The sequence below is a fragment of the Coenobita brevimanus genome, chromosome 59 (assembly GCF_032717465.1).
Source record: "Coenobita brevimanus isolate Jiangsu-jjx chromosome 59, ASM3271746v2, whole genome shotgun sequence".
NCBI lineage: Eukaryota > Metazoa > Arthropoda > Malacostraca > Decapoda > Coenobitidae > Coenobita > Coenobita brevimanus.
Genome location: NC_137012.1, coordinates 20012109 through 20084197, shown reverse-complemented (window position 1 = coordinate 20084197; position 72089 = coordinate 20012109).

Below are 72089 nucleotides of genomic sequence, written 5' to 3'. Positions count from 1 at the left end.
CATGTCTCAGTTACCTACCTCACACAGTCTGAATGATCTTCTCAAACACGCAGAGACGAAACGTGCAGTAACGAATACGTGCACAATTTTGTTACCGCATGAGTTCACCAAAGTCTCTGTTTGTGTTGCCGGTGCGAAAGAAGGAGTGGATGTACTAACCCTACCTGACACGTGTTGTGTGAATGGCTTGACTTATGAGTCAGCGTGGTGTACAGTCATAGAGGACAGTTTATGCTACCTGTACTTGCTTAATGTCACAAATGCTCCACTAAAACTTAAAAGTGGTGTAAAGATTGGAGACTTCCTAGTATACCCAGCGGCCGTAAAGGTGTGCCAGGATTCCTCAATTCCTACTATTCAGACTGATGATACGCCAATCGGTGTATGTACTATTAACTCTACGGGATCTGCGCTGACGCATTCACCCGATATGCTCTCACATCTCACTTGCACAGATTTCCCAGAACATACGCCTCAACTCCTCGACCTTCTGACCTCGTACAGAAACGTGGTTGCCTTACCCGGTGAAGCGATGGGTAGAACAGACCTTGTCAAACATACGACTGAACTACTCCCAGGAACTCAGCCGATTTACATACCAGCGTATCGATTGCCTCACAGCCAGAGAAAGCAAACAGATCAAATGGTACAGAACATGTTAGACCAGGACATTATTGAACCCTCCGTCAGTCCATGGAATAGCCCACTTTTCTTAGTACCAAAGAAGGACGGCAACCTTAGACCAGTAGTCGACTATCGTAAGGTCAATTCTGTCACCGTTCCAGACCATTTCCCGTTACCTGTCCTCACTGATTTGCTAGAATCCCTTGGTGACAATAACGTAGTCTTTTCATCTTTAGACCTCCTCAGCGGGTACTGGCAGGTCGAAATGGAAGAGTCCTCTCACCCAGTCACAGCCTCTAGCACCCCTTCCGGACATTTTCAGTTTAAGAGACTCCCTTTTGGTCTGAGAAATGCTCCTTCCGTGTTCATGCGGCTTATCCATTCAGTCTTCAGCGGTATGATGGGACACTCTCTTTTTGCTTACCTAGATGATATCATTGTTGTGAGTAAATCCATCCCTGATCATTTTACCAAACTCCAGCAAGTCTTTGAACGCCTCCAGCTCGCAGGCCTGAAAATCAATCTCAGTAAATGTGACTTCCTGCGAAAGAAAATCAAATTCCTAGGCCATGTCGTAGATGCACAAGGCATTCATACTAATGAGGATAAAACTAAGGCGATCATTAACTTCCCAGAACCTACCACTACCGACGCTGTACGAAGTTTCCTGGGCCTCAGTGGCTATTATCGTCGCTTTATCCGGGATTACGGGAAGATCGCCGCTCCTCTGACCCACTTACTCAAGCAGAATGTGCCCTTTGTTTGGACTAACGACCAGATACAGGCTTTCCAAAAGCTAAAGACAGCTCTTGTAAATGCTCCTATTCTAGCGTTCCCTGATTATACCACACCCTTCCTTCTCTGCACAGACGCCTCAGGCACTGGACTTGGTGCCGTTTTGATGCAACTCGATGAAGCATCAAGGAAGTGCGTAATAGCGTATGCTAGTCGCACCCTTACAACCGCTGAACGTAACTACAGTGTCACAGATCTCGAAGCGCTAGCGGTAATCTGGTCCTTGAAACATTTCAGAGATATAGTCTATGGTTATCCAGTGCATATCCAAACAGACCACCTTCCACTATGTGATTTGTTCAAGAATCGCAACCTAACAGGTAGACTAGCTAGATGGTCTATCATCATCCAGGACTTTAATCCCACTTTTCAATATGTACCAGGCAAGTTGAATGTAGTTGCAGACGCACTCTCACGTCACGTAGCAGCAGCTATAACATCACTGCAGCCTGAAGTAACTGAAAACACTACACTAACGTCAGAAGTTGTTCGAAACTTTCAGCGCCAAGACCCCATGGGGTCCAGAGTCATTTATTTCCTAGAATCTGGCGATGCCTCGACCTTACCTACTCTGCCAGTATCACTAGATGAGTTCATGCTAGATGATGATCTCTTGTACAGGAAAATCCTGCTAACAGGCAAAGATATGCCCAATCGCGAAGTACGCCAACTTGTTGTCCCCACTGCCCTGATACCAAAGGTTCTTCATATTGTTCATAATACTCCTCAAGCTTCCCATCCAGGTAAAGACCGATGCTTGCGCCAAGCACGTCTCAAATACTATTGGCCAACCATGCGCCGCGATATCAATGCCCACTGTGACTCTTGCCTCTCCTGCCACCGCCACAAATGATCAACCGGCTTACCAGCACCTCTCTTACAATACCCAATCCCATCACGACCATGGGAAACTGTCTCAATCGATCTCTTAAAACTCCCTCTCACAGAATCTGGCGCTGAGTACTTGTTCGTAGCGGTCGATCACTTCTCCCGCTACTGTGTCCTCGTACCCCTCTCCGACAAGACCGCGAAGAGCGTTGCACGTGCCCTTGTAGATCACGTAATTTGCCCATTCAGTACCCCTCATACCATTCTTACTGACAACGGTACAGAGTTCAACAATAGCCTTCTCGATGAGATCTGTCGCCACTTTCATATCAGTAAGTGCAATGTCATGCCTAACCATCCGGCTTCCAATGGCCTTGTAGAACGCCACAACCGAAAAATCTTAGAGTGCCTCAGACATCTAGGCTCCCATAGTTCGTCCTGGGATGACTGGATTCCCCAGGTGGCATCTTCCATCAATAGCTCCATCAATGCATCCATTGCTGAATCTCCCTTCTTCGTCCTCTTTGGTTTTGACAAGGACCTCCCATACTCTCTCTTATCCTCAAAGCCAGAACCCATCTACAACATGGATGATTATGTTAAACTAACATTGGCCAACTTCCAGACAATCCACCAGTATGTCCAATCCACTTTGGCTTCCTCTCAGGAGGACATGCTGCAGTGCCAATATAAGTCCGCCTCTCCTATCACTATCAATGTAGGCGATCTTGTCTTTGCTCATTCCCATACGCGTTCCTCTAAGTTGGATGACAAATTTACAGGGCCCTACCGCGTCCTCACTCAACAAGGCAACAAATTTCACCTCCAGGACCTGTCTACTAGGGACACCAGATGGGTCCACGTCGATGACTTAAAGCGAGCACCCCGTGGCCTTGTGTTGGAAGAGTCACTTACACAACCTCCTGCCCCCTCTTCCCCTCCTCCCGTCCCTCAGTCTACCTTGTCTCCACCTATCCCTCCGTCTCCTTCATCTCCATCTCCACCTGCTCATTCATCAACCAATCAATATCGGTCCAAACTGCGCTCTGCCCATCAACCTCTTCACAACCTCCCCCATTAACTCTACCCTGATTTTCTAGGTACGATGTTAGCGATCTCCCTGCTGGCAGTGCTGACCCTCCTGGGGTCTGGGTCAGGTCAGGACGATGGTGGAGTACGTCCCGGGGCCTTGGTCGGCTCAGGAGGCGAGGTAATGCTTATCGACGACATCGCCTCTTTGCGCTACGATCTTGCGCCCCTGGCCGACGTAGCCATTGCCCTACCTGCCTCCGCGCACCAGCTCCACGGAATCAGGAACCATCTCACGGCCCTCATGGGGACACACAACCCGAATGAGTATCTCTATACCCTTTTCCTCCCACTCTCCTGGCAATTGCAATACATAAGTAACAGATTCACTGAGCTCAATGACACATTTTCCATTCAGACACCCGTGGGTCGTTCTCGTGTGAAAAGAGGTCTCTTCGACTTCGGCGGTGAGATTCTGAGTGGCTTGTTTGGCGTTGCTACAGCCCGTGACATTTCTGGCTTCAAATCTGATCTCACTCATTTAGCTTCAGCCCTAGAATCACAACGCCGAGTCCTTAAAATCCAACACACTATGTTACAGAAGCTCACGACCCAACTCAATGAAGTCACGTCCACTCTAAACAATTTCACCGATATCTTACAACGCCACCTTTCAGATCTCAACGTTATCTCTCAGTTCTTCTACCTCAAACTCAACATGGATAAACTCCAACTGGCCGTTGACTCTCTCCTGTCTCAAGTCTCTACCTTGGTTGGTATCCTGGTCGATGCTATCAATGGACGTGTCACTGCCGACTTAGTACCTGTCTCAGCTCTCCGTTCTGTCCTGGAATGGGCTCACTCCACCTTCGGTCTCTCAACAGTTCTCCCTTACTCTTCCCTTGAATATTATTATCCTGTTCTCGAAGCCACTCTTCTCACTACATACGTCGTCGTCCATATTCCTCTCCGTTCTGCCATAACCTTTAACCTTTTCCACATCATTCCCTTCCCTTTCCGCCTCAACAACTCCTTGTTACAGGTATCTGTTCCTTCAGAATATTTCCTCCTCTCCCATGATCATCTTTCCGTTGCCTTCCTTTCTTCCACAGACCTCCAGCAATGTTCCTCCCTTACTCCGACCTCTCGTCTCTGTGCTGCCCACTTTTTCGCTATCTTCCCTAGCAGTGCCACACCCTGTGCGTCTGCTTTAGTTCGCAACCATTCCATCTACTCGGCCTGTTCTTTTGTCCCAGCTCCTGACCTCCCAGTCCACCATGCTCACCTCAACCATGTCCAGTATTTCTTCTTTGCTGTTCCCATCTCTGTCACAATCATGTGTCTTGGTTCTTCCATTTCCTCCGTCCCCGCTAGTGGTCTCTACAAAGCACCTGACTATTGTACAGACAAATCAGAGTCCGTCATCACTTACGCCACTCGCTATCACCAAGCTGTTCGTAAACACTCCTATGACATCTTTCAACCAATCGACATGCCTTCAACCCTACCTTCTGCCAACATTACCATCACCTCCCCTCACTTGCGCATGCTCACCTTCCTTAATGACAGTGATTTCATTATGGATCAATTTTCTCTGGCCTTCAGCCGTTCATGGGTTCATCCAACAGTTGTGTTTCCCCCTGTGGTTATCGCTTTCATAGGTTTTCTACTCATCATCTGTGCAGTGCATTGTTGTGTCAGAAAAATGGAACGTCGACTACAGGAAATCAGAGTCGCTACAGGCATAGTACGCCCTACACACGATGTAGAAACTCCCCGTACTTAGTGCCCTCGCATTCCGTGACTACCATTGCCATCTAACAATTAACCACACTGTGAACAGCACTCTGCCTACTAGAAAATGATGGTATTTCTTTCATGCATTGCTGAGTGACAGTGTATCCTACAGAAAATACAAAAAAAAAAAAAAATGAAGGAAGAACAACACTAGAACTCTCATATCTACTCCTTGTTTATCATGTATCAAACTATTATTGTGTAATTCCCATTATGTTTATATATACCTTCGACCCTTACTGGATTTTTACCTATTATTCCTTGTATATCTTATATGTATATATCCTTCTAATTCCCTCCCCTCAACATGGCCATGTCTCCCCTACTGCCCCTGTATCATACTTATCCCTTGTACAAACCTCCCTGGTCCTGCCTTACTACTATAATCAAACACCTTTTAACTCCCGGTGTCAGGAGACACCGTCTCAGCTACCCGGGGTAGTAGTGTACCCCCTTCACAATATGTCTACCCCCGATGTATATATGTCCCCCCCCCAATGCATATATGCCCCCACTAAATTTGCTAGGTCAGCATGCTTTCCCACGCCTGAAGACGGCGTTATTGCATGAGTTGATATCAGGCAGCCTGGTCGGGTAGACTGTTTTACTGTGAGCTTGTAAGAAACTCCTTATCTAGCTGTTTGTACACGGAGTTTCTATCACCAAAGTATTGCAAGTTACGACGTCGCAGGTGAGGAAGAGTGTGGAGGTGGTGGTGGTGGATTGCAGGAGGGTTAGCAGGTGGTGTGGTCCGTGGAGTCTTTGGTTCCTGCCAAGGGTAGGTGTCCATACGGCCCGTCTTACTCTCATCTTGTTTGGTGTGGCTGTCGGTGTGGTCGGAAGCTGAATGCTGGACACCGAGGGTAGGGGCCAGATTTTGTGCCGTGGTAATGCTGCGTAGAGTCCCGGGGGAGTACAGGTGGAGGGGATTGGGGCCTGATGTATCTTGATGGTGTGAAGTCGTGGGGAGGAGGGTGGGCGTGAGAGACGGCCTGAGCGGGTAGTGATGGTCTTGAGGGTAGGGGTAAGGGGAAAGTGGGCGTGCAGGGTGGGCGGGGTTGTGTAGGGCTGGTTGTTGTGCGTGTTGGGGGCGCGGTGGGGGGTGAGGTTGGCGGAGTGGGTGTACGCAAGGATGGTGGGTGAGGGGCGGTGGTAGTGGGTTGTGGTGAGGGTGTGGCAGCATGGGCAGAAGACGTGGGAGTGGGCAGTGAGGGGGGGGCAGCTGAGGGAAGGGGTGAGGGCAGGTGAGAGGAGGTTGGTGTGACAGGGGAGGCGTCAGGTGAGGTGGGGGGGGTAGTGGCAGCCGGGGGGCTGAGGTAGTAGGGGGAGGTAGAGAGGGAGTGAGGAGGACACATAGCACTCATATGTGACCGTAGAGGGTGGTACGGGGGTTGGAGGGGGCTGGGGGTGTGGGGCTGGGGTGGGTGAGGTGGGCGTGCGGAAAGGGCGCACGTGGTGGTTGTGGAGGGTATGGGGAGTGCCATTATAGTCTATGACCACCTGGTAAGGGTTGGTGACGGGGGTGATTGTGTGGGGCCCCGTGAAGCAGGGGGCGAGTTTGTGGGGAGTGGGGAGTTGGGGAACGACGACCGTGTCGCCCAGGTTCAAGGGGTTGGGGGCTGTGTCGGGGCCAAGGTCCAGATTCTTTTGTAGGTGGTGTAGTCGGCCTTTTAGAAGGTGTAACGGGTCTGTAGTGGGGGCGGAGGTTGGCGGCTGGAGGTGGTGGCGTAGTGGTAGTAGGAGGGGAGTTTCTCCAAATATTCTCTCGTGGGGGGAAACCCCGTCCTCTCGGGGGCACGAATTCATGCCCCACTGGACTATTTTCACATGAGCCGGCCAGTCATCGTTTTTCGTAGCCTCGATCGGATGCGTAACTGATTCATAAGGGTACGATGGCTACGTTCACATACGGCATTCCCTTGTGGCCAGTATGGTGAGGAGTGGGAGATCCTATACCCGAAGATTCTGGCGAGCTCCTCTCAGATCTTCCCGGAGAACTCGGGCATTATCGGAATGGATGGCTTGTGGGATGCCAAAATAAGGGAACACGTGTCGGAGAAGGGCATCAGCGACGGCGATGGCATGATGTTCTTTAGCCGGGCAGGCTACTACGAATTTCGAATACATGTCCACAAAGGTGATCACATATTTATATACAGATTTGGGGGAAAGGGGGCCTACTACGTCTATCGCCAGGAGTTGCCAGGGCTTGTGGACGGTGATATGGCCCGACGGTCCAGCAGTCCGGGTGACATCTTTTCCAAGTGTACAGGCATGGCAAGTCTGAATGATTTTCTTGGCGAGGGTGGAGGGGTTTGGAGCCCAGTAAGTTGTGTTAAACACCTGTAATAATTTCTTGGTGCCCAGGTGGATGCCGTTATTGGCATGGAGGTGGCGCAGGGTGTCACCTGCCGCATGGGGGGTCAGGAGGATATGTCCGGACGGGGTTAGGTCTGGTCACCCTGTTGGCATAACTTGGTGAATAGGTTGGCGGGGATCCAGGGGGGCCGTTCCTTGTGGTGCCACAGTTGTAGGAGATCCGGATCTGGCTGTACCGCATGGATGGGGAGGTGGGAGAGGGCATCTGCATTGGTGTGGAGCTTCCTGGGCCTATAGGAAATTTCATACTGAAACTCCTCCAGGATGTCGCGCCACCTGACGAATTGGGCGTTGTGGGAGTCTGACTGGCATAACCACTGGAGTGATTGGTGGTCAGTGATGATTGTAACCTGGGTCCTGGAAAGATAAGCCCTAAAATGTTGGACAGCCCAGATTATGCCGAGGCATTCTTCCTTGGTCACGGCATAATTCTTTTCAGCTGGATTCAGAGTGCGACTGGCACAAGGAATGATGTGCTCTCTGCCGGTTTCTACCCGGGCTAGGACGGCACCTATTGCGGTGAGGGACACGTCGTAGTAGAGGCGAAAGGGGAGGGCATAATTGGGAAAGGCTACGATGGGGGCTTACCTGTACGACGTCATTGTTTATAGCCAAACCTGGGCCGACCACTTGCAGCACCTCCGCCGAGTTTTCACTAGAATTCGCCAGGCAGGCCTCAAGCTACACCCTTCTAAATGTGTCCTAGCCGCCAGAACTGTCTCGTTCCTGGGGCATACTATTTCCCAAGCAGGAATCTCCCCAGATCCCAACAAGCTCCATGCCACAGCGGACATACTGCCGCCGCAGGACGTCCACGGCGTCCGCGCCTACCTGGGACTCACGTCCTACTATCGAGGCTTCGTGAAGGGGTTCGCACAAATTGCAAAGCCTCTTCACGATTTGACGCGAAAAGGGGAACCATTTATCTGGACCGAAGACAGGCGAGCTGCTTTTCAACAGCTACAGGACAAGCTCGTCTCTGCCCCCATCGTAGCCTTTCCCAATTATGCCCTCCCCTTTCGCCTTTACACCGACGTGTCCCTCACCGCAATAGGTGCCGTCCTAGCCCAGGTACAAACCGGCAGAGAGCACATCATTGCTTGTGCCAGTCGCACTCTGAATCCAGCTGAAAAGAATTATGCCGTGACCAAGCAAGAATGCCTCGGCATAATCTGGGCTGTCCAACATTTTAGGGCTTATCTTTCCAGGACCCAGGTTACAATCATCACTGACCACCAATCACTCCAGTAGTTACGCCAGTCAGACTCCCACAACGCCCAACTCGTCAGGTGGCGCGACACCCTGGAGGAGACCTAACCCCGTCCGGACATATCCTCCTGACCCCCCATGCGGCAGGTGACACCCTGCACCACCTCCATGCCAATAACGGCATCCACCTGGGCACCAGGAAATTATTACAGGTGTTTAACACAACTTACTGGGCTCCAAACCCCTCCACCCTCGCCAAGGAAATCATTCAGACTTGCCGTGCCTGTGCACTTGGAAAAGATGTCACCCGGACTGCTGGACCGTCGGGCCATATCACCGTCCACAAGCCCTGGCAACTCCTGGCGATAGACGTAGTAGGCCCCCTTCCCCCCAAATCTGTATATAAATATGTGATCACCTTTGTGGACATGTATTCGAAATTCGTAGTAGCCTGCCCGGCTAAAGAACATCATGCCATCGCCGTCGCTGATGCCCTTCTCCGACACATGTTCCCTTATTTTGGCATCCCACAAGCCATCCATTCCGATAATGCCCGAGTTCTCCGGGAAGATCTGAGAGGAGCTCGTCAGAATCTTCGGGTATAGGATCTCCCACTCCTCAACATACTGGCCACAAGGGAATGCCATATGTGAACGTAGCCATCATACCCTTATGAATCAGTTACGCACCCGATCGAGGCTACGAAAAACGACGACTGGCCGGCTCATGTGAAAATAGTCCAGTGGGGCATGAATTCGTGCCCCTGAGAGGACGGGGTTTCCCCCCACGAGAGAATATTTGGAGAAACTCCCCTCCTACTACCACTACGCCACCACCTCCAGCCGCCAACCTCCGCCCCCACTACAGACCCGTTACACCTTCTAAAAGGCCGACTACACCACCTACAAAGGAATCTGGACCTTGGCCCCGACACAGCCCCCAACCCCTTGAACCTGGGCGACACGGTCGTCGTTCCCCAACTCCCCACTCCCCACAAACTCGCCCCCTGCTTCACGGGGCCCCACACAATGACCCCCGTCACCAACCCTTACCAGGTGGTCATAGACTATCATGGCACTCCCCATACCCTCCACAACCACCACGTGCGCCCTTTCCGCACGCCCACCTCACCCACCCCAGCCCCACACCCCCAGCCCCCTCCAACCCCCGTACCACCCTCTACGGTCACATATGAGTGCTATGTGTCCTCCTCACTCCCTCTCTACCTCCCCCTACTACCTTAGCCCCCCGGCTGCCACTACCCCCCCCACCTCACCTGACGCCTCCCCTGTCACACCAACCTCCTCTCACCTGCCCTCACCCCTTCCCTCAGCTGCCCCCCCCTCACTGCCCACTCCCACGTCTTCTGCCCATGCTGCCACACCCTCACCACAACCCACTACCAACGCCCCTCACCCACCATCCTTGCGTACACCCACTCCGCCAACCTCACCCCCCACCGCGCCCCCAACACGCACATCAACCAGCCCTACACAACCCCGCCCACCCTGCACACCCACTTCCCCCCTTCCCCTACCCTCAAGACCATCACTACCCACTCAGACCGTCTCTCACGCCCACCCTCCTCCCCACGACTTCACACCATCAAGATACATCAGGCCCAAATCCCCTCCACCTGTACTCCCCCGGGACTCTACGCAGCATTACCACGGCACAAAACCTGGCCCCTACCCTCGGTGTCCAGCATTCAGCTTCCGACCACACCGACAGCCACACCAAACAAGATGAGAGTAAGACGGGCCGTATGGACACCTACCCTTGGCAGGAACCAAAGACTCCATGGACCACACCACCTGCTAACCCTCCTCCAATCCACCACCACCACCTCCACACTCTTCCTCACCTGCGAAGTGGAGCAGGAGGAAAACCCCTATACCACCGCCTGGCAGGCCATATTGCAACACCTCCAGCCTGCGTACGCCACCCACGACACGCAAGCATAGCACCTCCAGCCACGGGGACGTGACTTTTCACAGGGGGAGGGTGGTAAAATGCGTGGCTTACAACGTAGTGCCCCCAAGATGGAAGTAGGGGAGGAATACCATAGTGCCCCCGACAACGAGGAGAGTGGTATACAGCCCAGTGTGCCCGGGAACGTACCGACACCCCCACCCGGACCCCACGGAGTAGCCGCCACCAGTCGAAGGGATACACAGCAACAACGACATATGTCAGCCAGGGCCGTGCGCCCCTATGTCACCCAGCCATCGTGCCATCACCATCGCAGGAGAAAGACACTACCTTCGAGGAGTGGGATTGCTGAATCAGCTAGGGATGGAGTTGCTCTCATAACTCAAGACAGCTCCCCTCAGGAGACGGCCTACAGCCACTCCTGCCCTTACCAGAGGGCCAATTGCCGCTCTGAAGGTGCCCCTCAGGAGACGGCCTACTGCCGTTCCCACCTTCGTCAGACGACTAATTGCCGCTCCAAAGACGTTGCCCCTGAGATGGCCTACTGCTGCTCCTCCCTCCTGCAGAAGGAGACAGCCTACTGCCGCTCCCGCCTTCGCCAGACAGCCTACTGCCGCTCCCGCCTTCGCCAGACAGCCTACTGCTGCTCCCGCCTTCGCCAGACAGCCTACTGCCACTCCGAAGGTGCTACCCTGGAGACAGCTTACTGCCGCTCCCCTCTCCGGCCGAAGGAGATGGCCTACTGCTGCTCCCACCTTCGTCAGATGGCCAATTGCCGCTCCGAAGGTGGTGCCCTCGAGATGGCCTACTGCCGCTCCTCCCTCTGGCAGAAGGAGACGGCCTACTGCCACTCCCACCTTCGTCAGACGACTAATTGCCGCTCCAAAGACGTTGCCCCTGAGACGGCCTACTGCTGCTCCTCCCTCCTGCAGAAGGAGACAGCCTACTGCCGCTCCCGCCTTCGCCAGACAGCCTACTGCCACTCCAAAGGTGCTACCCTGGAGACAGCCTACTGCCGCTCCCCTCTCCGGCCGAAGGAGATGGCCTACTGCTGCTCCCACCTTCGTCAGATGGCCAATTGCCGCTCCGAAGGTGGTGCCCTCAAGATGGCCTACTGCCGCTCCTCCCTCTGGCAGAAGGAGACGGCCTACTGCCACTCCCATCTTCGTCTGACGACCAATTGCCGCTCCAAAGACGTTGCCCCTGAGACGGCCTACTGCCGCTCCTCCCTCCTGGAGAAGGAGATGGCCTACTGCCGCTCCTGCCTTCACCAGACAGCCCACTGCCGCTCCAAAGGTGCTACCCCTGAGACGGCCAATTGCCGCTCCTCCCTCCTGAAGCAGGAGATGGCCTACTGCCGCTCCCGCCTTCGTCAGATGGCCTACTGCCGCTCCCGCCTTCGTCAGATGGCCTACTGCCGCTCCAAAGGTGTACAGAGGTGCACTGACTCCCCCACTCAGGCCACGGCCAATTGCCGGGCCCTGGCACCTGATAGTTGTGCCCCTGGGCAGTCATGGCCAATTGCTGGGCCCTACGGACGAAAGGAGATATTGAGTGAGTCATTGCCCTGGCAGGAGACAAGAGCCCGGACCACCCGTACCAGAGCATCCCAGCCAGGCTTCACAGCCTCCCCTGGCCTCCGCTCCCTATGCCTGCTCTGGAGCAGACTCACCTGACGGACCCCAGTGTAAGCCAGTGCCTCAGTCCTTCCCTGTCGGTGCCCCTAGACTCTGGGGACCGCAGTCCTCAGCCTCTCCAGACCCTCCCCAGGACACCCGGGCGTGATCTCCCTACGCTCCCAAGATGGCATAAGATTCCCACCTCCGGCCGAGACTTACACCAGAGGTTTCTGGAGCTGTTCGGCCCCAGTTCTGAGGGCCACACCCCTGAGCCCAGCCCGGAGACTGCGGGCCCCTTCGCTACCTGTAGCCCTGGACGCGAGAGGACGCCCCTACGAGTTGTCCCGTGCCCTCTCGGCACGCCTCCCCTTGGTGGTGCCCCTACTCCGGCAGAATTGACGCCGGCATGTTTCGCCCCTGCCCCCCACGATGAGTGACTCATGATAAGTGTGGTGAAGCCCAGAAATAGTGAAAATGATTTAGGTTAAGTGTGATTTTGGCGAACCTAGTGTAACAAAATCTATCTATCTATCTATCTTTAGCCCGACGCCCTAATCCCGCAAAGGGTGGCCGCAGACAAAACGCCTCCAAGTCACTCTGTCACCCACCATTTGACTCCCCTCCCCCCAACTCACCCCCCCCTCCCTCATATACCTCTCAACTCCATCCCTCCACCTCATCCTCGGTCTACCCCTCCCTCTCCCTCCCTCCACCTCACCTACATACACCCTCTTAGTCAGTCTTTCATTCTCCATCCTCTCCACATGTCCAAACCACCTCAGTGTATTTCTCCTAATCTTTTCAACCACATCCACATCTACCCCACAACGTTCTTTCACTTCTTCATTCGTCAACCTGTTACTCCATGTCACTCCACATGCCCCTCTCAAGTAACTCATTTCCACTGCTCTCACTCTTGACTTGTTCCCCTCTTGCAAGGTCCACGCCTCGCTTCCATACGTCAGGGTAGGGATCACAATACCATCATGCAGTGACTTGTTAACTTCCATACTCACCTCCTTATTTCTCATCACTGCTTTCAGTGTGCCAACAACCTTCCTTCCCTGCTGTACCCTTTCACGTACTTCATCCCCCAAAGTTCCATCCTTACTCATCACACTACAAAATACAGTGACTTAATATAGTGAATATCGAGGCAGGTAAGATCACAGTGAAGGAGTAAAGGACGAGTGTATAAACCGAGATCTGATGAATCAGACTCACGAGTGACGCCCTTCATATAAAACTAGTAAGACTGTGCCTCCTGAAAAACCCTCTGTAATAAGACCCTCCTACTACTGTAGGCCCTAAGGAAATAATAAGAGAAAGTGTTAGTAATATTCCCCCACTCATGTTACCCATAAATTCTCTATGTCACTTCCCCTTCCCAATATTTAGTGTGAGCGCGAACAAGAAATAGAATCAATTGCCAAAGCCCCTTTGCTATTGGAAAATATTTAATTCAAATTATTAATTCTCACCCATCCCCAGTATTACCATAACTCTGTTCTTCCCCGCCGCAAGTCACTCCCCTCACGCCCCCTCCCCCCTCTGTGAGACTCATTCCCCGCGCCACACGCTCGCCCATATTCACTGTACACTTAATACACTAGACTTGTGTTGGCATCAGTATCAGTTGAGCCAGTATCCTGCGAGATACTAATATCCTAGTTAAGGTTTTATTTCTTTACTACATATTGTGTTGTAATATCTGCTGACATTTGTCTTGTGTCTGACTGTGGTAATATACGTGTAAAGGTTATTGCCTGAAGTTTTTGTGTCCTGCCTCTCTTTATTGCACTAAGCCCCGGTCTCGAAAGAGGACCCCACTACACGTTAGGTGTTCTAGGACCGAGAAGTCGAGCCTATTTCACTTAGCATTACACTGGTGGCCAGCGGTGGTTCTTGACCCGGGCGTAAAAGAGAGGTAGTGAGAAATATTTGGCAACATGGCAACTAAACCGCACATTCAGTTACCCAAGTTTGACCCTGACCAGTACGATATACACACGTATCTGGGAATAATTAAACCCTTACTGGATATTGGCTTTGAAGATGACCAACAGAAAATTGCAGTCACACTACCACTATTGGGCAATGGGGCGGCGAACATAGCACCGAAAATCGTCCCGGAGCTCACCAGGCAGAACTTTACAAAGTTCACTGTACAAGCCATCACTCCATTAGGGAAAGTGGTGGCTCTATCCCAATTGGATAGTTGTTCATTTGACAGGGATTTGGATAATACCCTGATACAGGCAAGACGCCTAGTTACTGCTGCCTACCCGGAGGCAGATGAAGAAACCTGGGATCAGCATACATTTAACACTCTGCTCAGAGTGCTTCCAAGTGTTCTCAAACAACACTTCACTATCCATGACCCAACAGGAGACATGGATAGAGATATCCAGCTGATACGGCGCCTCCTGACCGCCTGCCCTTCTCCACAGCAAATCAATGTGGTTAAGAAATTTCCCACCCAACCCCCGGCTCCTCCAACCATACCATGACCACCTCTGCCTCACACCAGCCCGACCCCGGCGCCTAGCCCGCCCAGGGCACACCCCTCCCGTCAGCGTCCCACCCCGCGGGAAAACCCGAACCTGATTCTTGTCAGTCCGTGGGAATTCACACCTTGCAACTCCCGCTGCCCCCTTCATGACATTCGGGACCAGCTTAAAGCTGCTCGCCGCAGAATCACAGCCCTGGGTTCACAGAAGGTGTCCTCCTTAGAAGGCAAGGCCCCAGGAGATGAACTGACGCCCATGGACGAGCCCCATCCAGGAGAACCGGAGCAGGAACAGGAGAATGAAAGCCCTAGACAGCTGGATTTTTAGGCCCGCCCCCACACCAACCCACGGTGGCGGGGGCCATTACTCCTAAGTATCGCCCCCCAGTATACCACAAGATGAAAATAAATGGCGTGAAGGCCAGGCTGCTAGTCTATACGGGAGCGGCCAGGTCCTGCCTTTACAGCCACTATTTCTCCTGCCACAGATCGCTGTTTGGCCCACTCTGCCCTACTACCACTCACCTTGTGGACACAAGGGATGGCCCCCTCCCCATCCGTGGGGAGACTCGGGCCCTACTTGTCGACACCCACCAGCCGGTGTCAGCCCAACATCAATTCATCATTTTTTATTCCTCCTGCCGGAGTTATGACAGGTATTTAGGACTGGACTTGCTCCAAAAACTTGGAGCTACGATCGACTGCCGCCACCGACAGCTCCAGTTCCACTCCCCACCCCGCTCCACCCCAGCCGTTTGCACATGTACACCACGGCCCTGGCCAGAGGATTCGCCTCCTTCCTTCCTCCAGTGCCCCCCTTCCCATCCCCTCCCTCCACCCCCCTCTCCTCCCCCTCCAGTGCCCTCTCACACTACCCCTGCTCCTTCTTTCCCCACCACCGTCTCCACCACTGTTACCATTCCCTCCCACCACGAGGCTTGGGTGCCCTTTAACAGGCCCTCAGGTCCCTCCATTTTATTCTCCCCCCTCCTCCCATCAGGAGCCCTTTCTGCCTGCCTTGTATCTCCCACCTTCCTCCCTCCCCACCACGCCACCATCCGCATAGTCAACCTCGCCCCATCCCCTCTCATCCTCCCCAAAGGGCTCATTATCGGAGAGATGGAGGAAGCCGAGCCCTGTGCCCCATCCTCCTCCCACTTCCCTGCCCCTCTACCTCCGATCCCCGACCATCTCTCCGACCAGCAGTCAGACACCCTACGCCGCCTCTTCCTGGATTTCCAGGATTTGTTTGTGACAGGACCAGCAGATATAGGGCACACCATGTACCTGTCTCATGAAATTCACACGACAGGCCCACCTATAAGACAGCCTTCCCGACATAAGAACCCCCGACAGAGAGAAGAAGAGGACCGCCATGTGCGCGAAATGATAGAGGCCGGTGTCGTTTCCCCCTCCACCAGCCAGTGGTCCTCTCCCATAGTTCTAGTAAAAAAGAAAGACAGCACAATGTGATTTTGTATCGACTACCGCCGCGTGAACGACGTCACCATTAAAGATGCCACCCCCCTCCCCCGCATTGACGATTCCCTAGATTCCCTCTACGGGTCGTCCTGGTTTTCTACCCTCGACCTCCAGTCTGGATACTGGCAGGTCGCCGTCCATCCAGACCACCGAGGCAAAACGGCCTTTTCCACCAGTAATGGCAAATTTTACGAATTTAATGTTCTGCCATTCGGCCTCTCCAACGCCCCTGCCACGTTCTCCAGGCTAATGGAATCTATCTTGAGCGGCCTCACTTGGGAAATATGTTTGGCTTACCTGGACAACGTCATTGTTTATAGCCAAACCTGGGCCGACCACTTGCAGCACCTCCGCCGAGTTTCCACTAGAATTCGCCAGGCAGGCCTCAAGCTACACCCTTCTACATGTGTCCTAGCCGCCAGAACCGTCTCGTTCATGGGGCATACTATTTCCCAAGCAGGAATCTCCCCAGATCCCAACAAGCTCCATGCCACAGTGGACATACTGCCGCCGCAGGACGTCCACGGCGTCCGCGCCTTCCTGGGACTCACGTCCTACTATCGTCGCTTCGTGAAGGGGTTCGAACAAATTGCAAAGCCTCTTCAAGATTTGACGCGAAAAGGGGAACCATTTATCTGGACCGAAGACAGGCGAGCTGCTTTTCAACAGCTACAGGACAAGCTCGTCTCTGCCCCCATCGTAGCCTTTCCCAATTATGCCCTCCCCTTTCGCCTTTACACCGATGTGTCCCTCACCACAATAGGTGCCGTCCTAGCCCAGGTACAAACCGGCAGAGAGCACATCATTCCTTGTGCCAGTCGCACTCTGAATCCAGCTGAAAAGAATTATGCCGTGACCAAGGAAGAATGCCTCGGCATAATCTGGGCTGTCCAACATTTTAGGGCTTATCTTTCCAGGACCCAGGTTACAATCACCACTGACCACCAATCACTCCAGTGGTTACGCCAGTCAGACTCCCACAACGCCCAACTCGTCAGGTGGCGCGACACCCTGGAGGAGTTTCAGTATGAAATTTCCTATAGGCCCAGGAAGCTCCACACCAATGCAGATGCCCTCTCCCACCTCCCCATCCATGCGGTACAGCCAGATCCGGATCTCCTACAACTCTGGCACCACAAGGAACGGCCCCCCTGGATCCCCGCCAACCTATTCACCAAGTTATGCCAACAGGGTGACAGACCTAACCCCATCCGGACATATCCTCCTGACCCCCCATGTGGCAGGTGACACCCTGCACCACCTCCATGCCCATAACGGCATCCACCTGGGCACCAAGAAATTATTACAGGTGTTTAACACAACTTACTGGGCTCCAAACCCCTCCACCCTCGCCAAGGAAATCATTCAGACTTGCCGTGCCTGTGCACTTGGAAAAGATGTCACCCGGACTGCTGGACCGTCGGGCCATATCACCGTCCACAAGCCCTGGCAACTCCTGGCGATAGACGTAGTAGGCCCCCTTCCACCCAGATATGTATATAAATATGTGATCACCTTTGTGGACATGTATTCGAAATTCGTAGTAGCCTGCCCGGCTTAAGAACATCATGCCATCGCCGTTGCCGATGCCCTTCTCCGACACGTGTTCCCTTATTTTGGCATCCCACAAGCCATCCATTCCGATAATGCCCGAGTTCTCCGGGAAGATCTGAGAGGAGCTCGCCAGAATCTTCGGGTATAGGATCTCGCACTCCTCACCATACTGGCCACAAGGGAATGCCGCATGTGAACGTAGCCATCGTACCCTTATGAATCAGTTACGCACCCGATCGAGGCTACGAAAAACGACGACTGGCCGGCTCATGTGAAAATAGTCCAGTGGGGCATGAATTCGTGCCCCTGAGAGGACGGGGTTTCCCCCCACGAGAGAATACTTGGAGAAACTCCCTCCTACTACCACTACGCCACCACCTCCAGCCGCCAACCTCCGCCCCCACTACAGATCGGTTACACCTTCTAAAAGGCCGACTACACCACCTACAAAAGAATCTGGACCTTGACCCCGACACAGCCCCCAACCCCTTGAACCTGGGCGACATGGTCATCGTCGCCCAACTCCCCACTCCCCACAAACTCACCCCCTGCTTCACGGGGCCCCACACAATCACCCCCGTCCCCAACCCTTACCAGGTGGTCATAGACTATCACGGCACTCCCCATACCCTCCACAACCACCACGTGCGCCCTTTCCGCACGCCCACCTCACCCACCCCAGCCCCACACCCCCAGCCCCCTGCAACCCCCGTACCACCCTCTACGGTCACATATGAGTGCTACGTGTCCTCCTCATTCCCTCTCTACCCCCCCCTACTACCTCAGCCCCCCCGGCTGCCACTACCCCCCCCACCTCACCTGACGCCTCCCCTGCCACACCAACCTCCTCTCACCCGCCCTCACCCCTTCCCTCAGCTGCCCCCCCCTCACCGCCCACTCCCACATCTTCTGCCCATGCTGCCACACCCTCACCACAACCCACTACCAACGCCCCTCACCCACCATCCTTGCGTACACCCACTCCGCCAACCTCACCCCCCACCGCGCCCCCAACACGCACAACAACCAGCCCTACACAACTCCGCCCACCCTGCACACCCACTTCCCCCCTACCCCTACCCTCAAGACCATCACTACCCGCTCAGGCCGTCTCTCATGCCCACCCTCCTCCCCACGACTTCACACCATCAAGATACATCAGGCCCAAATCCCCTCCACTTGTACTCCCCCGGGACTCTACGCAGCATTACCACGGCACAAAACCTGGCCCCTACCCTCGGTGTCCAGCATTCAGCTTCCGACCACACCGACAGCCACACCAAACAAGATGAGAGTAACACGGGCCGTATGGACACCTACCCTTGGCAGGAACCAAAGACTCCACGGACCACACCACCTGCTAACCCTCCTCCAATCCACCACCACCATCTCCACACTCTTCCTCACCTGCGACATGGAGCAGGAGGAAAACCCCTACACCACCGCCTGGCAGGCCATGTTGCAACACCTCCAGCCTGCGTACGCCACCCACGACACACAAGCATACCACCTCCAGCCATGGGAACGTGACTTTTCACAGGGGGAGGGTGGTAAAATGCTTGGCTTACAACGTAGTGCCCCAAGATGGAAGTAGGGGAGGAATACCATAGTGCCCCCGACAACGAGGAGAGTGGTATACAGCCCAGTGTGCCCGGGAACGTACCGACACCCCCACCTAGACCCCACGGAGTAGCCGCCACCAGTCGATGGGATACACAGCAACAACGACATATGTCAGCCCGGGCCGTGCGCCCTTATGTCACCAAGCCGTCGTGCCATCACCATCGTAGGAGAAAGACACTACCTTCAGGGGGTGGGATTGCTGAATCAGCTAGGGGTGGAGTTGCTCTCATAACTCCAGACAGCGCCCCTCAGGAGACGGCCTACAGCCACTCCTGCCCTTGCCAGAGGGCCAATTGCCGCTCTGAAGGTGCCCCTCAGGAGACGGCCTACTGCTGCTTCTCCCTCCTGCAGAAGGAGACAGCCTACTGCCGCTCCCGCCTTCGCCAGACAGCCTAATGCCACTCCGAAGGTGCTGCCCTGGAGACAGCCTACTGCCGCTCCCCTCTCCAGCCGAAGGAGATGGCCTACTGCCACTCCCGCCTTCATCAGATGGCCAATTGCCGCTCCGAAGGTGGTGCCCTCGAGATGGCCTACTGCCGCTCCTCCCTCTGGCAGAAGGAGACGGCCTACTGCCGCTCCCACCTTCGTCAGACGACCAATTGTCACTCCAAAGACGTTGCCCCTGAGACGGCCTACTGCCGCTCCTCCCTCCTGCAGAAGGAGACAGCCTACTGCCGCTCCTGCCTTCGCCAGACAGCCTACTGCTGCTCCCCTCTCCGGCTGAAGGAGATGGCCTACTGCTGCTCCCGCCTTCATCAGATGGCCAATTGCCGCTCCGAAGGTGGTGCCCTCGAGATGGCCTACTGCCGCTCCTCCCTCTGGCAGAAGAAGACGGCCTACTGCCGCTCCCACCTTCGTCAGACGACCAATTGCCGCTCCAAAGACGTTGCCCCTGAGACGGCCTGCTGCCGCTCCTCCCTCCTGGAGAAGGAGACGGCCTACTGCCGCTCCCGCCTTCATCAGACAGCCCACTGCCGCTCCGAAGGTGCTACCCCTGAGACGACCAATTGCCGCTCCTCCCTCCTGTTGCAGGAGATGGCCTACTGCCACTCCCGCCTTCGTCAGATGGCCTACTACTGCTCCGAAGGTGTACAGAGGTGCACTGACTCTCCCACTCAGGCCACGGCCAATTGCCGGGCCCTGGCACCTGATAGTTGTGCCCCTGGGCAGCCACGGCCAATTGCCGGGCCCTACGGACGAAAGGAGATATTGAGTGAGTCATTGCCCTGGCAGGAGACAAGAGCCCGGACCACCCATACCAGAGCATCCCAGCCAGGCCTCACAGCCTCCCCTGGCCTCTGCTCCCTATGCCTGGCTCTGGAGCAGACTCACCTGACGGACCCCAGTGTAAGCCAGTGCCTCAGTCCTTCCCTGTCGGCGCCCCTAGACTCTGGGGACCGCAGTCCTCAGCCTCTCCAGACCCTCCCCAGAACGCCTGGGCGTGATCTCCCTACGCTCCCAAGACGGCGTAAGACTCCCACCTCCTGCCGAGACTTACGCCAGAGGCTTCTGGAGCTGTTCGGCCCCAGTCCTGAAGGCCACACCCCTGAGCCCAGCCCGGAGACTGCGGGCCCCTTCGCCACCTGTAGCCCTGGACGCGAGAGGACGCCCCTACGAGTTGTCCCGTGCCCTCTCGGCACGCCTCCCCTTGGTGGTGCCCCTACTCCGGCAGAATTGACGTCGGCATGTTTCTCCCCTGCCCCCCACGATGAGTGACTCATGATAAGTGCGGTGAAGCCCAGAAATAGTGAAAATGATTTAGGTTAAGTGTGATTTTGCCGAACTTAGTGTAACAAAATACAGTGACTTAATATAGTGAATATCGGGGCAAGTAAGATCACAGTGAAGGAGTAAAGGACGAGTGTATAAACCGAGATCTGATGAATCAGACTCACGAGTGACGCCCTTCGTATAAAACTAGTAAGACTGTGCCTCCTGAAAAACCCTCTGTAATAAGACCCTCCTACTACCGTAGGCCCTAAGGAAATAATAAGAGAAAGTGTTAGTAATATTCCCCCACTCATGTTACCCGTAAATTCTCAATGTCACTTCCCCTTCCCAATATTTAGTGTGAGCGCGAACAAGAAATAGAATCAATTGCCAAAGCCCCTTTGCTATTGGAAAATATTTAATTTGAATTATTAATACTCATCCAGCCCCAGTATTACCATAACTCGGCTCTGCCCTGCCGCAAGTCACTCCCCTCGCCCCCCCCCTCCCCCCTCTGTGAGAGACACTCCCCGCGCCACACGCTCGCCCATATTCACTGTACACTTAATACACTAGACTTACTTGTGTTGGCATCAGTATCAGTTAAGCCAGTATCCTGCGAGATACTAATATCCTAGTTAAGGTTTTATTTCTTTGCTACATATTGTGTTGTAATATCTGCTGACATTTGTCCTGTGTCTGACTGTGGTAATATACGTGTAAAGGTTATTGCCTGAAGTTTTTGTGTCCTGCCTCTCTTTATTGCACTAAGCCCCGGTCTCGAAAGAGGACCCCGCTACACGTTAGGTGTTCTAGGACCAAGAAGTCGAGCCTATTTCACCTAAGAAAAATAGCATTACACATAGCATTACACATAGTCCATAAAGTTACTCATTGTTTACGATTGTTCAGTATTGCTGAGTTACCGTATTGAGGGTAATGAAGCAGATGTGGTCTCGTCTCACCATGTTATGTGCGAAGCTTACAGCACCCCCCCCCCTCCTCCCTCTCTCTGACTTCATATGGATGATCCTCCCTCTCATTCCAGGTGGGGTTGGGGAACACCCTCCCTTCCCTCCCACCCTCCTTTACACGTCAGTTCACCTCAAAACTGTGGACAGTCATAATACGTCATATAAGAGCGATTATTATCCTTAGGTAGAACAGTGTACGTTATACCAATAATTCGGGTTGAAATGTCAACCTTGTGAAATGGAGCTTACATACAACAAACATCTCTCCTTAACGAAACTATATCGTGGACTGTTTCGAAGTAAATAATCACAGCGGTGCCACATCTCCTCAAACCCTCGTGTCCCTGTAACACGTGAGAGTGCTGGCAGCTGTACAGTGAGGTTGGATGATGAGGAAATGGAAAATGTGAGTACGTTTAAGTACTTGGGTAGTGTGATGAGTAAGGATGGAAGTTTGGAGAGCGAAGTGCTTGAAAGGGCACAATAGGGAAGAAAGGTTGCTGGTTCCATGAAAGCAGTGATAAGAAGTAGGGAAGTGAGCATGGAAGTGAAAAAGTTACTACATGACAGTATTGTGATACCAACTCTAACGTATGGAAGTGAAGCTTGGACGTTGTTGGAGGGACGCGAGTCAAGAGTGAGAGCTGTGAAAATGAGTTATATATTTAAGAGGAGCATGTGGTAGGTGGTGGCGACCATCATCCACTCACTTGATGTAGTGCTGCCTACTTCTTCCTTAGCCTTTATCATTCTTTTTTTGTGCCTGTCCTCCTCTCTTCCTATTTCTCCCATCTTTCCTGTCACTTCTTATTGTTTTTCTTTCCTTTACAGGTGGCTTTACATTAAGTGACAAGCCAAATGGTTTCCTGTAAGCCAAGAAATCATTTACAACGCAGGGTGGTAACCATATAACCAAACCATACGTGCTCCCTACGTGTCAACAAGTGGGTTGGTGGAGGGTTAGTGCCCCTCCGCGTAAAACAAATAACTCAAAGTCAAATGGCCACCCCTTACTGGATTATGGCGTCTGGCAGTAGATAGATAGAGATGGATGTGGAGTCACATGGAGAGACAGACTGACAAATGAGGATGTGCAGGAGCGTTATGGTGTGGATGTGGATGTGATATAGGAAGCGTTAGGAGAAACACACTGAGGTGGTTTGGCCATATGGAGAAGATGGAGAGTGAGAGACTGACGAGGAGACTGTATGTGAGTGAGGTGGAGGAGGAGAGGGGGAGGGGGAGGCCATGGATGAGATGGAGGGACGGATTTTTTTTTTTTTTTTTGTGAGGAAGAAGGAACCGAAAGCAACGAGCCCGCAAAACTGTTCCTTCCAAGAGAAAAACAAAATACAAGAGAGAGCCAATTTCAAGACCCGATCTTTCGAGATGCCTGGACACACAGCGTTTTAAAGACTTGAGATCATAGGAAGCAGGAAATACAGACAGAGGAAAACAGTTCCAGAGTTGACCTGTTGCATAAGTGAAGGACTGGGAGTAACGGATAACTCTTGCATTAGAGAGTTGGACAGAAAAGGGATGAGAGTTTGCTGCTAGACGGGTGCTACGCGCCCATCGTAGAGGTGGAGGAATGCATGCAGACAGTTCAGAGAAGCAGTGATCATTGAAGTAGCGATAGAAAGGAGATAAAGATGCAACAGTGCGGCAAAGAGACAGAGGTTGAAGGGAGTCAGTAAGAGGAGGAGAGTTAATGAGACGAAAAGCCTTTGACTCCACCCTATTGAGAAGAGCTGTTTGTGGAGAGCCTCCCCACACATGAGAGTTGTACTCCACGCAGGGGTGGATAAAACCCCTGTATAGATTCCACAGTTGTGCAGGGGTAAAGAATGAACGGAGTCGGCTTAGCACACCCAATTTCTTGGAAGCAGATTTTACAAGAGATGTAATCTAATCTTTCCAAGATAAGTCCCGAGTAAATGAAACCCCAAGCATGTTCAAGGATGATGCAGGATTAAGCTGAATATTATTAAACATTAGTGGGTATACATGTTGAAGATTTTGTCGGGTTGATAGTTGCCAAAACTGAGTCTTTGATGCAGTAAAAACAACCATATTATTTTTACCCCAGTCAGAGATACGAGCCAAGTCAGACATTAGGTGTGCCATAGCCTCATCCCTTGTTTGTTGAAGTACCTGCTGAGATGGACATTGCGGGAATCGAATGGAAAGGTGAAGGGTGGAGTCATCAGCATATGAAGGATAGGGTTAGACGTACAGCTTACAAAGTCATTGATGAATAAAAAGAAGACAGTTGGTGATAGGACAGAACCCTGAGGAACACCACTGTTAAAAGATCTAGGCGAAGAACGATGGCCGTCTACAACAGCGGCTATAGAACGACCAGAAAGGAAGCTAGAGATGAAGGCACAGATAGAAGGATAGAAACCATAAGAGGGCAGTTTGGAAATTAAAGATTTATGCCAGACTTGATCGAAAGCCTTTGAGATGTCAAGTGCAATGGCAAAGCTTTCGCTAAAGTCCCGAAAGGAGGATGACCAGGAGTCTGGAAGGTAGGTGAGAAGATCGCTTGTGGAGCGTCCCTGACAGAACCCATACTGACGATCAGAAAGAAAGTTGTGATAGGAAAGATGCTTTAAAATTTTTCTCTGAAAAACAGACTCGAAAACTTTTGAGATACAGGATGTTAAAGCAATTGGACGATAGTTAGAGGATTGGGAATGGTCACCCTTCTTTGGGACTGGCTGAAGGAGAGCAAACTTCCAGCAAGAAGGAAAGGTACAATTGATAGACAAAGGCGAAAGAGTTTGCCTAGGCAGGATGTAAGCACAGAAGCACAGTTCTTGAGAACAACAGGAGGAAGTCCATCAGGCCCAAATGCATTATTAGTATTGAGGCCTATGATGGCAGAAAGTACATCAACTGAAGACATTTTAATGTCAGCCATGAGGAAGTCAGAGGGGGGAAGTGATGGAGGAACAGCACCGGAATCGTCTAAGGTGGAAATGAAGGAGAAAGTCTGAGCGAAGACATCTGCTTTATCAGTAGAAGAAATAGCTACAGAGCCATCAGAGTAGAAAAGAGGAGGGAAGGATGATGAGGTAAAGTTGTTAGGAAGGTTTTTGGCAAGGTGCCAGAAGGAGCAGGAAGAATTCGAGTTGGAGAGTTGAGGGCATTTGGTATGGATGAAATTATTTTTAGCAGAGCAAAGAACAGACTTAGCTCGATTCCGGGCAGAAACATATAAAAGATGTGATTCAGGGGTGGGTTGGCTCCGGTACCTTTTTTAGGCCCTCTCCTTGTTGTGGACAGCATTAGAACAAGCGTGATTAAACCAAGGTTTTCGTGCATTAGTCAAAGGATATGAGAAAAGAATGTATGCTTCCATGCCCGAGAGAATAACCTCCATAATGAGCATGGCACACCTAGATGGCTCACGGCCATGGAAGCAATAATCATTCCAGGGAAAATCATAGAAGTACTGCCTGAGGGCCTCCCAATCCGCAGCTACAAAGTGACACAGACAACGTTTCTTTGGAGGGTCTGCAGGCCGTACCGGAGGGATAAGACAGGTTAAGATGATAAGATTGTGATTGGAAGAGCCCAGTGGAGAGAAAAGATTAACAGTGTAAGCAGAAAGATTAGTTATAAGGAAGAGGTCAAGTATGTTGGAGCTCTCTCCAAAGTGGTCAGGGATATGGGTAGGGTGTTGTACAAGCTGCTCTAGGTCATTAACCCGCCCCGTCCCAGAGATGTGAATTCACGTCCTCACATGATGTGCACTCATATCCCGGAGACGTAAATTAACACGGCAACATTGCAAGGTCCCTAATTTGCACAATTTTCAATTTTCACGAGTGATTTCACGAGTGATTTTTGGCACGTATACACAGGACACCTTCCTCTATTCCTCTACAAGATGCCAAGCAGGGACAATGCCTTACACCGCATAACCTCTCCCTCCCCCCCTGCACGCCACTGTCTTGGCAATTCACCTGTTACCAGTGACCTAGCCAATAAAGACATTCAGGGCCAGAGTGATTCCCCAATCGATGACAATGTGGAGGACAAAGTTTACATAGCATTAGAGGAAGAAACAGTCAGAAATGATGATCAGATAATGTGGGAAAAAAAGGTCATGAATGGTGATGAGTTAGTGAGTGAAACAATGCTTATAATGCCTATATTACTGTTTGAAAACCAATATACTCTTGTACTACATATAAATTCGTACCAAGTAAATAAATAAATACTGTTTATGAGTGGATAAAATAGTTACCCTCCAATAGAACTCGTTTTCTTTGGTGCCAGCCTGTTAGAAATCCCAGTCAGGTAAGGAGGTACTCGTACCTGGATCGAGTATTTTAAACCTCAGGTGAGCGATTTCTCTATGAATTTTCGATTTTTCTCACCAAAAGCGAATGTTTGAGCCTAAAAAAAAAAGTCCAAAAATGTTGGGACTGGGGTGTACCACTGCCCAGAAAACGTCAGGATGGGGCGGGTTAAGGATAGAAAAGGTGTAAGCTTGTTCACCAGATGGATCAGTGAAAGGAGAGGAGAGCCAAAGGTGGTGGTGAACATTGAAATCTCCTAGAATGGAGATTTCAGAGAAAAGAGAATTGGATAGAATGGGTTCCATCGTAAAAGTAAGATAATCAAAGAATTATTGATAGTCAGTAGAATTAGGAGATAAGTAAACAGCACAGATATATTTAGTCAGAGAATGACAGGAAAGCCAAAGCCAGAGTGTAGAGAGTTAAGAAGAATCGAGTTAGGAACACGAGAGCAAGATAAGTTGTTCCGTATATACAGTGTATACACAACAGCCACCTTTGGCTTTGAAATGAGTGTAGAGAAAGTAGGAGGATACAGAAATGGGTCTGCTGTCAGTTGCCTCAGACAGCTGAGTCTCAGAAAAAGAAGGTGAGGTTTAGAGAAGGAGAGGAGTTGCTCAACAGAGCAAAAGCTAGAGGAAAGGCCACGAATGTTGCAGAAATGAAGAAGAGAGTCAGACAGCGGTTCCAGGCATATTGAGTCGTCACCGGGAGAGGGGTAGAAATGGGGGCTTTTATGGTCCCCTCCTCTTGGGGACTCCGAGGCTACGTTATTCAACGCCATTTTATTTTTTTAATGCGAGGAAGAAGAAACCAAAGGACATGAGCCCGCAATAACAGTTCCCTCCAAAAGAAAAACAAAATACAATAGAGAGCCAAATTCAAGATCCGATCATTTCGGGATGCCTGGACACACTGCGTTTGAAAGACTGGAGATCATAGGCAGCAGGAAATACAGACTGAGGGAGACAGTTCCAGAGGTGACCTGTTCCATAAATGAAGGACTGGGAGTAACGATTAACTCTTGCATTAGAGAGCTGGACAGAAAAGGGATGAGAGTTTGCTGCTAGATGGGTGCTACGCGCCCATCGTAGAGGTGAAGGGATGCATGCAGACAGTTCAGAGGAGTAGTGACCATTAAATTAGCGATAGAAAGGAGATAAAGATGCAACAGTGCAACGAAAAGACAGAGGTTGAAGGGAGTCAGTAAGAGGAGGAGAGTTAATGAGACGAAAAGCCTTTGACTCCACCCTATTGAGAAGAGCTGTTTGTGGAGAGCCTCCCCACACATGAGAGTTGTACTCCACACAGGGGCGGATAAAATCCCTGTATAGAGTCAACAATTATGCAGGGGTAAAGAAGGAATGGAGTCGGCTTAGCACACCCAATCTCTTGGAAGCAGAATTTACAAGAGATGTAATCTAATCTTTCCAAGATAAGTCCCGAGTAAATGAAACCCCAAGCATGTTCAAGGATGATGCAGGATTAAGCTGAATATTATTAAACATTAGTGGGTATACCTGTGGAAGATTTTGTCGGGCTGATAGGTGTAATAACTGAATCTTAGATCCATTAAAAATGACCATATTATTTTTACCCCAGTCAGAGATACGAGCCAAGTCAGACATTAGGTGTGCCATAGCCTCATCCCTTGTCTGTTGAAGTAACTGCTGAGATGGGCGTTGCAGGAACCGAATGGAAAGGTGAAGGGTGGAGTCATCAGCGTATGAGTGGATAGGGTTAGATGTACAGCTTAGAAGGTCATTGATGAATAAAAGGAAGAGAGTTGGTGATAGGACAGAACCCTGAGGAACACCACTGTTGATAGATCTAGGAGATGAAAGATGGCCGTCTACAACAACGACTATAGAAGACCAGAAAGGAAGCTAGCGATGAAGGCACAGATAGAAGGATAGAAACCATAAGAGGGCAGTTTGGAAATTAAGGATTTATGCCAGACTCGATTGAAAGCCTTTGAGATGTCAATTGCAATGGCAAAGCTTTCGCCAAAGTCCCGAAAGGAGGATGACCAGGAGTCTGAAAGGTAGGTGAGAAGATCGCCAGTGGAACGTCCCTGACGGAACCCGTACTGACGATCAGAAAGAAGGTTGTGGTAGGAAAGATGCCTTAAAATTTTTCTATTGAGAATTGACTCGAAAACTTTTGAAATACAGGACGTTAAAGCAATTGGACGATAGTTGGAGGGTTGGGAGTGGTCACCTTTCTTTGGGACTGGCTGAATGAGAGCAAACTTTCAGCAAGAAGGAAAGGTACAAGTTGACAGACAAAGGAAAAATAGTCTGCCTAGGCAGGCTGTAAGCACAGAAGCACAGTTCTTGAGAACAACAGGAGGGACTCCATCTGGCCCGTATGCCTTGTTAGTATTGAGGCCAGTGATGGCAGAAAATACATCAGCTAAGAAATTTTAATATCAGCCATGAGGAAGTCAGAGGGGGGAAGTGATGGAGGAACAGCACCGGAATCATCTAATGTGGAATTGGAGGAGAAAGTCTGTGCGAAGAGATCTGCTTTATCAGTAGAAGAAATAGCTACAGAACCATCAGAGTAGAAAAGAGGAGGGAAGGATGATGAGGTAAAGTTGTTAGAAAGGTTTTTGGCAAGGTGCCAGAAGGAGCGGGAAGAATTCGAGTTGGAGAGTTGAGAGCATTTAGTACGGATGAAATTATTTTTAGGAGAGCGAAGAACAGACTTAGCACAATTCCGGGCAGAAACGTAAGGATGTGATTCAGGGGTGGGTTGGCTCTGGTACCTTTTGTAGGCCCTCTCCTTGTTGCAGACAGCATTAGAACAAGCGTGATTAAACCAAGGCTTTCTTGCGTTAATCAAAGCATATGAGAAAGGAATGTATGCTTCCATGCCCGAGAGAATAACCTCTGTAATGCGCAAGGCACACTCAGATGGCTCAGGGCCATGGAAGCAATAATCATTCCAGGGAAAATCAAAGAAGTACTGCCTGAGGGCCTCCCAATCCGCGGCTCCAAAATGCCACAGACGACGTTTTCTTGGAGGGTCCACAGGCCGTATCAGAGTGATAGGACAGGTTAAGGTGATAAGGTTGTGATCGGAGGAGCCCAATGGAGAGAAAAGATTAACAGGAAGGATTAGTTGTAAAGAAGAGGTCAAGTATGTTGGAGCTCTCTCCAAGGCGGTCTGGGATATGGGTAGGGTGCTGTACAAGCTACTCTAGGTCATTAAGGATAGAAAAGATGTAGGCTTGTTCACCAGGTGGATCAGTGAAAAGAGAGGAGAGCCAAAGGTGGTGGTGAACATTGAAATTTCCTAGAATGGAGATTTCAGAGAAAGGAGAAATGGACAGAATGTGCTACATCGTAGAAGTAAGATGGTTGAGGAATTTTTGATAGTCAGTAGAATTAGGGGATAAGTAAACAGCACAGATATATTTAGGCACAGAATGACAGGAAAGCTGAAGCCAGAGTGTAGCGAATTAAGAAGAATCGAGTTTAGGAACACAAGAGCAAGATAAGTTGTTCCGTATATACAGTGTATACACAACAGCCACCTTTGGCTTTGAAATGAGTATAGAGAAAGTAGGAGGATACAGAAAAGGGTTTGCTGTCGGTTGCCTGAGACAGCTGAGTCTCAGTTAGAAAAAGAAGGTGAGGTTTAGAGGAGGAGAGGTGGTACTCAACAGAGCGAAAGTTAGAGGAAAGGCCGCGAATGTTGCAGAAATGAAGAAGAGAGTCAGACAGTGGTTCCAGGCACCTTGAGTCATCACCGGGAGAGGGGCGGAAGGTGGGGGCATTTATGGTCCCCCCCCCGGAGACTCCGCGGCTGTGTGATGAGACGCCATGATTTTTTTGAATTTTGGAAAAGGAAGTGTAGTGTGTACTGTGCATGTAGTTTGATGTAAATAGTTAGAGAAATTCGTGTTGGAGAGCATGCCTGCCTACTCTCTGTGTAACTGAGACACTGAAATAGTTCAGCAAAGGGGGATGGTCAGGAACTAGTCCTGAGGGCTGATGAAACGGGAGCTCCAGCACTCCCTGTCATCAGCTTTCCATCTACCTCGGAAGTACTGCCCTGCTCGACTGGTGCTACAGTCTACTCCTCACATGAGAGAGAGGGGTGTGAGTTGGGAGCAGGGCAGTGAAATGGTGAGGGACATGGTGACATGGAGGCGATTCGATTGTGGCCACCTCGTATAGGATGAAGGCGTCTGGCAATAGATGGATTGATAGATAATTAGATAACTCTCAGAACCACAAACATGTTAGTGTGAGGGTGCGGCCACACTTGCTCGAAACATGTGACCGACGAGAAGAAACGAATCACGGAGTTAGAGTTGTTTCATTGCCCGCGTCTGAACGTCGGACGGACCCCGTCGATCACATGTTTGGAGCAAGTGTGGCCGGAGCCTTAGTAAATGGAAATTTTACAGTTATCCTAAAATATGAGTGAAATACCCCAAGAAATGCTTGATTACCTGCATATTTTAATCTTACCCTAAACGTTACCCTAAAGATGGTCAGAATACCTTAAAACGGGGTATTTTACGATAAAGTGGAAGCACTGCTCACCACCCTGCTGCTGTCCCAAGTCTCTCTCTCTCTCTCTCTCTCTCTCTCTCCATGATGAGCAGGGGTGTATGTATCACTGCAGCCCGGTACCGTACATACACTCTCACTGTCGTTACTTCAACACGCTATCATTTACATAACCATTAATTATATGGCCTTCATAATTATAAGCTACCATGAATTTTGAAGGCTGCAGTGCGTGTGGATGGTGAACTAAGTGAATTTTTCTCTTTGAAAGTTGGTTTGAAACAAGGATGTGTCATGTTTCCATGGTTGTTCAATCTGTACATGGATGGGGTAATAAAAGAGGTACAAGGTAGGGTAGTGGATGTTGGAGTGGCCCTGGTGAGAGAGGATAGTGTTTGGAAACTCCCTGTACTGTTGTTTGCAGATGATACTGTGTTGTTGAGTGAAGACGAAGAGGAGCTGCAAGGCTTGGTGGATGAGTTTGAGAGAGTGTGTAAGAAACGGAACCTAAAGGTGAATGTAGGGAAGAGTAAAGTGATGGTCTTTGAGAGAGGTGAAGTTAGTGAATGTACAGCGAGGTTAGATTGTGAGGAATTGGAAAATGTGAGTATGTTTAAGTATTTGGGTAGTGTGATGAGTAAGGATGGAGGTTTGGAGGGTGAAGTGCTTGAAAGGGTACAGCAGGGAAGAAAGGTTGCTGGTTCCTTGAAAGCAGTGATAAGAAACAGGGAAGTGAGCATGGAAGTGAAAAAGTTACTACATGACAGTATTGTGATACCAACTCTAACGTACGGAAGTGAAGCTTGGACATTGTTGGAAGGACACAAGTCAAGAGTGAGAGCAGTGGAAATGAGTTATTTAAGAGGAGCCTGTGGAGTCACGTGGAGAGACAGGCTGACGAATGAGGATATAAAGGAGCGTTGTGGTGTGGATGTGGATGTGATAGGAAGCGTTATGAGGAACACACTGAGGTGGTTTGGCCATGTGGAGAGGATGGAGGGCGAAAGACTGACGAAGAGAGTGTATGTGAGTGAGGTGGAGGGGGGAAGAGGGATGGGGAGGCCGAGGATGAGATGGAGGGATGGGGTGGAGAGGTATATGAGAGAGGGGGGTGTGAGTTGGGAGCAGGGCAGTGAAATGGCGGGGGACAGGGCGACTTGGAGGCGATTTGTTTGTGGCCACCCCAAACGGGATTGAGGCGTCTGGCAATAGATAGATAGAATTTTAAAGTACAATGTAGACTTACTGGAACTGTAATATACAGTATGTAACTGGGTAATAAAAGAAATTAAGGAAATTTATCAGGTTTTGACTCTTCACAGCTGCGAAATGATATCAGCTGGCTGGTGGTACGTTTAATTTCCCGCTGAGTGACTGGTTGTTCCTCTGAGCATTTTACCTCCCCAAGGACGACAATAATAATATTGACTTTCATCAGTTATATAATGATTTGGGGTATAACTATACTATACACACTGTACTTCACAGACTATTGTACTCTAGGTTTGGTGTCATTTGTTCGTAGTAAATTTATGCTTGATACAAAAAGAAATAGTGAATAGGCTTCATTCGAAAACGTTTTGTATCCTTGACTTCGACAGTTTATGATACATATTTAACATTTTTAGCATCCCGTGTAAAAGCTAATTCCTTCTTATTATATTTATGTTTATTTCTTTATTATTAACATTACTGAAGAGAACTACAGGCCTGATTACAAACTGAGAACACATTTAGTATGATTAGACGGGTAGCCACTCGAACATCCGATATGAACAAATCACCAGCTTCCACAGAAAGTGGGCGTGGCGTAAAATTGGTATACAGTAATGCCTCGCCCTCTTCCAGCTCTACTCGTTGCTGATTGGCTGAGGTAATTATTCTTCTTATTGATAAAATAATGAGCCTTGCCACGAAACAGTATCGTATTATTTACTTTTACTTTGAATTCATTTCTGTTTGACAAAGGAAGCACTAAAATTTGCTAACTGAATCAAAATCAGTTTGAAAAGAACCAACCCGCCTCCTCCCGCGACTGCAGCCGTGTTTTGGCGCCAAGAAAGTTCGGAACTTGGCAATAACACATCGCAGCTGTGCTACTATTACTATTAAATATGTGTCCCTCATCAACTGACTAGACACAAGAGAGGTCCATGGTGATGCTCTGGGTGTCATTGGTGGTCCAGGCGTGATGCTCCGCCTCACACTGGGTGTCATTGGTGGTCTAGGTGTGATGCCCCGCCCCACAGTGGGTGTCATTGGTGGTCCAGGCGTGATGCTTCGCCTCACACTGGGTGTCATTGGTGGTCTAGGTGTGATGCTCCGCCCCACACTGGGTGTCATTGGTGGTTCAGGTGTGATGCCCTGCCTCATGGGTCAGTCGTGGGGGGGTTGCGGGGGTGTCCTGGGGGGGTCGGGGTGCATTCCCCTAACGCATCACGAAGTCGTCTTGCGTTCGTGGGCGGTCGTGTTACGGTCGTGGCTGACAAAAATTCATTAAATTTCAAATTTGAAGACTCATAGGTCCGTTGCCTCATGGTCGCCTCATGATCTTGTCACGTTCTTGAGGACGTCACGACCGGTCGTGAGGCAGTTCTGACGCGGTCGTTAGGCAGTCATGAGCAGAGCAGATTCGGGGTCAGTCGGGAGGCGTGGGAGCCACCTAGGACACGACCATGAGTCGCGCCGCGGTTGGCCCTTGGGTCGCGTACGTGTGACGGGCTTAAGTCATCTATCTGTCATGTCTGGTAAGTTACCACAGTATCATAACCATATTGTAATTTTCCTTATTTATTTCCTTCATTAGTTTCCTTAAATCAGAGGGATCAAATATAGAAGTAGGAAAATAAATGCCACTGGCTTCGCCTACTCAATACAGTTGCTTACATAAATTGTATTCCACCTGTCGCATCGTAATACTGTCCTTAGGCTATAGCAAAACGATTGCAGTATATTTATTTGTATTTTCCTATAATGGACACATGGGCGTCATCCAAAGGGGGAAGGAAGGAAATGTCCCTCCCACTTTTCAATCAGGGGGGGACAACATATTGATTGTGCCCCCCACTTTTGTTTACCGAGTTTTGTATACTATATAGGTTCGGGAATAAAGTAACTGATATTTATAATATTAGACAAAAAGGGTGGCCAGACTTGCTTAACTGTGGATTAATTATAAAGTGACTATGCTACAGTCATTACATATTTATTTGTTGCACTGATACATATTTTTATAAACCCACAGTTCTCATTAAAACAAGGAAAGCAATTTTTTAATGATTTTTTTTATTTGCTAAGTCGTTAATGTACTGTGCCATGGCCTGTAGTGTCTGGTAAATACTGATTAATGAGGCAATAATATATAGCTACTCTTTTAATATACTCCAGATAGTTAATGATTTAAGATGTAATGCTTTATTTACTTGAAGAAAATAAACACCGATGTGGTCACAGCCTTGCCTATAGACTGGACTATATGAACTCCCACCAAAATTACCAACCCCTGTGTCTTAATGTCCCCTCCACTTTTAGAGAGCAGATGACGCCCATGAATGGACATAAAATTTGTAATGCTCAAAACTGTTTACTTTTGGCGTGTTTATCCCGGGCCATATTTTTGGCAGATCAGTGATTTCCCTTTAACAATGAACATTGTTATAGGTTATGATTTGCTGCTTCAATGGTCAGAGTTACTTACTGTAGCCTAAGCTATATTATTGTACTTCTGTAATCAACAAATAAACGGACTGAGTGTTAATTCCGCTATGAATCCCTCTCCAAACACTCTCGAAAATGCTGGATTCAGCCTTTTGAAAACTGATAGTCACCTTTCATGTGGATATTTTTTGTATGCAATGTTTCCCCTCAGATTTTGAACATATGATAAAAAAAACTATTCTACCCTTAAATTTGACGCCCGCGCGCATACGTGTGTGTGTGTGTGTGTGTGTGTGTGTGTGTGTGTGTGTGTGTGTCTCTCTCTCTCTCTCTGTGTGTGAGACGGTTGGGTGGGAGGGTGAGTGATACGACTGGTGCGTTTTGCCGCGTGGTCAGATGAGATTTGATTTTTTTTTTTTTTTTTTTTTTTTTTTAAGTTAGGGAGACACAACCCGCAGATAATGCCTTTCATTTACATGATGAGGAATTTGGAAGTATAAAAATCTGGGACTCTACACTGATGTTGGAAGGAGGAATACAGAACTATATTTCAACTTATAGAACTTTATACTTCAACAGTATAATGAAGGTATAACTATGTACAGCCTAATGGTACCGCACTTACTTGTACAGAGTATTATTATGTGTTTGTTAGGAATTTCTTTGAGAGATAAGAAGATATCAACTTGGGTGGGATAGCAGACTAAGGTAGGGACATTACAGAGAACAGAAATGGAGGTGGACCAGACAGGAGAAACTAGAGAAGTCTGCAGGCAAAAACTGGCAGAGACTATAGGCTAACGCCTCACTCCAACCTGTCAAAGAAAGGATCGGGCTAATATAGGGCCCGGGCCTTTTAATAGGAGGGATATATCTTAAGACAACAACTGTCAAAGATTTCCGTCCTTTTACAGTTTATTTCACGTAGCTCAGTGGCAGAATGATACAAGACTGTAGCTCTACATTCTCCCCAGCAGGTTTATGACAAGTTGAAGTGCACTTACTGTAGCTCGGCTAAGGAATTCATGGAGAAGGTTGGGGGAGACCTTTCTTCAAGAGTGGACTCTAAATGTATGATGATGATGATGATGATGATGATGATGATGATGATGATGATGTGCATGTAGCCTATTCCTTCATTGTTCTTCTGAAATCAGGGGCGACAGCGAGGAACAATAAGGATCACTCCGATGCCACATTCAAGACCAGAGGACGGTTGACAAATAAATCCGGAATAATAATATCTAACATCTACAACTACTTCCGAGGGCAAAACGAGCTAGAGTGTGAAATGGACGTCCTGGATAAGACGGCTGTTGCTACGGGAGTATGCACTAAAACAGTGCTCAGGATAAGGCAACAAGTTGCACAAGACCCGACTGAATCACCATCTCCAAGGCCATCTTTTTTTAGAGTTTTAGGAAGTCTTGATAGCTTCGATGAAGAGTGCATCCGGAAAGAGCTTTTATCTTTGCAAGAAAGAGGAGAAATACCAACAAGTGAATCTCGTTTGTTGATATAAGAACCACCAGTCAACTTTATAGGGAGACATACGTCCCTCAGAACAGTGCTTAAGAAACTTGGCTTTATGTACAAGAAAGTGCAAAGTGAACGACGTCTAGTGATGGAAAGAAATGATATAGTAGCTGCAAGACAAAAATACCTGAGGCTAATAGATGAACACAGAAAATGTTTAAATCCTAGACCAGAAATATATCTTGATGAGACTTGGCTGAACCAAAATGAAAGTGTGAGTAACTGTTGGACAGTGAAAGATGGCTCTGTGGGACCAAAGCTGAAGACTGGCAAAGGAGCAAGATTCATCATTTTGCATGCTGGAGAAGAGGAAGGATTTGTACCTTGTGCCCTTTTGATGTTGACATCCAAAAACAGGAGATAACCATGATTCAATGAACAGAGAGTGTTTTCTTTCATCGTTCTGTAATCAGTTGCTCCCTAATATACTCCCACATTCACTCATTGTTAGGGACAACGCCTCTTACCACTCCAACTTTTTAAACAAAGTCCCAGCAGTATACTCGAGGAAAAATGACATATTTGCCTAGCTCACACAAAACAACATCGAATTCGATCCACACCATACCAAAGCAGAACTTCTTCAAGTGGTTGCAAAATACAAGGAGAAGTTTATGAAATCGACACCATCGCACGTGAAAATGGCCATAAAGTGTTGAGATTGGCCCCATATCACTGCCAATTTAATACCATTGAATTAATTTGGGTACAAGTAAACTCATAGGTCAAAAAGAGTACTCGAACATCAATCAGAGTTTGAAGAGAGTGGAAGAATTAGCCAAGGAATTCAATGGATAGAGTGAGTATAAGGAAGATTGGAGAAAGTGCATGATGCACACCAGGAAGGTGGAGGAAGAATACAGAAGAAAAGACAGAGCAGCTGAACACTTGGTAGAACAATTTGTCATCAGCTTAAGTGACACAGAATCCAAAGAGGATCAAGTCTGAATGAACAATAGTAATAGGAAATAAGTCATGATAATGATAGAAATTAAATATAGCTCACTTGATTTACAGCTAAGTTTGTACTGTAGTAATACGAGATAAGTCAGGATAATATTAGAAATTAAATATAGCGCACTTAAATTACAGCCATGTTTGCTTTTCCTCAATATTTATAACGAGAGTACATGGGTGTTGTCTCTAACAAAAGTTTAAAGGAATGTAGGCTAATACTGCAATTATTTATACCAACAATGTCGTATAATAAATTTGATTTTGTACATGTGAAGGCATTGAAATCTTATAGAGGGAAAAGGGTTGTGTGTGTGTGTGTGTGTGTGTGTGTGTGTGTGTGTGTGGATACCAAATATAAGGGAAAAAGTCAAAACACTAAGTTCTTTGAAGAATGAATACCTTTTTATTTTCACAGAGGGATTTTTTGTTACTTTACACATCTTTCAGGACGATGACGTTCCTTGGTACTTTTTTCCAATCTCCTTTGCTACAAAACATTTCCTAGTTTAATGGAAAAGATATCATTACAGTTAAGGGATTAAGTAAAAGTTTTGTTGCTTCGATTAGTGAGAGCGCCTGACTTCTTCACCCGACGCGACGCTGGCACGGCAAGAGCGGCTTATAGTAGCCGCAGCGAGAAATGAACGCTGTGGTGGGGCAGCCGGGATGACCGGGGATTCCCCCACACTAGCCATATCTACATGTCACCGACCATCGGCCACCGCTGCAGCCCCGCTCCATGATCCTTACCCTGTGTCTCTGGCTTTCTCTTTCTCTCTCGGTTTCTATATAAACTGGTGTATTTCCGAAACTATGAAATTATTATGACTTTTGTTCCACACCACCACTGAGGTAAAAATCAAGGAGAGTTTTCTGTATAAAGGTTTCCCCCCCCTCCTAAGTGTGGCATATGAGCGGGGCATATGAGCGGGGGAGTGCGGCCTTGCCGATACCTCCGCCTGACCTATAATTATACACTCGCCAGAACTGACCTGCCCTCAGACAAGGGGGGGGGAAACCTTTATACAGAAAACTCTCCTTGATTTTTACCTCAGTGGTGGTGTGGAACAAAAGTCATAATAATTTCATAATTAGTTTCGGAAATACACCAGTTTATATAGAAACCGAGAGAGAAAGAGAAAGCCAGAGACACAGGGTGAGGATCATGGAGCGGGGCTGCAGCGGTGGCCGATGGTCGGTGACATCCTACCTCTATGGTCGGTGACACGTGGATATGGCTACGGTGGGGGAATCCCCGGATGACCGGCTGCCCCACCACAGCGTTCATTTCTCGCTGCGGCTACTATAGTGGCCTCCCTCACCTCCCAGAAGCTCCTACTCGGGCCGATGGGTGAGTGGACGGGGCAAGGGGGCGGGGCACAAGAGACTGTGGGCTTTCTGTAGGTGCTGGACCTAACTGCATTCCTTCCTGTGTGAACAATGGTGTCTAAAAATGGGAATTTACCATCATTTTCATGTTCCACTGTCAATTTTATGCAAGTTGCTAAATTGTTCAACCGAAAAGGTAAAGTATGCAGGTTTTCACTACATGGCCAAAGTCATAATATCATGTATACTGTACATATCTGAACCATACTGCATCGTTAGGTAGAATGTTACTAAGTAATCTTTTTTCAAAGAATTCCATATATAGGTTACTGAGAACAGGTGAGAGAGGGTTACCCATCATCATACCAAGTTTCTGACAGTAGCATTCTCCATTAAACTTGAAATACCCACCTGACGGAGCGACCCCGACACCACCACCCAAGGAGGACATGGGAAGGTGACACCCTCCCCAAGAGGAGACCACAGGGAGGCTTACAGGTGTCCCGCAATACACCAGCCCATATCCCCAGCTACCTTATGCCCCTCTTCCACTCAGCCAGACCCACGAGAAGCGCATCGGCCAGGCGCATTACCCTCTGACGGGGACAGCACTCATCAGACTTGGGGTGGGACTTGTTCTAAGACAGTCCCAAGTAGGCCCTCGGTAGCAAAGTCCACCAGACCTGCCTCCAAAAGAGGAAGAGTGACCTCTGGTCCTCAAAGTCCTACTTTTCCCCAGGGGAGCAGCAGCACAGTAGTGTCCATTGGATCTACTGTAGAAGGAGCATCCACCAGATCTCCTTCTGCCACCCACCTTCGGGAGCGGGCGTCTTGGACGGTCAGACAGACGACCTTCACCTGCAGTCCTGAGGAGGGAGGCAGCCCGTGGTAGAGTCCATTGGACCTGCCACCGGGGGAGAGACCACCAGTCGTCCCCCAGCTGCACTTTCCCCCGACCGCAGGAGGGCTGTAGGGTCCATCAGACTTGCCGCAGAAGCCAGAAAGTCCGCCGGACTTCTCCTACTGTTCCCGGGACGCGCGATCCTCCGAGTGTCCACCGCATCTGTTGGCCCGAAGGAGTATCCTCCGGACCTCCTTCATCCACAACCCGGAAGGGAGCCTGGATAGCATCCATTGGACCTGCCAGGCAAATGGAGTGTCTCCCGGACCTCCTTCCTCTGCCCCGAAGTGGAGTTTCGGTAGGGTCCATTGGACCTGCCAGGCTGAAAGACAGACCACCAGTCATCCCTCCTCCACTACCTCGGAGGCTCCCTACGAAGACGCAGTCTCTGGCTCAGCCCGCCCCTACAGAGGCCAAGTGAGATGCCCTTCCTGCTCCCCCTCCTCTACAAAGGGTGGAGACTGCTCCCCAACAGGGCCCCTGTCGGAGAGTACCTGGAGTGGACCCGTTGTGAGCCTGGGTGTCCTGTCCCAGCAGACCAGCCCCTGATGCCCCCAGGAACTGACGGACTCCCCAAGGGCGAGCGGCCACAGACAACCTCTGACGGCCTTCCCCTCCTGGCGAGACTGTAGCCCTCAGACCTCGAGGGGTGCCTTGCAGCCAACCACAGGCCTGGACCAGCCCAAACCCTCCTCCAGGACTCCCACCATGGCCAAGGCAGGTGCCATGCAGCACGCCTCTAAGCCTTGTTTGGCCCCAGTCCCAAGGGCCATCACACTCCTAGGGGCCCCCGCCAGGAAAGGGCCACCCACCACACTGCCCTCTAGCTTACACCGGACTCCTGATTACGCTGCCCGAGACCGGTGTCCCTATCGGGAGCACACCCCTGACGGCCCTCCTCCCACACCGGGTCACCACCTGCACCTACCTGTGACATAGCCTCTGTGCACCTCAGCGCCCACCAGTGGTGTCATCGACTCTGTGCAACACTCGTGTCCCGTCCATAGTGCTATGGACCCTGAGTGAACTCCATTCTTTCCATCCAGAGCATCGTGCCCCTGTGACCTCCCTTAAATTATCATGGACTCTGTGTATGTATATCCCATGTGTAACATTGATACGCTGTCCATACTATAGTGGACCCTGTGTAATACTTGTAACCCCTGTGTCGCCCTGTGAGTGACCTACTATGTGTGTTGTGCCCCACACCCCTGTGTAATACTTATGCCTAATTGTAATGTCACGACCCCTGTGTAGCACTTGTGACCCCTTTATAACATTGCCTCTGTGTGATACCTACTGTGCACAATATTGTACCCCCCCACACGCCTGTGTCCCAGTTGTACTGTCACGACCCCTGTGTTATATTTGTGATAATTTATAGTGTGATAGCCCTATGGAATACTTGTCGTCCCTTTGATACATAGTGTTGTGAGATACACCATACTTGTGCCATATATAGTGTTGTTCATGTACTAATTGTGTAAAGCCCACTGTATTTGTTTGTAAGGTAATATACATGTAAGACTGGCTAGCCCGTGTTGGAGCCATATCCCTTGTTTGCATGCTCTAGCTCGGTCCTGAACAAAAGAACCCAAGTCCGTGCCCGTACCCGAGTTCAAGGAGTTGGACCCGGAATATGTTGCATAACAGAACTCAAATTTACAACCTTCAGTACAAGGCTTTATCAGTTCACTGAATGTTGTGTTTGAGGCCGGTGTCGTATGCACGGAGTTACTTATGCAGGAAGTTACAATTCCCTTCTCTGTTTAACCTAAATCAATCTAACCTAACCAAACCTAAACTACCCTAACCTGATCTTAGCCTAGATCAACTTAACCTAAATAAACCTAAACAAAACTAACCTAAATTCACGAAATGACTTATTTCACAGTCTTCCTGTAACATACATATATATATATTTATTCATGTAATCTATATACCGACCTGTAGTTACTTACAGGTCGATAAGAAATCCAACCATCATCCTGACACATGTATTTCATGAAATGTTGTTGATAAATGACACAATACTTGAGATAACATGCGGATACTGTCGGAACAGCAGCTGAAAGGGCACTTAGTGCATGCGCACTGAGCAGAACGGTAACTTCCAACATAAGTCACTCTGTGCATATGACACCGACAAAGGGATAGTCAAGCAGATCATCAACAGTAACCTTGGTGAATAATGATGTTACATCAAAGCTTACAAGCTTAAAGTCACAATTTACATTACGTCCATTAAGTTTGTCTACAAGATTCACATTGTTCTTTATATTTGAGTCAGAGATGGTACCAACACGTGGGCGTAGGACAGTAATGATACTAACCATCTGGATAGCTTGTAGGTAAGTAATGATACTAACCATTAGGATAGCTTGTAGGTAAGTAATGATACTAATCATTTGGGTAGCATGTAGGTAGGTAATGATACTAACCATTTGGATAGCTTGTAGGTAAGTAATGATACTAACCATTTGGATAGCCTGTAGGTAAGTGATGATACTAACCATTTTGACCTCGAGCGGTGGCGTCTTCTCCGTAGGTCTTCCCCCCCAGAGGCCGTCGAAGCAGAAGAGGAGGACGACATGGGGGCCAATCCACCGCAACCCCCCCCCCTGCCCCCTCAAGTGGTCTGAGAACCTGGGAGTGGCTTCAGTCGCCCGGGCAAGTAGCACATCTCTCAGCACAACACATACAATAACACCGTTTTTTTCTACACCGAGAAATGACTCCCAGGCGGTCATTTCTCGACGACTTCTTCTAGCGGGGGACATTGAGAGCAATCCAGGACTCACCAACAAATACTTATGTCCAATATGCTCAAAACGCATCACGTTGAGGCGACAGACAAAGGGTTCAGTTCAGTGCAATTCCTGTAAGAACTGGACCCATTGCACCTGCACAACACTTGCATCCAGAAAATAATACACAAACACTTGGACCTGCTCCTTATGCTCCTTCACCCCACCCACTAACTCCCCCACCAACCCTACTCCTACTTCCTCCATACCTCCTCAGCCTAACCTGCCAATCTTTCCCACACCATCCAATCCCCAACCCCTCCCATTCCACCCCATCCTAATCCACCCCAACCCTTACCTCCATCACAACCTTCTCCTACCCCTTCCTCTCCACCCACACCACCACCTCCCCCCAGTGCTGCAGCAACCAACACACATCGCACACACAACATGAACATAGTTCAGTTAAACATAGATGGCATAAACACCAAAAAACAAGAACTCACATAATCCATCAAACAGCAAAACATACACATTGCCATCTTACAAGAAACAAAACTACACAGAACACAAAAAACACCTACATTTCATACTTTCACCACCATTCGACGAGAGCAGGCCGACGGCAGTGGCGGTGGACTCATCACCCTGGTACACAAATCCATCAACTTTTCAGATATCAGTACACACACAAAGTCACTTCTCCCCCCAGATGACACCGCAACAGAAATACGATCAATTAAAATATGCACTGGTAACAAATCACATATAACAATCTCCAACACATACATTCCCCCCCCCCCCAGTCATCCCCCACAGTACCACACAATTACTCTCCATAAATACACCATATCACTAACATACCCAACAGCATCCTACAGTCGTTCTATTTTATGAAGGCAGTTTGGGTGGGACGCTCTGGGACTTCACACTGTTAGCTCTGTTGTCACATCGCCGCCGATACACGTGTAATTATTTGTGTTCACCTCTCTCTCTCTCTCTCTCTCTCTCTCTCACTCTCCTATTTTAAGCTAGTAACTACTTATAAATGAATTTTAAACACTCTGTATAGATGTAATTCAATAAAAAAGCTGTAGTATAGTATACATCTCATAAGACTCGTCAGAGTTGCCTTTGAGACGTTGTCAGGTGGTGACACGAGGGACAGCCCTGCGTGAGCCGGTCATACTCGGTCAGTCTCCCGCCATGGAAGCTATTAAAAAAAAAAAAAAAAAAGCACCTATAGACTTTTACCTCAGGGGTGGTGTGGAAAAAAAGTCGAAAACAAGAGAAAAAATTAAGAAAATACAATTAGTAGTAGTTAATATATAATATGAGAGAGAGAGAGAGAGAGAGAGAGAGAGAGAGAGAGAGAGAGAGAGAGCGCACGTGTGTGGCGACGATGTGGCAACAGAGCTAACAGAGTGAGGTCCCAGAGGGCCCGACCCAAACTGCCTTGATAAAATAGAACGACTATAGGTGGTGATATCAACGCCAAGGCGTCGGCCTGGCACGTAAACAACCCTGACACAGACAAAGTACTGGTACTACAAATTCAGACAGATCATCTCTTCATACTCAATAATCTCCATCAACATACCCATATCCCACGCCAAGCCTTCTTCCTCCCATCATCCCCAGACATCACCTTCTACTCTCCAAACCTCGCCGCCTCAACATCCTGGAGAGTGGTCAAAATCCTTGGATCTGTTCACCTCCCAGTCGTCATCTCTACCAAAACCAGAATCACCCCAGCTGGCCACAGACACACATACACCAATTATAAGAGAGCCAACTGAGAGGCCTTCACAACTGAAGCAGAACATTTCGAAACATTAACCCGTTGAGAGCAATAGGCCTCGTTTGGGACTACAGAGTCGAAAATGATAGGCCTCAAATGAGGGCGATTTTCAAAGGTGTACAAAGACCGCACCACGAGGAGTAGATGGTTGGAGTTTGTTTGGGAAATAGGGGCAGGTGGCAACTCTCGATACCACCCACGCACTGCCCCATATACGCTCAGAATACGCGCGCGCGCACGGACACGATGGAGTGCTCACTATGAAAAATAATTTTCCTTCCTCCCGTGACGCCACCAACCCCGCACCAGGCGCTAGGGGATCTATACACACACACACACACACACACACACACACGAGAGAGAGAGAGAGAGAGAGAGAGAGAGAGAGAGAGAATAAATACGGGAATGGCAAAGAAGCGTCCCCTTGAGTCAGGGGATAGGCATAAACTTCGTCCCTCCTCTCTCTCTTAATCTCCATTCCCTCCCTCCTCTCTCACTTATTCTCCATTCCCTCCCTCTTCTCTCTTATTCTCTATTCCCTCCCTTCTCTCTCTCTTATTCTCCATTTCCTCACTCTTCTCTCTCTTATTCTCCATTCCCTCCCTCCTCTCTCTCTTATTATCCATTCCCTCCTTCCTCTCTCGCTTATTCTCCATTCCCTCCCTCCTCTCTCATTCTCCATTCCCTCCCTCCGGAGAGAGAGAGAGAGAGAGAGAGAGAGAGAGAGAGAGAGAGTTGATGATACAGTAATCACGTGATCTTTGCCAATGCCTTGGTAAATATGGGCTGTTTTTCCAGGGCAATGACCTACCTCATTCACCGCCGGTGGTGGGTGGGTTGCTCGCGCCACCAGCTGTTCATCTTTTGGCCATTTTATCTCAGCACCACGTGACTTTATGTGGTCATATATATATATATATATATATATATATATATATATATATATATATATATATATATATATATATATATATTGCCGGATGCGCGAGAACATGTCCAAGACGATGATGTGTGTTTCATTCAATTGTGTAAGACTCGAAATTTCAGCAAAATCGTCGCTTGGCGCCCGGTACCTGCGGAAGCATGGTCGCTCTCCACGGGTTAAACAGTACAGCCATCACAAACATCAACACCGCTGTGCACACTTTCAATACGTTATACAAAACGCAGGCAAAAGGCACATCCCTGGAGGCAACAGAAAGAGACACAACCCCAACTTCACACCAGAAATTCAAGGCCTCATCAGTCAACGGGACACGCTACGACACTCCCCAACACCCCATACACAAGACACCATACAACAAATACAAGAACTCAACACTCAAATAAACAATAAAATATCAGAACAACAAACACTAAACTGGAATAATTATCTCCAAACATTTGACCACAAAACAAACACCACCAAACTCTACAAAACACTAAACAGATCACACTCTCCAACAGCAAGACTACACATTCACACGCTGCCATCACAACAATAGACACCATAACTTCAAGCAAACAACAAGCAAACACACTCATCAATCACTTTTCACATGTCAGCCATCTAAACTCCCATCGAGACGACCAACGTATCATCCAACGTAAGAGACAGTTCCCCACAGACCCAGACTACGCACCTTTCACTTACAACCAGACGAAGCACATCATTAGCAACCTTAAGCACTCATCTGCCTGTGGACCAGACAACATAAGCAACATTCACCTTAAACACCTTGGACCACAAGGCATACAAACACGTACCGACATGTCAAGCTACAGCTACTCACACAACATAATTACCCAACATCTGAAGGCATGTCATTATCATCACTATCCCTGAACCCAACAAAGACCCCACGTTACCTTCCTCACACCACCCCATCACACTCCTCTGCACCCCTCTAAAATCACTGAACGACTGGTACTACAACTAGTTACACCTCACGCCCCCCGCCCTAGCACCATCACAACATGGCTTTAGGCCACAACACTCCACAAACACTCTTCTTACAGACCTTACACAGAGAGTTTTTGATGGCATGAATTCAGCTAGGCCATCACACAAAAACTAGACATTAACAAACCGTTTGATGCCATTCCCCGCCACAACCTCACAAACAAAATATTCAACACAAACATGCACAATAACACAAAAGATGGCTGGCAAACTACTTAGCAGGCAGATGTGCACATGTAACATTTGCCGGTCAGTCTTTGAACATCAGAAGCTTCACAAATGGCATCCCCCAAGGATCTGTTTAGTCCTCTACACTCTTTAACCTATACATGCGCTACATATCCACACCCCACACACCACAGATACACATAGCTTCCTATGCAGATGACATAACACTTACATGTACACACCAAAACACAAACACAGCTGCACACATCCTCCAACCTTACCTCAACACACTACACAAATGGTTCACCACAAACAGGCTCAAAATAACCCCAGCCAAATTTACAGTGACTCTTCTCACAAACTGGACAGCAGAACAGTCCTATTCCACACCTTACCATAAACAACACTCTCCTACCACACACACACACACACACACACACACACACACACACACACACACACACACACCAAATCCTTGGTGTGACATACAATACATCAATGTCATATAAACAAAACATCACAAACATAAAAAATAAAATAACACGAAGACTCAATGCCTTGAGGTCACTTGCCCATACAACATTTGGACACAATAAAGAATCCACCAACACAGTATACAAACAATATATACGCTCAGTAATGAATTATGCAAGCCCTGCTTGGGCTCTTAAGGCCGGTTCACACGAGCAAAATCGCGGCCGTTTTTTGCCGGAATTTGCTTCCCGGTAGAAATTCCGGCCGCTTTTCTCTCCGGAATGGAGAGACCGACATGTCGGTCTTTTTTTGCCGGAATCGGGGGAAAGAAGCCAGGCCGATTTAAATGGAAGCACCGAACAAGGCAAAGCTCTGGGAACGAAGACAGATACGATATCTTGTTTACACTACTACCACAATTAATCTCACTTTAGCGTTCATTCCAGTTTGGGTGTATCTGATATGAGCATAAGTATAAAAGTATGATTATTTAAGTATAAGTTAAAGGTAATGAGTTAAAGGTAAAGGAATCTTGTATATGATTTATGCTTAAGAAAATTTATGCATACGGCCCCTGAAGCCCCCGGAAAGCTGAGTGGCAGTAAAGGCCTATTCACAGGAGCTAAATCGCGGCCGTGAGGACTCATCTTGAAGTTGGAAAAATGCAAGAGCTGCACACCTACTACGAGTACGGTGGTCCATCTTTGTAAACACTGTTGCCGCTTTCCTGCCTCTGCAGTCCCCGTACGTGTGAACACCTTTGCCGAAAATCGGCATTTTTCCCCCCGCAAATCGGCGAAAAAAACGGCCGCGATTCAGCTCGTGTGAACCGGCCTTTAACCTCACTAAATCACGCTACAACACTCTACAGACCATACAGAACAAGGCCCTAAAAATAATCTCAGGCTGCACAGCTACTACACCCACAGACCACCTACATCAAGAAACCAAAGTCCTCAAAGTCAAGGATCACCTAGACATGAGCACTGCATCCTCCACAAACCCACAACATCCACAACACTACGTGGCAGCACATCCACACACACACACACACACCGAGGAACATCAAAACAACACCCAGCACACGATATCATATACAAATACTGTACTCTCTCCCTTCTCGCCCGCCTCAGACCAGCTTCCAGAAGCATATCCTTACTCAGATCACTCGCCGCTCCATTCAGTCACTTAAAGACAACACACGGCGGCATGCACGGCCTCCTGATATCCACCCTTCTGAATCCTGTCTCCCTCGTGAGAACAGGGTCCACTGGCCAGGCTGAGATGTGGGCATCATCCAGCCCTCGTAAGTTACCAGAAGAGGCTGGATGACCCCGTCACTGACGCCTGTCCGGTATGTAACACAGCATCCCATACTATAAAGCACATTATGGAAGACTGCATTGCACACAAGCACCTGCACCAACAGCACAACATACATTCCTTGAGAGCTCTGTGGGAAAGCCCGGTCAAGGCCATGGTCCTCCTTAGGGACTCGGGTCTGTTTGGCCAGACTGCCTAGAGAACAACTACTACTACTACTACAACAATTTGGATAGCTTGTAGGTAAGTAATGATACTAACCATTTGGATAGCTTGTAGGTAAGTAATGATACTAACCATTTGGATAGCTTGTAGGTAAGTGATGATACTAACCATTTGGATAGCTTGTAGGTAAGTGATGATACTAACCATTTGGATAGCTTGTAGGTAAGTAATGATACTAACCATTTGGATAGCTTGTAGGTAAGTGATGATACTAACCATTTGGATAGCTTGTAGGTAAGTGATGATACTAACCATTCGGATAGCTTGTAGGTGAGTGATGATACTAACCATTTGGACAGCTTGTAGGTAAGTGATGATACTAACCATTTGGATAGCTTGTAGGTAGCTGAACCTACTGAGCTAATTATGAGTCTGGCAGGATTGGGTTGCTTGTGAGTTTTGATGAGACGGATGAAACAATTTTAATAAGGGCCTCACCACCCTTCAGTAAAGACCAGTTTCTTGTTAAACTGTGAATGTACTGTTTCCAGGTTTTTTTTTTAAGCTTGGAATAAGTAATATCATCATTAAGTCATTCATTTTAGATAAATAATCACTTTTGTTCATAATCACTACAGCATTGGGTCTATCAGCTTTTGTAATATGTAATGCGCTGCCTTTCTTTTGGGATTTGATTGCAACTTTTATGGCAGTTAGGTACAAGAGACAGGGGCACAGACGCAAACACAGTGCCTTTGCAAATGTTCACCTCATCACGAGACAAATCACTCTTCTTTTCAAGGTTGCAGAAAGCTCCTGCAATATCGACATTGTGCACTTCCTTGTTATATGGAAACCCTATACCATATCCTAGGGTACGTACTGTATTTCTGTCACGTTTATTATCAGACAGGTTAATAACACAAAATAAGGAAGTGGATAGTGTTGATATTGCATGGTAACAGTAGTAGTAGTAGTAGTAGTAGTAGTAGCTGCAGTTGTAGTAGTAGTAGTAGTAGTAGTAGTCGTAGTAGTAGTAGTTGTAGTTGTAGTAGTAGCAGGGGTAGTAGCAGCTCCTCTGAATGTGAACCCAATGGACTGCAGGATGAAGTTCCACCTCTACTACAGTCCACCACCCTCTTCTGGGGAGGTGGGGGGTGGGGAGTGGAGGGACGTTTTGTGTGGCTGAGTAGCTCCACCAACTAAATATATCTGTGCCACCACATGAAGGCGCCACTCTCCACCACCACACCTGAGATCAAGGCGGTAAAAGTGGACCAAAGGAAGATGGTAAACATAATGTAGATATAATAATAATGCCAGGTTTATTATGCAATTATCGCTGGAGGAAGTTCACGCGTCACTTTACGATGAAAACTGGTATGCATTCACAGCAGAGAGAGAGAGAGAGAGGGGGTGGGGGGAAGGGGAAGGTAGATTACAATAATGATAATTAATACTAACAGTTTGTAATGTTTATTATTCTTATATTATTATTGTTATTATTATTATCATTATTATTATTATTATTATTACTATTATTATTACATCCATTTTAACTTCCTTTTCCTAGATATTGCACTCCCACAATGCACACTCCTTGCACATGATGATCAGTACATTTCCTCATCAGCTTTTTTGTCAGCATCAGTGTACAGCAATTTGGGGTGAAAGTTCTTAAAAATAAATCAATAAATAATGAATAAATAAATACTCCATTTACTCCAACTAGGCAGAGATTTTTGTCCTTTTGCAGCTCATTTTACACAGACCAGTGGCAGGGAAAGACAATACTACGGTTCTGTATCCTTTCCCTAGCACTTCTTCAAGGCTAGCATTATATTCTAGTGTTAATGTATTCTCATAACTCAGCACTCACGATGGAAAGATGGCAATTTTAGGCCAAGTTAGTGTTTATATATCTACATAGTCTCCATAGCACTTCTTCGTGACCAGAATCATATTCCAGTGCTAATGTATTCCCACGACTCAGCACTGATGAAGGAGAGACGACAATTTTGGGTCAGGTTAGTGTAAAAAGAGTATACATATCAATATCCAGTGTAGGAGATTATCCTGCCTCTCTGAAAATACTTGTACATGTGGCGTTGGTTGGACGGGTCAAGGTTGTCAGGTCAAGATATTCTGCTACAGCGGCAGTAAATGTACCATACGGTCAATAAAACACACAATTGGCTTGGGTCTTATATTTCACTTATGTATAACATTCAGCAAACTTATATATATATATATATATATATATATATATATATATATATATATATATATATATATATATATATATATATATATATATATATATATATTTGTGTGTGCGTGTGTGTGTCGTGAAATGTTTGTGATTTATGAAGCCAGTTTTGATATATTGAAAAACAAAAAAGTTTATGCATGATATACATTATTCTGATAATTACCTTAAATCCAGTAAATAAAGCAAATTTGGGACGATTATAAAAAAATCCATATTTAGAATATTTTCCTGATAACACAAATATTATTAAAGATGTAGCACATGCAGTTAAAAGGAATGTAGGGGAACACTTAAGTGTTTTACATAAAATTAATAATGTATTCATTATGAAACCACAAGTAGCTGAAGTAGAAAAATGCCTATCAAATCTGAGCAACAATAAAAGGTCTTTAACTGTTACTTCATCAAACTTCAAAAAAGCTTTTGATTCAGTTAAACGAACAATGCTCACAAAAGCTTTGAAACATTTTAAAGTACATCCAAAAGTAATATGTTATATAGCCATAATGTATACAGGAAATAAAACAAATCTAGCCTACAACTTAATGTGACATTCAAAAAGAATTAAGCATCACAAATGCAATAAAACAAGGTTGCACAGCATCTACAACTCCTTGCAAATGAGTTAACACTACTGTATAATAATATCTGAATAAATAAGACAGGGTTAGGCTTTAACAATGAATCATTCTGAATTAATACCGTACTTTGTTCTGCACTGACGAGGATCTAAATTAGTGAATTAAAATAACTGAAAAAAATTGCAGGGGAAAGTGGTCTAGAAATAAAAAAAAGATAAATGTAGTATAGCCTGATTTTTAACATGAATAAAAAGTGAGCAGACTCAGCAGGTACTGTAGGTACAGTACCTGCTTGGCATGGTGTTATTCGCCTGAATAAAAGAGATAATCGACAAATCAAAAGAATAGGACATAAGGTTTATAGAATGATATTAGGGGCACCATCCCACAGACTAAAGACCGTATAGGTATACTATGTATAGTACAAGGTCCCTAATATACTCCATGTACACTAGAGACCCTATAGATATACTGTGTATAGTACAGGGTCCCTAATAGACTCCATGTACACTAGAGACCCTATAGATATACTACGTATGGTACAGTGTCCCTAATATACACCATATACACTAGAGACCCGATAGATATACTGTGTATAGAACAGTGTCCCTAATATACTCCATGTACACTAGAGACTCTATAGATATACTGTGTATAGTACAAGGCCCCTAATATACTCCATGTACACTAGAGACCCTATAGATATACTATGTATAGTATAGTATAGGGTCCCTAATATACACAATATACGGTACACTAGAGACCCGATAGATATACTATTGACGGTATAGTACAGTGTCCCTAATATACTCTATGTATACTAGAGAACCTATAGATATACAGTACTATGTATTTTTTTTTTTTAAATAACAGAACAGAGGAAGGAAAAACAAATGGGGAAAAAAAAAAATCCATACACCAGATTACTGGTGTCCTCTGTTCATAAAATATCTGTAACAGTTAGACTTGAACAGTTGTAGGTTGAAATTTGGAGGAAAACAACTCTGGGGAAGCGAGTTCCAGAGAGATGCAGTTCGGGGAAGGAAAGAATTCTGATAGGCAGAAGTTCTGCAATATGGTTGAGTGACATTCCAGTCATGAGCGCTACCAGATGCCCGTGTAGCACGGGGGAAGGCATGGAGAGGTGGCACCATGGACGCAACTTCGTCTGAGCATTTGCCAAAAAAATATCTGTAAAATAATGCAAGGGAGGCAACATTCCTTCTTACTTGCAGGGAGGTAGTTTATATGTAATGGCAGGGTTGTTAATGATTCTAACAGCTTTATTCTGAATTTTGTCTAGTTGTCTTAATGCAACCTCTCCACAACCATCCCACAAGGGTGAGCAATATTCAAGCTGAGAGCGCACATGACTCTTATAAATTATAGCCAACTGCTCATCGGCGAAGAAGTTACGGACTCTGTACAATAATCCAAGTTTCTTTGAGGCGGTTTTAGCAAGTGATCTGACATGAGAGGTCCAGCTGAGGGCACTGTTAAGTGAGACACCAAGAATTTCAATACTTTTGGAGATGGGAATATTAGTAGCACTGAAGGTAATGTACGAATCTGGCAATATCTGTCTATTAGTAAACTGTATATATTTAGTTTTACTAGCATTAAAAGAGACAAGGTTGTTTTGTCCCCATTCACTGATTGTAGATAGATCTTGATTTCTGGAGATGGCTGTACCGAGTTGAGAGGTAGAGATATTAGACTTTGTAACTGGATGTCTGAGTGTGAATGAACTATGTAGTGTTGAGTCATCTGCATATGAGTGAATGGGATTGTGAGTGACAGATAAGAGATCATTAATATGAAGCAGAAATAGGGTTGGCGCCAGAACTGATCCCTGCGGCACGCCGGCGTTAATTGAGTGGAAATTTGAATATACATCATCTACTTTTACTCTTATTTTCCTGTCACTAAGATAAGAAGAAATCAAAGGAACAAAAGACGTTAGTCCATAGCAAGGGAGTTTGGACAGCAGGGAACGGTGTCATACTCTGTCGAAAGCTTTAGAGATATCAAGAGCTACTGCATGAGTTTCTCCAAAAAGATCAATTGACTGATGGACCGTATAGTACAGGGTCCCTAATATACACCATATACACTAGAAACCCTGTAGATATACTATGTATACAGTCCCTAATATACACCATATACACTATACAGAGACCCTATAGATGTACTATGTATACAGTCCCTAATATACACCATATACGCTAGAGAGGCAGTATACGCTGCATAGAGTCCCTAATATACAGCAGTCTGTGTTTTGAGAGGTGAAGTGGGAGCCTCATCAATATACGGAAGATTGATGCAGAGTACGGTGTCCTACATGAAATACATCCTCTATCTCTATCTATCTATCTATAGCCCGACGCCCTAATCCCGCAAAGGGTGGCCGCAGACAAAACAGCTCCAAGTCACTCTGTCACCCACCATTTGACTCCCCTCCCCCCAACTCACCCCCCCCTCCCTCATATACCTCTCAACTCCATCCCTCCACCTCATCCTCGGTCTACCCCTCCCTCTCCCTCCCTCCACCTCACCTACATACACCCTCTTAGTCAGTCTTTCATCCTCCATTCTCTCCACATGTCCAAACCACCTCAGTGTATTTCTCCTAATCTTTTCAACCACATCCACATCTACCCCACAACGTTCCTTCACTTCTTCATTCGTCAACCTGTCCCTCCACGTCACTTCACATGCTCCTCTCAAGTAACTCATTTCCACTGCTCTCACTCTTGACTTGTTCCCCTCTTGCAAGGTCCACGCCTCGCTTCCATACATCAGGGTAGGGATCACAATACCATCATGCAGTGACTTCTTAACTTCCATACTCACGTCCCTATTTCTCATCACTGCTTTCAGTGTACCAACAACCTTTCTTCCCTGCTGTACCCTTTCACGTACTTCATCCCCCAAAGTTCCATCCTTACTCATCACACTACCCAAGTACTTGAATGCACTCACATTCTCCATATCCTCACCATCCAACCTCACTGCACACTCTATGACTTCATTCCATAACTTTACTTTTGTTTACATTAACTTTCAGCTTCCTCCTCCTACACACTGTCCCAAATTCATTCACCAAACCTTGCAACTCCCATTCATCTTCACTCAACAATACTGTATCATCAGCAAACAGCAACACCGGAAGCTTCCAAATCTCACCCTCATTCATTAGGGCCACCCCCACATCCACTGCCCTACCTTGCACCTCCTTTACAACCCCATCCATATATATATTAAACAGCCATGGAGACATCACACACCCCTGTTTCAGTCCCACATCCTAAATAACGAAAACTAACTGTGCATGTGTGCAGAGAACTATATGAATAACATACGGCTGGTAGAAATAATGAACCTTAGTAATCTAACTGGACTGAATAAATACAAGTTGCAAACAATACAGAACGAACGCATCAAGAAAACAGTTGAAGACTGGGGAACCAAAACCTGGGGGCAAGAACCATGAAGTAAAGCCATCCCTCTACTACGAGAACAAACCACCTTCACGAACATTCCAGTACGATGATGATGGCAATTGGTATACTGGAATACAGTAGAAACAGTGTATTCGTTGTGACCAAGACGAGCAATACTTAAATCATTTTTTTTCCCCACTCTGTGGAAGCATCAGAATCAGAAACCCACTGTTTATTCAGCCTTATCAAGATACGTGGAGTGTGCATTGTAGTGGAAAATGTATAGCATAGTGTATATAGTGTATATTGTGTATGGTGTACAGTGTATGGTTTATGATAATTTATGGCGTATGCTGTATAGTGTAAGGTGTAGTGAATAAGGTTACTGAGTATATTACATGGTGTATTGTGCAGGGGTGCTCAGTATTTCGTGTACAGTACAGTGTATGGTAGGTTATATTATATATGCTGTATTGTGCATAGTGTATGTTGGTAGGTTATATTATATATGCTGTATTGTGCATAGTGTATGTTGGTTATACTATATATGGTGTATTGTGCATAGTGTATAGTGAAGGATAGGCTATACTGTATATATGCTGTATTGTGTATAGTGTATGGCAGGTTATATTGTATATGGTGTTTTGTGTATAGTGTATGGTGGGTTATATTGTATATGGTGTATTGTATATAGTGTATGGTGGGTTATATTGTATATGGTGTTTTGTGTATAGTGTATGGTAGGTTATATTGTATATGGTGTATTGTGAATAGTGTATGGTGGGTTATATTGTATATGGTGTATTGTGTATAGTGTATGGTGTGTTATATTGTATATTGTGTATTGTGTATAATGCATGGTAGGATATACTGTATATGCTGTATTGTGTATAGTGCATGGTAGGTTATATTGTATATGGTGTATTGTGTATAGTGCATGGTAGGTTATACTGTATATGGTGTATTGTGTATAGTGCATGGTAGGTTATACTGTATATGCTGTATTGTATGGTAGGTTATACTGCATATGATTTATTGTGAATTGTGTACAGTGTATGGCGCGTTATACTGTGTATGCTGTATTGTGTATAGTGTATGGTGTACTGTGTATAGTGTATGGTAGGTTATGCTGTATAATAATAATGTATTGTGTATAATGTATGGTAGGTTATATTGTATATGATGTATTGTGTATAATGTATGGTAGGTTATATTATATATGGTATTATGTATAGTGTATGATAGGCTATATTGTATATGCTATATTGTGTATTGTGTATAATGTGTGGTGGTGGTGATGGTAGTTGTGATGACTGTGGTGGTAGTGGTGATGGTAGTTGTGATGATTGTGGTGGTGGTGGCGATGGTAGTTGTGATGGTGGTGGTGGTAGTGGCAGTAGTTGTGTTGGTGGTGGTGGTGGTGATGGTAGTTGTGATGGTGGTAGTGGTCATGGTAGTTATGATGGTGGTGCTGGTAGTGGCTGTGGTGGTGGTGATGGTAGTTGTGATGGTGGTGGTTGTGAGTGTGGTAGTGTTGGTGATGGTGGTGGCAGTGGTTCAGGTGGTGGTGGTGGTAGTGACTGGTAGCCATGATGGTGGTGGTGATGGTAGTTGTGATGATGGTGATGACATTGTTGGTGGTAGCTATGAAATTTTGCCATGGCTGGGCAGGGTATCATCCTTAGTGTCTGCCTTGGTCACCTTGATGTTCACGATGATCTATTCCCATTTCCTTTCTCGCTTCGCCTTTCTACCTGAAACAATGTTATATAATTACAGTATATTAATTACTGGTATTCTATGCTTCCTGTTAATGGATATATATATATATATATATATATATATATATATATATATATATATATATATATATATATATATATATGTATATATATATATATATATATATATATATATATATATATATATATATATATATATATATATATATATATATATATATACACATATATATATATATCATCTTATCAGCCGTTTGAGTGTCCACTGCAGGACCTGCTTATCCCGACTGAAGTGGGGACGATACAGCCAATGTATCTCTATCCAGTGGCTTAGGCTGTCTACTGTAGTAGAGATTGTATGTAGGGTGAGAAGTGCTTGTAAGTGTAATTGTAGTGTCGGAGTGGCTTTGGATGTGTGTGTAGTCTGTGAAGCAAGTGTAATCGGCCTGCGCAAGCCGATTGGGTGCAAGCATACTATGCGACACTGGTTCAACTACGGCACCCCTTGTGTCCGCCAATGCAGTACATGGCCAGAAGAACGCTCCCTCAGTTTATTACCCTGGCGGGGAGCCAACTCTCGTTCTATACTGTATGAAAACGCACACTTTACCACTGTACCACGGAGGCTCCATATATATATATATATATATATATATATATATATATATATATATATATATATATATATATATATATTGTTACGGAACAGCGAAAGATAATGTACACTTTAAGTGAGAATACTGAAAATCACTACTGTCCCGTAAAGTTCCAGGTTCAAAACAAAAGAGTTAGGTAAAATTACAAGTTAAAGTTTAAAGCTCAAACTAACAACAAAACATTCAGGACTCATAAGGATAATGTAATGGCAAAAAAACAGGTTAAATATATGGTTAACTGCAATAGCCTCTATTAACACGAAATTAGCAAGAGTCAATTTATCTAAGTCAGCCCTGATAAAATGAAAATACACTGGGTAATGCTCAGTTAATGCAAGATAAATTATTACAGATACAAACTATTATGAACAATGGCTAACAATAAGAACCTTACATGAATTACAAAAACCTCACTAGGCCTACAAATTAACAACTTAAGCTATACAGTACAAGAACAAAATGCAATAACACTTATACTCATATTACACAGCTGCTAGGTGGTTGGAGACTTCCTGAGCACTCACAATAATAACTGTACAGGGGAGGACAGAGATGTGAACAAAATGAGGAGTAGATCTAAGTGGCAATTAATGTGGAGACTGAGCTCATTATATAGGGGCCGGCAGAGCTTGATACAACTTGTAAGAAGGACGCGCAAATGAAGCTATAGGGGACAAAGAGTTGACAATCCTGCTCTGAACAACAGAAAGAACGACTTACTCTACTATAACGGTAGAAGGGGGGGGGGAGTGAGGTAGAACACGCTCGTGATCAAACAGGCAGCACACTGTACGTTAGAATTACACAAAGGATGATGAAATCATAGGCTATGTAACACCTCCCCACAAAGAAAAAAGAAATTTACAAAGGAAATTTCTTGTTACTCTAAAACAATCTGTCTAAAGTCTAGATAAGCAATCTGCAATAACATTTTCTTTCCCCTTGACATGTTGTATGTCTAATGAATACTCCTGAAGAGGTAAACTCCATCTTGTCAATCTCTGATTTTTATCTTTAAACTTACTAAGGAATTTCAGTGGGTTCTGATCGGTATAAATGACTATGGGGTCAAAACCAGAACACAAATAAAATGAAAAATGCTGTAAACCCAAAATCAAGGCCAAAAGCTCTTTCTCAATAGTTGAGTAGTTCTTTTGAGGTGGAGTGAACTTCTTACTGTAATAAGATACAGGGTGTTCAATACCCTGATCATCCTCTTGCAGCAAAACAGCCCCAGCTCCTGTATCACTTGCATCAACAGCCATCTTAAAAGGCTTAGCAAAATTTGGAGTAGCGAGCACTGGCTGACTTAATAGAATAGCTTTAAGTTTGTTGAAAGAGGATTCACAGTTATTGGTCCAGACAAATTTAACTCCCTTTTTCAGTAGGTCTGTAAGTGGTGATACAAGAATTGAAAAGTTAAGAACAAATCTCCTGTAATAACCTACCATTCCCAAAAATCTTTGTAGCTCTTTCCTACTTTTAGGTCTGGGAAGATCACTTATAACCTGAACCTTAGCTGCTGGTGGTGCAACATGTCCATCACCAATTACGTACCCAAGGTTTTGAACTTTAGCTTGACCAAACTCACACTTTGATAAATTAGCTACAAGATTAGCCTGAACTAAATGCTCAAGAAATTTACTGACATGGCATAGGTGATCTTTCCAGTTGTCACTGAAGATTAATACATCATCAATATAAACAACACACCCTGCCAAACCCTCTGTTACAACATTCATGAGCTTCTGAAATGTGGCTGGTGCATTCTTCATACCATATGGCATTACAGAACATGCAAAAGTCTTTCCTAGTGTTACAAAACATGAGATCTCCCTAGCACGTTCAGTCATAGGTACTTGCCAGTATCCCTTTAACAAATCAGACTTACTTATGTACCTAGCCTTTCCGATCTTGTCTATGCAATCTTCCACGCGAGGGAGAGGGTAAGTGTCGGTTTTGGTTATCTGATTAACACGTCTGTAGTCGATGCAAAGCCGCTGTGACCCACCTGGCTTAGGGACTAGAGTGACAGGAGAACTCCACTCGCTCTGACAGGGCTCAATCATCATGTGGTCCAACAGGTAGCCAAGCTCCTTCTCGATGAGAGGAACTTTCACTGGGTTCACACGGTAAGGAGGCAATTTAATTGGCTTTGCGTCTCCAACATCAACATCAGGCATCAACACAGTAGTTCTTCCTGGAGTGGCACGGAACACTTGCGGGTACTCCTGCAGTAATGCCGAAAACTCCTGCCTTTCCTCGGGAGGTAGATGAGAAAGCTTAGTCTGGAGATCATTCATGATATCAGGATTCTTCCCCAAACTATCACTCAGGCTCATACTGCATGGGAGAGCTTCACTTGCAGACTCGGGTGGAACAGCTACAGTGCAGACTGGGTTATTTTCATCCCGCCTGTGATATAACTTTAGCATGTTGATGTGACAAAGTTGCTTGTTCTTTCTACGATCTGGTGTGGCGATGACATAGTTGACATCACTGAGTTTCTTCTCCACGAAATAAGGACCACTAAACTTGGCTTGAAGAGGTTGCCCATGAACTGGTAGCAGAATCAAAACCTGATCTCCTGGCTGAAAGTGGCGTAACCTGGACTTCTTATCATACCAAGTCTTCATCTTCTCCTGAGCAGCTCCTAAATTCTCTCTCGCCAGCTGTAAAGCAGTGGACAGCCGTTATTTGAACTTCATCACATACTCCAGCAGGTTGACGTCATCTTCCTCCGACAGCCAGCATTCCTTGAGTAACTTAAGGGGTCCTCTTACTTCATGGCCAAACAGTAGTTCAAAAGGTGAGAAGCCCAGTGATTCATTTGGAGATTCTCTTGCGGCAAATACAACGAATGGAAGACCTTTATCCCAGTCTTTCTGATGTTCCAAACAGTATTTCTTGAGCATCGATTTGAGTGTTTGATGATATCTCTCCAACGCTCCTTGGGTCTGGGGATGGTAAGCTGAAAACGTGATCTGGGTGATGCCCAACTCTTTCAGAGACTGCTTGAAAACATTTGACATGAATTTACTTCCCCGGTCTGACTGTACCTCCTTGGGCAGACCAAACTTTGTGAAGAACCCTAGCATTTCCTTAACCACGTTCTTTGCTGAGATATTTCTAAGTGGAATAGCTTCAGGATAACGAGTAGCCATATCAATCAGGGTCAACACATAAAAAAATCCTGAAGAAGTCTTAGGAAGAGGGCCCACAATATCCACCAACACACGGGTGAAAGGCGCCTCAAAAGGAGGAATGGGAACTAGAGGTGCAACCTTTTCGATCTGATTACACTTCCCCACAACTTGACAGGTGTGACAAGACTTACAATACCAGGAAACATCCCTGAAGATACCTGGCCAGTAGAAGTGTTTCAAAATGCGTGCCACAGTCTTCCTCACTCCAAGGTGTCCTGCCAAACTCGAATCATGAGCCACTCTAATGATATCCTGCCTACAAACACGAGGGATGACAACTTGATGTACAATCTCCCATTCACAGTCGGCTGATGCTGTTGGGGGTCTCCACTTCCTCATAAGTACTCCTGACTTTATATAATAACAAGTAGAAGCACCAGCTGACTCTTCCTCACTGCAAGCAGAGTTAGCTAGACCTTTCAACTCAGGGTCAGCAACCTGCAACTCAACCAACTCTTGTCGAGACAAATTATCAACACTACGCGGTACTGCCTCATCTGGTGAGTGGTCCAAATTAGCAAGAAAAGTGTCAGCTAGGATAACATCATCATCATCATTATCCTCTAAGTCACCAGTAACTTTAGACTTAGCCCTAGTGACAACACATGCAGGGAACACATCAGGGACATCACAATCCTGGGTCGCAGCCACTGGCTCACTAGACAACTGAGGAGCTGGACACACTTGACTTCCACCAATATCATTTCCAAGTAAGAAAGTTACACCTGACATTGGGAGTGTCTCAATCAACCCAATCATAACGGAACCATTAACAAAACCAGACTCTAAATTCACTCTGCACAGAGGGACAGAGAAGTAATTATTCCCTACACCTTGTAAAATTACAGTTTCATCAGAGGAATTAACATTAGAGCCTAGAACACTGGTCAGCATAAGGGATTGGCAAGCACCTGTATCACGATATATTTTAACTGATTTCCTGTCATTATTGTCCAGAGGACTGACAAAACCATCAGACAGGAAATTAGCACATGAACTCTTGAGAGTGTCACCCACGTTACTGTTCAAAAGAGGAGCTCCATCATGAGAATTTAAGTTACCCCTCAAAGCAGGTTCAGTTAACTCAGTTAAAGAATTCTGGGAATTCTCAAGGGTGGACACTAGACCAATTGACTGAATATTTAAAGACTCCTTTTTGTTCACATCACGCTGTCTCCTGAAACATTTCTCCGTAGTATGACCAAGCTTACTACAATAAGTACATTTACTTTTCTGAAATCTAGAGGTGAAGCTGGTATTTACTTCCTGAGAAACATCATCTTTATTCTCTTTCCTGTTACCTGTACTCTGAGTAGAGGCAACGTACTTACTCTCAGCTTTCCTTTTTTCTTTAGAATATCTCTTGTGAGTGAGAACATATTCATCAGCTAAAACTGCAGCATCAGACAAATTATCTATTCTTTTCTCATCAAGATATAGGCTTACATCTTTATAAATACACCTCTTGAAGTCCTCCAGCAAAATCATCTGCTTAAATTTGTCAAAATCAGAATCCACATTCTTAGAATTTATCCACTGCTCTAACAGATCTTCTTTGATTTTTGCATACTCAACATGGGATTGCTTATCTTGCTTATATGTTGTCCTATAATTTTACTCTATAGGCTTCAGGAACAAGCTCATAGGCCTTAAGAATCAAGCTCTTAACTACATCATAATTTTAAGATTGATCCTGAGGCAAAGATGCATAAGTTACTTGGGCTTTACCGGTGAGAACAGTTTGAAGGAGTACTGGCCAATACTTTTTTGGCCAATTAAAACCTGTAGCTACCCTCTCAAACAACTGAAAATACTTTGTTAAATCAGATTCATAAAAAGGAGGGACAAGTTTAACATTTTTAGCCACATCAAAATCATCAGAGCAAGATGATCCAGTTCCACCTTGTTTCATGCGATACTCATGGTCTGCCTGAATCCTAGCAATTTCAACTTGTGCCTCAGCCTCCTTAGCACGAACCTGAAACTCCGCCTCCTTAGCCTGAGACTCAGCCTCCTTAGCACGTGCTTGAAATTCAGCTTCCTTCACACGAGCCTCCTGCAGGGCTAGCTGTAACTTAGCTATTTCAATCTGCGTTTGCTCATTTCGAGGAGTTACATTAAACAAGCTTTCATTAATCATGTCAACAATTTGATCTTTAGAATGATGAGAGCGAACAGCAATTCCCAATTGTTGAGCAACAAGCTTAAGTTCATTCTTTGTTCTGTTTTCTACATCACACACTGTTTGCACATTTGACAAAAAAATCTTTGGCTTCATCAAGCGTAGTAATAGTAGACATCATGAATAAATCACAGTCACAAAATATCAAGCAATATCCTTATGATAATATGCTGAATATCCAGATAAGAGGTCGCCAAATTTATGTTACGGAACAGCGAAAGATAATGTACACTTTAAGTGAGAATACTAAAAATCACTACTGTCCCGTAAAGTTCCAGGTTCAAAACAAAAGAGTTAGGTAAAATTACAAGTTAAAGTTTAATGCTCAAACTAACAACAAAACATTCAGGACTCATAAGGATAATGTAATGGCAAAAAAACAGGTTAAATATATGGTTAACTGCAATAGCCTCTATTAACACGAAATTAGAAAGAGTCAATTTATCTAAGTCAGCCCTGATAAAATGAAAATACACTGGGTAATGCTCAGTTAATGCCAGATAAATTATTACAGATACAAACTATTATGAACAATGGCTAACAATAAGAACCTTACATGAATTACAAAAACTCACTAGGCCTACAAATTAACAACATATGCTATACAGTACAAAAACAAAATGCAATAACACTTATACTCATATTACACAGCTGCTAGATGGTTGGAGACTTCCTGAGCACTCACAATAATAACTGTACAGGGGAGGACAGAGATGTGAACAAAATGAAGAGTAGATCTAAGTGGCAATTAATGTAGAGATGAGCTCATTATATAGGGGCCGGCAGAGCTTGATACAACTTGTAAGAAGGACGCGCAAATGAAGCTATAGGGGACAAAGAGTTGACAATCCTGCTCTGAACAACAGAAAGAACGACTTACTCTAACGGTAGAAGGGGGGGAGTGAGGTAGAACACGCTCGTGATCAAACAGGCAGCACACTGTACGTTAGAATTACACAAAGGATGATGAAATCATAGGCTATGTAACAATATATATATATATATATATATATATATATATATATATATATATATATATATATATATATTTACAAATGAATATAAAATATGTTTAGTATAATAAATAAAATATAACTGCATACAAATTTGCAGTGTATTTAGTATATGGGAAATAAATACATAATAAATGAATATAGCCCAACACATACTCTGAAAGTGTGCAGATCTGACAATAAACTTCTATCTTTTTTTAAGTAATAAAATAAATATGATTTGAAATGTGTTGACGTGTAAGAATCTACTGCTAAAAGCTCAGACTTGCTATTTTAAAATATAAACAGCGGTGCCCTCCTCCTGTGTCTTTTCCTGTTCTTATCCTTACAGCTGTTCTTGTTTACTATATAAATCAATACGTAATAAATAAATATACAAATACATACTGGCCATAAATATATATACAAATACACACAGGCCATAAGGCAGGATATGGCAGACTTGCTATTCTGAAATATAAACAATGGTACTGTACTCTCGTCTTTTTCTATTCGTTTCCTTACCACTGCTCTTGTTTACTATTTAAATAAATACATACGGCATAAAATCGAAAGGCTTAAAATCATTCGCGCCATACGGCAGGATTTTAGGTTCTTTTATTACCATTCAGTACGAGCCCCAACATTCTGGGGAACACTCCCTGAAGGCCAAGCAGAGAGGGGAGCATGAGAAGAAAAAAAATCTGTATTTTAGGGTATAGGAGGTATAGAAATAACAATCATTACAAGCACAATAATGAACAAAGACATACAGTGATACATTCATGGTTCAAAGTTGTTACAGTAATTATCATCTTTGAATGCCTTCTCTATCTTCTCCGACACAGTACTAAGAAAAGGTAGAGAAAGAAACATTTCCTCTTTACTCACTGCATATACAAGTTGCTTTGGACTGTAAATTTTGGCTAAAAAAAAATTTAACAGTTGTAAAACAGAACAGTACTGAATCCATTATTAGCAAAAAAAAAAAAAAAAAAAAAAAAAAAAAAAGTAATCTCCTTATGGAGTAAGCTGTAGGTAGAAGTTAAGTTATAAGCTCTGTACAAAAGTGTTCCAATCGAGTTAATTTTATAAATAAATGGCCAGTAACTATAAAAAACTGATATTCAAACCCAAGAAAGTACCAAACCTGAGAAAATGGGCTTCCGATATACAAACATAACCAGAGTGCCATTTAACTTCTGTATTAATAAATCAAGAAAAGGAAGCTTACCGTTAACTTCAGATTCCATGATTTCTGATGTTGTTTATTTAGGTAGTTCAGAAAGAGTGGAGTATGGCTTTCATCTTGAAATATAAGTAGGGTGACATTCACATACCTACGATAGAGGATAGGTTTAAAACTTACAGGACAACTCTCCAGCCATTTCTTTTCCCAAAAGCAGAGAAAATCATTACCCATAGTGGGACCCAGAGGTGAGCCCATAGCCACACCGTCTATCTGTTTATACACCTTATTATTGAGCAAAAAATGGCAGTCTTTAACAGAAATTAAGTTCTTAAAGAATTTCTTACTCATACCCATAAATTTGTTCATATCATTAGAAATTAAATATACGCATAAATCTATCGTTTCATTCAAGGGAACATTAGTTAACAATGAGGTTAAATCAAAACGACACCTGTAGGAGGAGGTTGGTAGTCTGAACCCAGAGAGAAAATCAATGAGCTCACATGAAATTTTAACTGTATATTCGTTCGTAGTCAGTTCTGAAAGGATGGGTACTAAAAACTTAGCCAATTTAAAGGAGGCAGTTTTAAAGGCAGCCATGATTGGTCTAAGAGGAATGGATTGTTTGTGAACTTTAGGCATCCATACAAAATAGCTGGTGATGAGCCACTAGGTTTCAAATATTTTGAAGCTTCTTCTGAGACAAGTCCTGTTTAAACCATGGATTTGATTAACCTGTTTACTTTATCCTCTATTTTCATGTTCAGGTTTATAAGGGCAGCGTGAGTTACTTTAGTAAACGTAGTGGATCTGCGCATCTGGCATTATTGTGAATTATATTTTTCACTATTCTCTCGTCAGTTTTTACTCTGCAGACATATGATGTAATTTTGATAGTATAGTCAGCCAAAAAAGTCGTGTCTTCGTTCCGAACCCCGTAAATATTCGAACAGATAAGTCAAAGCAGCAGGGATAGCTTCACAAGTCTGGCAACTGTGCCAGACCAGACTGTGGTGGGGGTGAGTGGTTTGGGGTGCCATGTATTACTGTCGGGTGGAAATTGTGGGGAATAACATGCTGGGTGATAGGATTATAGTCAACTTTTATCACTTATGTCACTAAATGTCTTGATATCCATCGTCATGAGTTTACATGTAATCAGAATATACTGCAGTTTCATATATATGGGTTGTCATGTCTAATTCATCTTTGATATTTGGAATACTACAGAGGATGGAAGAACGGTGGAATACGTTTCATAACGAGTGTTTGGAATTTAATGAAACGTCACGATTATGATAATATAAAATAGCGTTTATTAATGATAACTAGAATCTCCCCTCTCTTTCCCGTCGTCCAGAATAGATAACTGAATGACTGTGAAGATATGACTCTTTACTGGTGGGTGTATATCTTGGTGTCATCACCTTGCGTAACACCTGTGGCGAGGTGTCCCCATAGATATAAATAAGACCAGATGCCGCATCATCCATTCTTCAGTACAACAGCAGTGCGTCTGTTCCGCCGCCATCTTGGAGCGGTCAGGCATGTAATAGCGGGGCTTGTTTTAGAGTGAATTCAGACTATGAGAATGAATGTTGTTGTGAAGGAGGTGGTGATGGTCGTTATTCTTGTGGTAGTGGTGATAGTGGTGTTTTATTGTGGTGGTGGATATGGTGGTTTTGTTGTGGTGGTGGTGATTGTTGCTGTTGTGGTGGTGATAGTGATGGTGGTTTTTGTTGTTGTGGTGATGATAGTGATGGTGGTTTGTGGTGTTGTTGTGGTGGTGGTGGTGGTGGTTTTTGGTGTGATGGTGGTGGTGGTGGTGGTGGTTTTTCTTGTTGTGATGGTAGTGGTGGTTATTTTGTTGGTAGTGGTGGTTGATGTGTTGATGGTGATTGTTGTGGCGTTGTTGTTGTTGTGGTGGTGGTGGTTATTGTGGTTGTTGTTGTTGTTGTGATGAGGGTTATAATGGTGGCTGTTGTGCTGGTGGTTGTTGTTGTTGTTGTGATGATGGTTATAATGGTGGCTGTTGTGCTGGTGGTTGTTATGGTGGTTATTGTGATGGTAGTGGTTGATGTGATGGTGGTTGTGGCGATGGTGGTGGTTGTTGTTGTGATGGTGGTTGTGGCGATGGTGGTGGTTGTTGTTGTGATGATGGTTGTGGTGTTGGTGGTGGTTGTTGTTGTGATGGTTGTTGTTGTTGTCGTGTTAATTGTTGTTGTGGTGGTTGTGGTTGTTGTTGCTGTTGTGGTGGTGGTGGTGGTCGTGGTGGTGGATGTGGTGATGGTGGTTGTGGTGTTGTTATGGTAGTTGTTATTGTTGTTGTTGTGGTAGTGGTGGTGGTGTTTGTTGTGGTTGTTGTTGTTGTTGTGGTGGAGGTGGTGGTGGTGGTGGTGGTTGTTGCTGTGTGGTGGTGGTTGTTGCTGTGTGGTGGTGGTTGTTGTTGTGTGATGGTGGTGGTTGTTGTTGTGGTGGAGGTGATGGTGGTGGTGGTTGTTGTGTGGTGGTGGTTGTTGTTGTGTGGTTGTTGTTGTTGTTGTGGTGGAGGTGGTGGTGGTGGCTGTTGTTGTTATGGTGGTGGTGGTGGTTGTTGTTATGTGGTGGGGGTTGTTGTTGTGGTGGTGGTGGTGGTGGTTATTGTTGTTATGGTGGTGGTGGTGGTTGCTGTTGTTATGGTGGTGGTGGTGGTTGCTGTTGTTGTGGTGGCGGTGGTTGTTGTTGATATGGTGATGGTGGTGGTTGTCGTTGTAACGGTGGTCGTTGTTGTTGTTATTGTGGTGGTTGTGGTTGCGGTTGTTGTTGTTGTTGCTGTTATGGTTGTTGTTGTTGTTGTTGTTGTGGTGGTGGTGGTGGTGGTGGTGGTTTTTGGTGTGATGGTGGTGGTGGTGGTTTTTGGTGTGATGGTGGTGGTGGTGGTTTTTCTTGTTGTGGTGGTAGTGGTGGTTATTTTGTTGGTAGTGGTGGTTGTTGTGTTGATGGTGATTGTTTGTGGCGTTGTTGTTGTGGTGATGGTGGTGGTTATTGTGGTTGTTGTTGTTGTTGTGATGATGGTTATAATGGTGGCTGTTGTGGTGGTGGCTGTTGTGGTGGTTATTGTGATGGTAGTGGTTGATGTGATGGTGGTTGTGGTTATTGTGGTGGTTGTTGTTGTGATGGTGGTTGTGGTGATGGTGGTGGTGGTTGTTGTGATGGTGGTTGTTGTGATGGTGGTTGTTGTTGTCGTGGTAATTGTTGTTGTGGTGGTTGTGGTTGTTGTTGCTGTTGTGGTGGTGGTGGTTGTTGTGATGGTGGTTGTGGTGTTGGTGATGGTTGTTGTTGTGATGGTGGTTGTTGTTGTCGTGGTAATTGTTGTTGTGGTGGTTGTGGTTGTTGTTGCTGTTGTGGTGGTGGTCGTGGTGGTGGATGTGGTGGTGGTGGTGGTGGTGGTGGTTGTGGTGTTGTTATGGTAGTTGTTATTGTTGTTGTTGTTGTAGTGGTGGTGGTTGTTGTTGTTGTTATGGTGGTGATGGTGGCTGTTGTAGTGGTGGTGGTGGTGGTGGTGGTTGTGGTTGTAGTGGTGGTTGTTGTTGTGATGGTTGTTGTTGTTGTTGTTGTTGTGATGGTTGTTGTTGTTGTTGTTGTTGTGATGGTTGTTGTTGTTGTTGTTGTTGTGATGGTTGTTGTTGTTGTTGTTGTTGTGATGGTTGTTGTTGTTGTTGTGATGGTTGTTGTTGTTGTTGTTGTTGTGATGGTTGTTGTTGTTGTTGTGATGGTTGTTGTTGTTGTTGTTGTTGTGATGGTTGTTGTTGTTGTTGTTGTTGTGATGGTTGTTGTTGTTGTTGTTGTTGTGATGGTTGTTGTTGTTGTTGTTGTTGTGATGGTTGTTGTTGTTGTTGTTGTTGTGATGGTTGTTGTTGTTGTTGTTGTTGTGATGGTTGTTGTTGTTGTTGTTGTTGTGATGGTTGTTGTTGTTGTTGTGATGGTTGTTGTTGTTGTTGTTGTTGTTGTTGTGATGGTTGTTGTTGTTGTTGTTGTTGTTGTGATGGTTGTTGTTGTTGTTGTTGTTGTTGTGATGGTTGTTGTTGTTGTTGTTGTTGTGATGGTTGTTGTTGTTGTTGTTGTTGTTGTGATGGTTGTTGTTGTTGTTGTTGTTGCAGTTGTGGTGGTTATGGTGGTGGTGGTGGTGGTTGCTGTTGTTATTGTGGTGGTGGTGGTGGTTGCTGTTGTTATTGTGGTGGTGGTGGTGGTTGTTATTATGGTTGTTGCTGTTGTTGTGGTGGTGGTGGTGGTAGTTGTTATGGTTGTTGTTGTTGTGGTGGTGGTGGTGGTGATGGTGGTGGTTATGGTGGTGGTGGTGGTGGTTGTCGTTATGGTTGTTGTTGTTGTTGTTGCGGTGGTGGTGGTGGTGGTTGTTATGGTGGTGATGATTATTGTTGTGGTGGTGGTATTGGTGTTGTTGTTGTGGTGGTGGTGATGGTTGTTGTTGTGGTCGTGGTATTGGTGGTGGTATTGTCGTTGTGGTGGTGGTGGTGGTTGTTGTTGTTTTGTGGTGGTGGTGGTTGTTGTTGTGGTGTTGGTGACTGTTGTGTTGACGGTTGTTGCAGTTGTGGTTGTTGTTGTGGTGGTGGTGGTTGTGGTGGTGGTTGTTGCTATGGTGGTGGTTGTTGTTGTGGTGGTGGTGATTGTTGTTGTTGTGGTGGTTGTTGTGGTGATGATTATTCTTGTGTGGTGCTTCAGGGGGTAGTGGTTGTGGTGGTGGTGGTGGTGGTTGTGATCGTGAAGGTTGTTGTGGTGGTGGTTGTTATTGTGGTGGCTGTTGTTGTGGCGGTAATGGTTATGGTTCCTGGTTCTTTTGAAAAGTGAACTTGGTGGACTGCAGGTTTAAATTTCCCTTCTGGAACCCATCCTCCTCCTTTCGGGGGATAGGGAAGCAGCTGACTGACGTTTGCATAATCAGAGACTTGAGCCGCTCGTGCAATCGGTGTCACTATAGATATATTCCGACGCTTTCTACACCCAAAAGCAGCACAGTGTTCCTGCATTGCTAGGTAAATAGTGGTCAACTTTGACCATCGTCAGGAACACGACATCGTCTGCCTCGACCGTTGCAAGATGGCGGCCTGGCAGACGCATCTAAAGTAGTGTCATGCGGCATCTAGGCTTTTTTTATATATATGGGTTTCCCTTATCCCTTTACCAAAACACTAACCACTTGTGGAATGTTTTTCTCGTTATTTCTGTGAGAGCACCGCATACCTCTGCCACACCAAACATGGTATATATACAATATATCCTGTCATTTTCAGAAGGTAAACATACAGTAAATACACAGCTTTCTGTCCTTTATTCCGATGTCATATGGCTAGTTGATACCCGGCAGAGGGGGTGTGGGAGGAAAGTGGGGAGGGGGTGGGGTTGCACCGCGTCGTTTCATTTGTTTGATTGGCTACACGATCTAGGCATTATTTCAGGTTGACGATACATTTAATTATTTGCAGGTATGAAATCAGGTGTAATATCACATTTAGCATCTTTACTCTGAGGTGTAATGCTAGATTACACTGCCAACAACAACTAGAGCACACACATGCTTCATTACCCCACCGCCACCCCCAAACAACTCACCCCCATCACAGTCTGGTCTGACACAGTTGCCAGACTTGTGAAGCTATCCCTTCTGCTTCACCTTATCTCTTCGAATATTTGTGGGGTTCGGAACGAAGACACAACTTTTTTGGCTGACTATACAAAGAATTTTTTTCTTTACTGAGAGAAGAGACAAAGTAGCTTGAGTACCATTTGTTATCTGCCTTCTTCATTGTGTCTTCCATGCCCCTATTCCGATATCCATTGTTGACGAGAACTTGTTTAAGTCGTTCCAAATCTAAATGAACACTGCTTCATGAAGAACTGTGGGTGAGGGCACGGCGGACATAGGCACTAATGCTGGAGCGTAAATATTGTTGAGGGCATTCATTGTTGCCATTTAAACATAATCCTTTATTCGAGAATTTTATGTAAACTTCAGTTGTGAATTCAGAGTCGCGGGCAGTCACTAGGACATCAAGGAAGGGGAGGCCAAGGCCTGATGATACTCTTTAGACCTTGGGGGAGGCGGCCTTGGGTAGACTCAGTCACTCTGATTCAGAATATAAATGAGATGGGGGTTTCTGGCCCTTGGTTTGGGTGTGATTTAAGGACAAACAAATATAATACTTACATATAGGTAGATAGATATATAGAAAGATGGATAGATAGATAGATAGACTCTATAAACCTTGGCAATGGTTCAGAGTTACGTGGCCATGTAAGGCTCCTTGTCTCCATCTTTATTTTTATTTTTTTCCCAATAAACTGCTGTTAGTACTAACCTCTGAATTCTTCATATAGCCGTTTTCCGCTGGGAGGTCTGCAGACATTCAACGCGCAGATGTGACTCCAGCATCTTCTCTGAGGCGAAGGTCTCTTTGCATTTTCTGCACTTCTTCATCTGTGAAAAAAGAAAAAAGTCGTATTATAATGGTAAGTTAAGAATAATACCCTCTCTTTATTAGTTCAAAGTGTAGAGTTCTTAAACGTTACCTATCCCATGTTTAGCCATTTGTCAACCCCCATGTAGTACTACTTGCTTCTTTTTTCTCCTCTACCTTTTTTTTTTTTTTTTTTTTCTGTGTATGCCCTCTTCTCTTCCTAATTCCTGCCACCCCTTCTGTTATTTATTTATTACTCTTCTTTCTACTTCAGGTGCCTCTGGACTGAGTGACAAGCCTGATGGTATCCTGTAACTCAGGAAACCATTACAATGCTGGGTGGTAATCATGTAACTAAATGACGAGTGATATGGATCCTACTGTGGTGTCTCTATTAAGTGGGTGGAGAGATGCAAATGTGGTGTCCATCCAGAAACCAAACCTCTTGAATCTTGTCCATGCCTTGCTGTGGCGAGGCACTGTCCGTCACAAGGAAAAGTTGGTTCACTGCATGGAACAGCCCTGTAGCCTGTTGCTTGCCTGCGGTTGATGGGTCTGCTTGGCCGGGCATACCGGGGTTACACAACAACAATAACAAATGCATTTAGCCATGAAAAGCACCCTCAGAGGGACTGTTCAGGTAAGCAGTGAAACAAAGAAAACCTACTCCGACAAGCCGAGTAGGAGATGGCATGATGTGTATAACAACCGTGTCTCGCTTGTTGAAGCAGCTGTCAATGAAACGCCGAGAACTCGGGCTCCGAACTGTTGACGCAAAGCATCGCTCGATATGCCTCCGCCAAGCCTTGCGCAAGGACTCGCCACACAACCTCCATGACCATCCTGACCTAATCAGTTCATCGACCCTTCTTATTGTATCGCTGACAAAGGTTTAGTTGATAACGAGTTCAAGAGATATCGCACCCACAAGGATTAACTAAGTTGATCCCTCCTGACCTTGACCTTTAACCCCTTGACCTAGCTGACCTAATCAGCTTATCCTCTCCTCATATTTTATCACCAACAAAAGTTTGATTGAAATCCGCCAGTGAGCTCAGGAGATACCATGCCCACAAAGTGTTACGAATGCACGGACCCACTCACGTACTGATGAACAGACCAATCACTTAATGCCTCCTCCACTATAGGTGTGCGGAGGCACAAAAATCATCATTTTCATCACAATCATTATCCAGACCTTCTTCCAACCCTATGGTGGGGTGCGTTAGGCTTAAAAAAAAAAAAAAAAATCTGGTTAAAAGGTATATAGAGTGACACAGGATGCATGATGGTGGAGAGAGAAGACCTCAGATCAGGGATAACAGTCAAACGGCATTATACTCTATGTACCAGTAAACAGAGGGTTTGATTCTTTAACACGCCAGTTTAATGGCTACTCCGAGTCGAGTGCTGCTAAGATATACACATTGCCTGTAGTTGGGGCTTCACACAACATTAACACGAAGGA